This window comes from Psittacula echo (genome assembly GCF_963264785.1).
Source record: "Psittacula echo genome assembly, chromosome: 3".
NCBI lineage: Eukaryota > Metazoa > Chordata > Aves > Psittaciformes > Psittacidae > Psittacula > Psittacula echo.
The window spans coordinates 127101826-127170755 of record NC_137736.1 but is presented as its reverse complement, the minus strand read 5'-3'; the positions used below and the strand labels follow the sequence as shown (position 1 = coordinate 127170755).

General features: G+C 54.8%; 5 protein-coding genes across 5 annotated transcripts in view; 2 read left to right on the top strand and 3 right to left on the bottom strand.

The window, feature by feature from the left end:
- The window catches only part of PDE2A (phosphodiesterase 2A), a gene marked incomplete at both ends in the record, with an annotated part of 50283 nt that extends 47621 nt beyond the window's left edge, over positions 1 to 2662 (top strand). The window contains 9 exons of the mRNA XM_080613453.1: positions 1 to 57; positions 147 to 234; positions 349 to 396; positions 478 to 552; positions 668 to 767; positions 912 to 1024; positions 1278 to 1316; positions 2264 to 2370; positions 2455 to 2662. The exon at positions 1 to 57 is cut by the window's left edge and continues 66 nt beyond it. Coding sequence (XP_080469579.1) covers positions 1 to 57; positions 147 to 234; positions 349 to 396; positions 478 to 552; positions 668 to 767; positions 912 to 1024; positions 1278 to 1316; positions 2264 to 2370; positions 2455 to 2662 — 835 coding nt within the window. The remainder of the gene's footprint in view (positions 58 to 146; positions 235 to 348; positions 397 to 477; positions 553 to 667; positions 768 to 911; positions 1025 to 1277; positions 1317 to 2263; positions 2371 to 2454) is intronic.
- A 6373-nt stretch (positions 2663 to 9035) lies between these two features.
- ARRB1 (arrestin beta 1) lies at positions 9036 to 24793 on the top strand. The gene is made up of 16 exons (XM_080612731.1): positions 9036 to 9302; positions 15193 to 15223; positions 15574 to 15634; positions 15870 to 15914; positions 16823 to 17019; positions 17564 to 17623; positions 17723 to 17790; positions 18768 to 18903; positions 18982 to 19066; positions 19156 to 19228; positions 20201 to 20338; positions 20531 to 20614; positions 20757 to 20780; positions 21799 to 21869; positions 22153 to 22204; positions 24294 to 24793. The coding sequence occupies exons 1-16, from the start codon at positions 9283 to 9285 to the stop codon at positions 24403 to 24405; spliced, it is 1257 nt and encodes a 418-aa protein (XP_080468857.1). The 5' UTR covers positions 9036 to 9282; the 3' UTR covers positions 24406 to 24793.
- A 5586-nt stretch (positions 24794 to 30379) lies between these two features.
- On the bottom strand, positions 30380 to 38055 carry WDR73 (WD repeat domain 73; the record flags this gene model as incomplete). The annotated part of the gene is made up of 9 exons (XM_080613586.1): positions 30380 to 30712; positions 31711 to 32085; positions 32902 to 33060; positions 33823 to 33890; positions 34492 to 34580; positions 35273 to 35361; positions 35557 to 35624; positions 35713 to 35950; positions 37992 to 38055. The coding sequence occupies 9 exons, from the start codon at positions 38053 to 38055 to the stop codon at positions 30474 to 30476; spliced, it is 1389 nt and encodes a 462-aa protein (XP_080469712.1). The 3' UTR covers positions 30380 to 30473.
- A 4300-nt stretch (positions 38056 to 42355) lies between these two features.
- LOC308219048 (disintegrin and metalloproteinase domain-containing protein 9-like) lies at positions 42356 to 61456 on the bottom strand (the record flags this gene model as incomplete). The annotated part of the gene is made up of 20 exons (XM_080613585.1): positions 42356 to 42389; positions 42526 to 42631; positions 44663 to 44774; positions 46136 to 46213; positions 47662 to 47845; positions 48581 to 48686; positions 49539 to 49731; positions 50876 to 50968; positions 51616 to 51784; positions 52628 to 52782; positions 53571 to 53646; positions 54547 to 54716; positions 55683 to 55754; positions 56109 to 56183; positions 58155 to 58350; positions 59332 to 59408; positions 60171 to 60249; positions 60331 to 60395; positions 60551 to 60699; positions 61357 to 61456. 20 exons carry the CDS (start codon positions 61454 to 61456, stop codon positions 42356 to 42358), a joined length of 2289 nt encoding a protein of 762 aa, XP_080469711.1.
- A 4828-nt stretch (positions 61457 to 66284) lies between these two features.
- On the bottom strand, positions 66285 to 67256 carry OR2AT4 (olfactory receptor family 2 subfamily AT member 4; the record flags this gene model as incomplete). Its single annotated transcript, XM_080613584.1, has 1 exon — positions 66285 to 67256. One exon carries the CDS (start codon positions 67254 to 67256, stop codon positions 66285 to 66287), a length of 972 nt encoding a protein of 323 aa, XP_080469710.1.
- Positions 67257 to 68930: the final 1674 nt, after the last annotated feature.

The window sequence follows — 68930 nt, the reverse complement described above, 5'->3', positions numbered from 1 at the left end:
CGTCTCCCACTTCTGCTACCTGCTCTACAAGAACCTGGAGCTCGTCAACTACCTGGAGTAAGGCTGGAGCCCGCCCTGTGCCCTGTCCCTGTGGGGTGCTCCCTGCCCTCCCGCCTGCCTCAGTTTCCCTCCTTCCCCCATCTCAGAGACATCGAGATCTTTGCCCTCTTCATCTCCTGCATGTGCCACGACCTGGACCACAGAGGCACCAATAACTCCTTCCAGGTGGCCTCGGTGAGCCGAGCCTGGCGCTGGGATGCGCAGGGGTTGTGGGGACAGGGATGAGGAAGGCGCGCGGGGGATTCTGCACCCCCATAACTCCGTGGATCCCACCTCTTTGCCTTGCAGAAATCCGTCCTGGCTGCGCTGTACAGCTCAGAGGGCTCCGTCATGGAGGTAAGGTCCACCCTGGCCATGGTGGTGGGGCAGGACCCTGCCTGCCCCCTGCCTGCTCCATGCTCCTGTCTTCTCCTGCAGCGGCATCACTTTGCCCAAGCCATCGCCATCCTCAACAGCCAAGGCTGCAACATCTTTGACCACTTCTCCCGCAAGGTGAGCCCCAAAGCTTGGGTCCTCTTCCATGCTGAGCATCCCACATCCCATCTGAGCTCCCCAGCCCTGGATCCAGCTCTTGGGATGCTGGTAGTCACCTTGCCTGGCCCTGCAGGACTACCAGCGCATGCTGGACCTCATGAGGGACATCATCTTGGCCACCGACCTGGCCCATCACCTCCGCATCTTCAAGGACCTCCAGAAGATGGCAGAAGGTGAAGCCCTTGGGAGAAGGGGTTGTGGTGGGACCTTAGCCCATCAAGGCTGGGAGTTGGCACCGCAGGTCCCCATAGTCCTCATGCAGGGGGTGATGGGGGCTGTGGGGCTCCTTCCTGAGCCCCTCAACCCCTGCCCCACAGTGGGCTACGACCCCAAGAACAAGCAGCACCACAGCCTCTTGCTCTGCCTGCTCATGACCTCCTGCGACCTCTCCGACCAGACCAAGGGCTGGAAGACCACCAGGAAGATCGCGGTGAGTGTCCCACCATGGGCCTGACCCCCTGAGAGCCGCCCCATAGCGCCCATGTGTCCCCCAGGCACTGGGACCAACCTGCCCCTCATCATGTCCTAGGGAAGTGGTTCCTCCATGAAGGGTCCCCATGGCCATGCAGCAGCTCTCCATGCCAGGAGCCTCATGGGGACATGGAGAGGGGTCTGGGGGATGGATGGGGTGGGGGGGTCACCCCGGTGTGCACCCCTCCATGCTGACAGCCTGTCCCTTGCAGGAGCTGATCTACAAGGAGTTCTTCTCCCAGGGTGACCTGGTAGGTGGCACCAGGGCTTGGGCTTGGGCTTGGCCAATGCTCTTGGAAAGCCCCAGAGGGGCTTGGGTGAGGTGGGAGGTGGAACAGGGAGGCCTGGCCCAGAGATGTTATGGATGTTCCATCCCTGGAAGTGCTCAAGGCCAGGTTGGACGCAGAGGCTTGGAGCAAGTGGAAGGTGTCCCTGCCTTGTCCCCACCTCCATCCTTATCCTTCTCCCCATCCCCATCTCCATCCCCATCCCCAAACTCATCTCTATCCCTATCCTTGTCCCCATTCTTATCTTTGTCCCCATCCCCATCCTTGTTCCCATCTCCATCCTTATCTTTGTTCCCGTCCCCATCCTTGTTAACATCCCTATCCTTATCTTTGTCCCCATCCTCATCCTTGTTAACATCCCTATCCTTATCTTTGTCCCCATCCCCATCCTTGTCCCCATCCCCATCCTTATCTTTGTCCCCATCCCCATCCTTATCTTTGTCCCCATCCCCATCTTTGTCCCCATCCCCATCCTTGTCCCCATCCCCATCCTTATCTTTGTCCCCATCCCCATCTTTGTCCCCATCCCCATCCTTATCTTTGTCCCCATCCCCATCCTTATCTTTGTCCCCATCCCCATCCTTATCTTTGTCCCCATCCCCATCCTTGTCCCAATCCCCATCCTTGTTCCCATCTCCATCCTTATCTTTGTCCCCATCCTTGTCCCCATCCCCATCCTTATCTTTGTCCCCATCCCTAACCTTGTTCCCATCCCCATACTTATCTTTGTCCCCATCCCCATTCTTGTCCCCATCCCCATCTCTATCCTTCTCCCTATTCCCATCATGTCCTCATCCCCATCATGTCAGGGGTTTGCAACTGGATGAGCTTTAAGCTCCCTTCCAACCCAGCCCATTCCATGATGGTTTGACTGGAGAAGGGACGCCCATTGCCATTGACCATCTCTACAGGAGAAGGCCATGGGCAACCGTCCGCTGGAGATGATGGACCGGGAGAAAGCCTACATCCCAGAGCTGCAGATCAGCTTCATGGAGCACATCGCCATGCCCATTTACAAGTGAGTGCACCACCCATGGGTGCTGGGTCTTACCCATGCTTTGGGTCGCACCTCAGCCCCATGCTGATGGGTTCTCCCCCATAGGTTGCTCCAGGACCTCTTCCCAAAGGCAGCGGAGCTCTATGAGAGGGTGGCCAGCAACCGGGAGCAGTGGACGAAGGTGTCCCACAAGTTCACCATCCGTGGCCTGCCCAGCAACAACTCCTTGGACTTCCTGGATGAGGAATATGACCCCCAGCTCAACGGATGCCTGGAGCCCGAGGGGGGACACCCCATGGCAGGGGCTGAGTGAAGGGGGTGACGGGGGGGACACCATGGATGGTCCCCCCCAGCCCATGGGGAGGAGGTTGTGGGGTGGTGGGGTTGGACACGAGTGACTGGAGCACCATGGTGAGGGCTCAGCCACAGCCCACCTCCCCTCCAATGGGGACTGTCCCCTTCCTCTGGGTGTTCATTCAGGTGTCACCTTCACCTTGGACCCCTCTTTGGTGGGACTCTGCCTTGGGACCCTATGGGGACACTATGGGGACGCCATGGGGACGCCATGGGGCGGGGTGTGCTTTCAACTGCCTTCAGGCTGCAGGTTTTGTCCCCATAGGGTAACAATGGGGACAATGTCCTCAATGGAAGCACCCTCAGAGGGTTGTCACCTGAAATGGGATCAATGGGATGGAGGGGGTTGAGGGGCAATGGGAGTGCTGGTGGTGGGGTGAACAGTGTGGGGACGTCCCTATGGACCCCAAAGGGGGAGCCAAGGCTGGGAGGTGGGATGGGAGTGCTGGGGATGGAGGACCCAGGATGAGACCCATGGAAAAAGGCTGGATCTACATGGAGGAGGCATCTGGAGCAGGATGACCATGACCATGGGGATGCTCTGCCTGCATCCAGCCCCACCACACTGGAGAACCCCCCTGCCTCTAACCCCCATCACCCATGGAAGGCCCCGTGTCTTTCACCCAGCCTGGTCCCACCAAACCATGACCCCTGCAAGGGCTACACCCGTGCCAAGGCTGAAGGATTGGTCCCCACCACGTGGTGTCTCTGTGGCTCAGCACCGTGGTGCCCATCCTGGAGCCTCCTCCCTGCAAGTGGCTGCACCAGTGACCAACCCGTCCATGGCTTCACCCCGCTGTGACCACCGTGCATGGACCCCATCATTGTCCCTCTGGTCCTGCAGAGCACCATGCATGGACCCTGATGGTCTCCTGTGGTCCCTCTGGTCCTATAGACCACCATGAGTGGACACTGATGGTTTCTTGTGGTCCTTCTGGTCCCATCAACTGCCATGCATGGACCTTACCATCCTCCTGAGGACCCTCTGGTCCTACAGACCACCATGCATGGACAGCAATGGCCTCCTGTGGTCCCTCTGGTCCTACTTAGCACCATGCATGGATCCTGATGGTTTCCTGTGGTCCCTCTGGCCATGCATGGACCCTGCCAGTGTCCCACCATCTCTCCTGCCTTGCTGACTGATGCATATGGACCCCACCATCCTCCTGTGGTCCTATTGACCACCACGCATGGACAGTGATGCCCTCCTGTGGTCGCTCCTGTCCTACCAACCACCATGCATGGACCCTGATGGTCTCCTGTGGTCTTTCTAATCCCAGCAACTGCCATGCATGGATGCTGCCATCCTCCTGTGGTCCTACCAACCACCATGCATGGACCCTGATGGTCTCCTATGGTCCTTCTAGTCCCATCAACCACCATGCATGGACCCTTCTGGCCACCTCATGGTCCCCCCAGCCCCACCACCCAACACGTGTGGACCCCTCTGCTCCACCAGCCCCACAGGGTCCTTCCAGGTCTTTGTCACCTCACTTAAAGCCACCCAAACCAGCCATGAGCAGGAGAACCAGGGCAGAGGGAGCCGGGAATGAGGCATTGGGGTGCACTGAGCCTCTCTGGCTGCTCCATCCAGCCCATGGGAGCTGATGGCTCCATCAGCACCACCACAGCAGAGGAAGGTGATGGAAGCAGCACAGTGAAATCCTGGCTCTACTGGGGTTGGTCCCGATGGGGTTGGTCCCACCAGGATCAAGGGCAGCTTGGCCTGGTCTCCTGGGGTGCCCTGGAGCACACGTGTCTATGGGAGCATCAGGAGAACCTCGCCATGGACAAAGTGAACTCAATTCCTTTTGCCTTACCTACTCGGAGATGCCTTTGCCCAAACCCTGGTAGGACCCATGCGGTGACCACGTTGGCTGCTGGCTTCTCCTACAAGACCCCCAAGCCCTTCTCCACTTTCCTTGGCCACCATGAGATGACACAAGGGGGGTATGGCTGGTCCCACAAGGCAGCGAACCCCCACACTGCAACAGGAAGAAGGTGGCTCCATCCCTGGTGTGATACCAGCGTGGTCGTGGACCAACGTTCCTCATCCAGCTGGTACCTGCATCCCGGCTCCAATGAGGAAGTCTCACATCCCAAACGGGTGCCGATGGATGCGGGGACGGGGATCCCGCCTGGGGTGCCGCACCCCGGGTACCACGCCATGGCGGAGCGCAGGGATGCCCGTTTCCCGGCAGTATCCCGGCCGTATCCCGCTTTCCCAGCCCCTGCCGCTGGTGGGCGCTGCTCACCCGGTTCCTGGACAGATCCCTATGGATACCGGGCGGCGGAACCTTCGCCGGCTCCTCCGTGCCCCGCTCGCGGCGCTGGTTGTGCTGGGCTCCAGCGGAGCCCGAGGAGACGAATCTGCTCCTCCTGCTCCTGCTTTGTCTCCTTCTTCTCTTTATTATTCTCTTCCTCCTCCTTCTCCTTCTCTTCCTTCTCCTCTTTCTTATCCTCCTCCTTCTCATTCTCCTCCTCTCCTTCTGTACTTCTTCTCCTTCTGCTCCTCGTTTTTCTCCTCCCCATCTTCTTTTCTCCTTCTCCTCCCTTTTCCCTTCTCCTCCTCCTTGTTATTCTCATCTTCCCCTTCTTCTCCTTCTTCTTCCCCTTCTTCTTCTCATTCTTCTCCTCCTCCCCTTCTTGTTTTCTCCTCCTCCTCCTTCTCATTCCCCTTCTCCTCCTTGTTCTTCCACTCCTACCAATCTTCTCCTCTTCCTCCTGTTCTCTTCCTCCCCTTCTCCTCCTTCTCCTTCCCTTTCTCCTTCTCCTCTTTCTTCCCCTTCTCCTTCTCCTTCCCCTTCTCCTTCTCCTTCCCTTCTCCTTCTCCTTCTCCTTCTCCTTCTTCTCCTTCTCCTTCTTCTCCTTCCCTTCTCCTTCCCTTCCCCTTCTCCTTCCCCTCCTCCTCCTTTCTTACTCTATAATTTTTGGTGGGTTTTGGTTTCCTAAATAAATTTCATACGTGGATCTCCCGGCGGCGGCGGCTCCGTGGGTGCCTCGTGTCGGGGTCCCATGGGATGCTCCGGAGCAGGTTGAGGGATGCGGGATTGGGGTGCAGGGACACTACCAGGAATGGGGGAGCCCCAACACCCACAGCCCCTTGTCAAGAGCTCTTGTGCTGCTGCCCCAGAGCTGGATCAGGGCTGCAGGGGGGATCTCCCCAGAGCACAGCAGAGGGGCAGGATCCCCTCCCTGAGCTGCTGCTCACGCTCTGGGGGTGCACCCAGCACACGGGGGGGTTCTGGGCTCAAGCGCTCACTGAAGCCGGGTCATGGGGAGCTTCTCCTCACCCAGCACCCCAGGTCCTTCTCCTCAGGCTCCATCCCATCGCCCCCAGCCTGGGTTTGTGCTGGGACTGCCCCGATCCAGGAGCAGGACCTTGCCCTTGGCCTGCTTGAGCTCCATGAGGTTCACATGGTCCCAGCTCTGCAGCGCGTCCAGGTCCCTCTGGGCGGCAGAACATCCCTGCCAGCGTGACTGGGCTCAGACTGAAACAGGGGACATTTAGGTTGGATCTAAGGCAGAAGCTCTTCCCTGTGAGGGTGCTGAGGCGCTGGCCCAGGGTGCCCAGAGAAGCTGTGGCTGCCCCATCCCTGGCAGTGTTCAAGGCCAGGTTGGACACAGGGGCTTGGAGCAAGCTGCTCCAGTGGAAGGGGTCCCTGCCCGTGGCAGGGGTTGGAGCTGGAGGAGCTTTAAGGTCCTTTCCAACCCAAACCATTCCCAGATTCCATGACACCCATCTCAGCCTCATGGGCAGGACTCTGCACTCATGGGTCATGCTGCCCTTTGCTGTGCATGGTTGCGATTCCCACCATGGACCCTTTCCCACAGTGTTCCGGGATGTAGGATCCTGGGTTCAGCATCTCTCCCTCCCCTTGCAGAGCTCAGCTCTGCCCATCACCTCCCCATCAGGCCTGTGGTTTCCATCCCAGCTCCAGGCCTGACTTGAGCCATCCCACTAACAAGCAATTCATTACTGGGATCAATGCAGCGCTTTCATCCCAGCCCGATCTGATGGCTTCATCCCAAAAGAAGTCCCTGGTGGCTTTGACGCTGCCATGGGCTGAGCTGCCAAAATTGGGGTGAAACCCTGCCCGAAAAGCCCCCATTCCCCTCCAGCCGTGGTCAAACCCAGCCGCATGGCCCTGAGCAAAGCCCAGACTGACACTAAGCAAGTCCCAGAACAGGGTTTTGGGGGGAAATAGTGGCATTTCAGGTCCTCTGCCTCTGGCACTGGTGCCTCCATGCCCTTGGTGACGTCCCTTTGTCCCCCTGGGTGCACACAGGGTGCCACAACCACCCATCAAGCCCCTTATCCCGGCCTCTGGGCTGTGCCCACCCATGGGTGCTAAAGCACGTGGGCATCGTGTGGGGCTTGTGGCTGCTTCGTGCACGTGGATGTGTCGCTCGTGCACAGCACTGCATGGTGATACAGAGCACTGCACTACACAGCACCACGAGACACGCTGGATTGCACCCTCGTGGCACCACACTGCACTGCACATTGCACTGCTCAGCACCACGTTGCACAAGCCCCACTGGATTGCACCACGCAGCACTGTGCAGCACCACAGAGTGCCACAGAGCACTGCACCAAACTGCACTGCGCTGCACACTGCACTGCACGTCGCACTGTGTACTACTGTACTGCACAGCACCACACTGAACCATACCAAACCACATGCACTGCACACTACAGATCACACTGCACAGCACCACACTGCACACATTGCACGGCACCGCACTGCACTGCGCTGCATACAACTGCTCTGTCCACACTGCATTGCACAGCCCCGCACCGCACTGCGCTGCATACAACTGCTCTGCCCACACTGCACAGCACCGCACTGCGCTGCATACAACTGCTCTGCCCACACTGCACCGCACTACATCTCTCACCATCGCCCTGCCAGGGCCCCCCCGCTGCCTGCCCCGGGGATCTCGTAGTTGCGAAGCCGCAGGCAGGAAGTGTCACACCCCACCGGGGCCCTGCCTGTCCCTGCCTGTCCTTGCTCCTTCCTGCCTGTGCCTGCTTCCTCCTACCCTGCCCTGCTTGTCCCTGCCTCCTCCTGTCTGTCCCTGCCTCCTCCTGCTTGTCCCTGCCCGTCCCTGCCCGCTCCTGCCCGTCCCAGCTCCGCATTTTGAGGCTGCCCGTGGGAATCAGCTGCGTCCCCCTAACCGCGGCCGCTCTGATTGGCTGCTCTGGTGAAGGAGGCGGGCTAACAGGGGCAGACAGCCAATCAGAAAGGGAAGAGAGGGAACTCGGGGTGTGCCGGGTCCCAGGGGGTGCGTGTGAGCTCACGGAGGGGGGGAACAGACGGACACGCGCGTGCGCGGAGGGGCCTGTACGTGTGTGTGCGCACATGTGTGTGTGCACGTGTGTGTGCACATATGTATGTGTGCACGTGTGTGTGCACATATGTATGTGCGCATATGTGTGTGCGCATATGTGTGTGCGCATATGTGTGTGTGCATGTGTGTGTGCACATATGTATGTGTGCATATGTGTGTGCACATATGTGTGTGCACATATGTGTGTGCGCATGTGTGTGTGCACATATGTATGTGTGCATATGTGTGTGCGCATATGTGTGTGCACATATGTATGTGTGCATATGTGTGTGTGCATGTGTGTGCACATATGTATGTGTGCATATGTGTGTGCACATATGTGTGTGTGCATGTGTGTGTGCACGTGTGTGTGCACATATGTGCGTGTGTGCATGGGTGTGCATGTGTGTGTGCGCACATGGGTGTGTGTGCACAAGGAGGGATGTGCGTGTGCACACAAGGGTGTATGTACACATGGGATGCGTGTGCACATGAGGTGTGCATATGCACATGGGGTCTGTGATCATGGTGTGTCTGTGAACATGTGTGCACAGGCACGTGTGTGTGCACATGTGTGTGTGCGTGTGCACAGTTGTGTGTGCACGTGTGTATGTATGTATACATGTGCGTACATGTGTGTGCACATGTGTGCGTGTGCGTGTGTGTGTGCGCATGTGTGTGCGCATGTGTGTGTGCATGTGTGTGTGCATGTGTGTGCTCAGAGAGGTGCTCACGCACAAAGGGGATCGTGTGTTCGTGTGTGTTCACGCACACCCCCCCCCGCATGCACACGTGTGCGCGCCTGTCTGTGCACGAGCGCTCGCCCCCCCTTGTGCACGTGCACGTGCACGCGCGGGGGGGGGGGGGGAGAGCCCCTCCTTTCCCTCCCTCCCCCCTCCCTTCCCCTTCCCCCCGCCCACTCCCCCCCCCCCCAACCTCTCCCGCCCCGGGGCCTCTCGGGGCCGCTCGGGGGCGCTCGGGGGCGGTCGGAGGCGGCGGCAGCGCCGCGGGGCTGCGCTCGGCAGCGCCCGAGCCGGAGCCGAGCCGGGCCGAGTCGTTCCGAATTGAACCGAGCCGGTTCGTGCCGTTCCGGTCCCTACCGAGCCGCTCCGGACCGGGCTGCACCGAGCTCTCCCCGGGCCCAGCGCCCGCCCCGCCGCCTCCTCTCCCCGCCGCCGTCCTGCCAGTAATTTTCCAAGCCCGGCCGGCGCTTCCCGGTGGAGCTGCCCGCGGATCGGCGGGGCCATGGGAGACAAAGGCACCCGGTGAGCGGGGCGAGGGGGAGCGGGGGCAACGGGAATGGCGGGGACGGGGTCGGGGGAGGTGTTCCCGGTCCGCGCTGCCCGCCCGCTGCCTGCACCCAGCCCCGGGCTCGGCCGCCACATCTGGGCACCGCTGCGCCCGAGGGGGGGTCCCTCGATGTCGGGGTGCGGGGCTCAGCCAGGGGCTGATGGGGCGCAGGGGGATGTGGGGTGCGGGGTGTGTGGGTTCCGCATCCCTTCCTGCCCCGCTGTGGGTCCGCGGCGCCGCTGCTCTCTTCCCGTCTCGTTTGGAGGCTGGATGGATGCGGGGGGCTGAGCGCTGTCATCCGGTTTATCCCGTTTGTGATTCCAATGGGGAAGCTGCGGTGACCCCCATGGGGGTGCTGGGCTCTGGTCTGCCCCCCCCCAGCGTTTGGGCAGGGGGAAGTGCCATGCACCATGGCAGCGTGTGGCACCCATGGGGGTCACCCCGGCGGATGCCACCCTTTGGGGACCCCCTGATGATGGGGACGGGGGGACCCTTCACCCGGCCTTTGCCAGCGCCATGGAATGCAGCAGCCCCATGGAAATCCCACCTTGGGATATGGCAGCCTGGAGTGGGGGGTCCCAGTGACCCCACCACCCATGGATGGGGGTTTGGGGTGTCCCCAGTGACACCCCGTCCCCAGCCAGCTCTGGGGGTGACCGAGGGGTTGATGCTCCACCTCGGTGCCATCCATCACCCTGTCCCTACCTGGCAGCTCCCTGTCCCTTGGGACCTCCCCAGCATTCCTTATTTAGGACCAGCTATTCCAGAGGGCTCCTGTTTGCCCCCCATCATCGGGACCAGTTGGGGGGTGGCATCACCCTCCCGTCACCCCCTTCCCCATAGCACCGGAGCGACCGGACCATGGGGCTTCGGGGCATCCGGTGCCATCACCGTGCCCCACGGCAGGAGGGAAGGACGAGGGGGTCCAGCCTTGCTTGGGCAGAACCTTCCAGAAGCGCTGCATCCTTTTGGGGGGGCAGGATGGGATTTGGGGGTTCCCATTGACCCCCCCAAGCACTGGGGGGGGGGGTATTGGTGCTGGGTGTTGCTGCCTGACAGCATCCGCATCCCCCCGGCTCAGCATCCCTAATTCGGGATACCCAGCGTCTTGCACCCCTGGAGCGGGTGAGCAGCACCCAAGAGATGTGGGGCTCGTAGCAGTGGGGCTGGAGCACCCACTGGGTTCCACAAGCCCTGGGATGCAGCCGGATCGGCCCCAGGAGGCTTTTGGGTGCTGGGGGAGCGGCATTCCCGTAGGAAGGCAGGAGAGGAATGAGCTGATCTTCTCCCTGCCCACGCAGTGCGTACGGAGGGAGCTGGAAGCAGGGGGGGGGGGGATTTAGGCTGAGAAATCTCCCTTTCGGCTCCAGATTGGAGCTCTGACCCCAGATCCACTTGGATTCATCCCAGAACCACCAGAGAGAGGTCTTGGGGTCTGTCTGCGGGAGCTGCTTTCCCACCGGACACTCCAAAAGCATCGTTTCTATGGATTCCTTGGGGGTCACCAAGGGACCAGCCTGGGTGCTGCAAGGGCGTGGGGTCTCTGGGTGCTCCATGCAGGATGTGGGACCCATCCGTGGGGTGCTTGGGGGGCCTCGGCTGAGGTGTCTCCATGTGTCACCATTCCCAGCTTCCCGCTGAGTCCCTTCAGTGCTCCGGCATCCAGCCCCATGGGTACCCATTGGCCCCAGTGGGTTTGAGCCATGGTGGTCCTAGCACGGGAGACCGGCCCCTGGTTGGCACCAGGGCTCCATCCATGCCCTTCCCCATGGCCTCTGATCCCATCCTGCCCCTCCGCAGCACCAAAGTACACCGTGGCTTCTGCATCCCTATGGATGAAGCCATAAGGTCCGGGAGCGGGACGGGGATCTCCAGCAGGAAGAGAAGGAGCCCTGGAAGGTGGCCCGGGAGGGGAGACTCCTGCTTCCTGGATGTTGTTTGGAGAACAAACTCTGGGAATAACAGCAGGATCCAGACACATCCCGAATCCCACAGCCAAGGCGCTTCCTTGCCAAGGGAGCCGGCGGCAAAGCTTCGACCTGGCTGGGGGCTGCTGCCACCGAGCCTGGCAGGGATGCAGATGGGATACGGGATGCAGCGGGGATACGGGATGGGACCCATGGGATGCTCTGGCTCTGGGATGTGCTGTCCCGGCGTTCCCGGCTCATCCCAGCGCGGCTGGCCCGGAGCCAGTGGGGTTGTACTGGAGCGTGTGATGTGGTTCCTGGCGGCTCCGGTATTCCCAGAGGTCCCTTCTAATGAGGGTCAGGATAATTGGAGCTGCCACCGGCCCCATTAGCGGGAGCAGCCGGTGCAGGGCCCGGCTCCTCCATCCCCAGTTCAAAGGCAATCGATGGCCTCAGGCTGTGGGACCCCGCACAATCCCATGGGAATGGGATCAATGTCCCTGACCCAGATCAAACGGAGCCCACTCAATTAGCAGCCACCAAATGAAGCGGTGCTGAGGCCCAGATCAATGGGATGGAGAGGGAAAGGTGGGATCTGGCTTTGCGCAGGGGTTTGGGAATACTGGGGCTCCATCCATGCATTGGCAGGGATGGGCAGCGGTGCTGGTGCTGGTTTCCTGCCTGGTGTCAGCACCAGGAAGGGCTGGAAGGGGAGGGAAGGCCCCGCGCTTCCTCCTTCCTTCCCTCCGGATCCAGCAGCAGGAGAAGGGGCTGTGTCCGTGCCCTCATTCCCGGCATTGAGCAGGGTAGAACCATGGGGCCGCCCTGTCCCTGCGTGCCCCTTCCCTGCTCCCGGGGGTGCTTTGGGATAGGGATGGTCCTTGGGATGTGTGGCCATAGGGGCTGCCCGTGGTCCTGCACCCACAGCATGGGCCCGTGCAGGTCCTGGGCTCTGCGGGACCCCTTGCACCCATATGTGGGGCTGCACAGGGCTCCTGCATCCATAGCACGGGGCTCAGTGGGTCCCTCATAGGTGGGTGCTGGTGGTGCCAGGGAGGAGGGAGCTGTGGGTGGTTGTTTCCTGCCCTCCATTAATCCCACCCCCCACTGATCCCGCCCCTCCATTGATCCCACCCCTCATCGATCCCTCCATCCATCCCACCCCTCTATTCATCACACCCCCCATCGATCCTACCCTCCACCCATTGATCCCACCCCCCATCCATCCCACCCCTCTATTGGTCCCACCTTCCACCAATTGATCCCACCCTCCATTGATCCCACCCTCCATCCATCCCACTCTCCATCCATCCCACCGCTCCGTTGATCCCACCCTCCATCCGTCCCACTCTCCATCCATCCCACCGCTCCATTGATCCCACCCTCCATCCATCCCACCCTCCATCCATCCCACTCTCCATCCATCCCACCGCTCCATTGATCCCACCCTCCATCCATCCCACTCTCCATCCATCCCACCGCTCCATCGATCCCACCCTCCATCCATCCCACTGCTCCATTGATCCCACCCTCCATCCATCCCACTCTCCATCCATCCCACCGCTCCATCGATCCCACCCTCCATCCATCCCACTGCTCCATTGATCCCACCCCTCCATCCATCCCACTCTCCATCCATCCCACTGCTCCATTGATCACACCCCTCCATCCATCCCACTCCCACCGGGCTTCGTTACTGGCTGCTCCATGTTTCCCAGGGCTTCCCAGTGTGGCTTGGGATCAGAATCTGGTGCCTGCATCCACTTGGGATCAGGACCCGGCACCTGCATCCCCAGCCCTGACGATGAGCCCAGGCCCTTTATATCCCTCCCCCTATATTTAATTCCAGCAGCATTCCCAGCACAGGATCCGGTTCCCACCCTGTGCCCTGGGGATGCTGAGCATCCCACCCATGGCAATGGCAATTAGAGGTCCCCTGGGAAGGGCTGTTTGGATGTTCTTGGCATTCCTGGTGTTCCCAGGTGTTTATGGGCCTGCCAAAGGATTTATCAGCAGCTCCGGTTGTCTCCTGGGATGGAGTTGGGATCAAGGGAATAAACCACCCCCCCCAGCCCTCTCCAGCTCCCTCGGTGTCATCCTGACTCTGGGCTGAATCCTGCTGCATTCCATAGGAATTGCTTGGCCAGGCCCTGCTGGGCCCTATGGCTCTCAATGGGGTGGGATGTGGGGACACAGGAATGTAAGGATGCAGGGATGCATCCTTATACATAGGGAGATATGGGATGCTTTATATATATATATATATATAAGGATACAGGGATGCAGGAATGTGGGGATGCAGGAATGTGGGGATGCAGGGACACAAGGATGCAGAGATGTGGGGACACAGGGATGCAGGGATACAGGATGTGAGGACACAGATGCAGGGATGTGGGGCCACAGTGCTGAGGTCACTCTGGCACCTGGGCATGGCTGAGGGTCACCCCAGTGCATGGAGCATCCCCATCACTGTGGTCACCCCCGGCTTGGGTACCACACATTGGGCCTGTCCCAAACGTCACCGCTCCCTTTTCCTTCCCTGCTTGTGCTTGCAAAACCCAGTGGCTCATGGCCAGGTGCAGGCAGATCCTGGAGGAATTCCGGGTATTCCAGGCAGAGCCCGGCCTTGGGAATTGCTGTTCCCGGCCAGACCCCTGGTTACTAATCTTCCCGGATGGCTTTAATGGAATTTAAAGGCGGGGAGGGATTATCCGAGGAGAACCCATTAATGGTGGCTTCATGCCAGAACAGCTTGGACCAGCTTCCGAAATCAGGCACACCGGGAATGCTGGCTTCATCCTGCCTGCTCCAGCAATCCCAGCACTGCGGTGGGATGTTGGTCCCACATCCTTTCCCTGTGGGGTCTTTCCAGAGGGATTTTGGGGGACACCTTGGTCTTTGGGCATCTATCAGGATGGAGGATGAAGGATGGGGATGAAGGCCCTGGGAACAGCAGCATCCTGGGTGCTGGTGTTTGGGTGCTGGGTGCCGTGCACTGCACTTTGCATGGCAGGGCCTTGGCTCTGCACTTTGCAGCTTAGGCTGCTCCTTGCTCTTTGCTTGGCAGGGCCATTCTGCAGCGCCTTGCACTGCATCACACTGCACATTGCATAGCAGGACCCTAGCACTGCTCCTTGCACTGCATCACACTGCACGTTGCATAGCAGGACCCTAGCACTGCTCCTTGCACTGCATCACACTGCACACTGGATAGCAGGACCCTTGCACTGCTCCTTGCACTGCATCACACTGCACATTGCATAGCAGGACCCTAGCACTGCTCCTTGCACTGCATCACACTGCACACTGCATAGCAGGACCCTAGCACTGCTCCTTGCACTGCATCACACTGCACATTGCATAGCAGGACCCTTGCTCTGCTCCTTGCACTGCATCACACTGCACATTGCATAGCAGGACCCTTGCACTGCTCCTTGCACTGCATCACACTGCACATTGCATAGCAGGACCCTAGCACTGCTCCTTGCACTGCATCACACTGCACACTGCATAGCAGGACCCTTGCACTGCTCCTTGCACTGCATCACACTGCACATTGCATAGCAGGACCCTTGCACTGCTCCTTGCACTGCATCACACTGCACATTGCATAGCAGGACCCTAGCACTGCTCCTTGCACTGCATCACACTGCACATTGCATAGCAGGACCCTTGCTCTGCTCCTTGCACTGCATCACACTGCACATTGCATAGCAGGACCCTAGCACTGCTCCTTGCACTGCATCACACTGCACACTGCATAGCAGGACCCTTGCAGTGCTCTTTGAACTAGTCCTCGCACAGCCCCTTGTGTTGCACTGTGCACATGAGGGTAAACTGAGGCACGGGGCTGGCCCCGGCTGCTGCTGGAGCCGGTTGTGGTGGGGCCAGGTCCCAGCCCGCAGCACCCATGGGTGCCCCGTGTCCCACCCGCTGACCCCTTCCCTTTGCTTTGCAGGGTGTTCAAGAAAGCCAGTCCCAACGGGAAGGTGAGTGGGATGCTGGGAAAACTGGGGGGGGTGGTGTGGTGCTTCCCGGGTGATCCCATCCCAGATCCCAGGAATGAATCCATGGGTCCGTCTCCCATCCCAAAGATGCCCTGAGCATCGGGAAGGGAAACTGAGGCACGGCAGGATGGGGGCTGGTGCCGGAGCTTGGAGCTGGCATCACCTCTCCATCATTCCCAGTATTCCATGCCATATTCCAGGGGGAGCACATGGGGACCATGGGGTGATGGGATGGACTCAGGGGGTGGTGACCACACGAGGGGACCCCAGGAGACCCCCTGGAGCTCTGCCATCATGGTCCCAAGATCCATGTCCCCACGTTCCTCCTGCAGCTCACCGTCTACCTGGGCAAGAGGGACTTCGTGGACCACATCGACGTGGTGGACCCTGTGGGTACGTGGGGATGGGGCTCAGTCGGGGGGGCACATTGGGGTCGGCTCTGCTGGGTGGGAGGGAGGGTTCTGGGGAGCAGGAACCCCCCAGGAGATGTCCCCATGTGCCACCGTGTCCCCATAACCCAGCCTTGGATGCAGCTCTGGGGTGATGCCTCTCTAAAGGGGGGACATCTCGAGCTGTGTCCCCTCCTGTCCCCACCGGCGTGTCCTGACCCTGTGCTGTTCCCTTGCAGATGGCGTGGTGCTGGTGGACCCTGAGTACCTGAAGGAGAGGAAAGGTAACAGGTGCCCAGGGTCCCTCAGGGGTGGCACCGCCATGGGGCAGGTGGTGGCATCTCTGGGACCTCAGGTGCATTTTGCAGCCCCTGGTCCCCATGGGGGGTGCCCGGTCCTGCAGAGGACGGGGGCTTGTGGTGGGCACCCCAAGGTGCATCTGGGTGGTCCCTGGGTGCAGCCCCATCTCCATAGCACATCCTGGGAGCTGCCATCGCTTCCCGGTGCTGGTGGGATGAGCCATGGTGTCACCTTGCCATGATGCCACCATGCCGTGGTGTCACCATGGTGATGCAGTGATACCACCACACCATAATACCATTGTGCCGTGATGCCACCATGCCATTATGCTGTTGTGTCACCATACTGTGATGCCACCATGCCATGAGACCACCACACCATGATGTCACCATGCCGTGATGCCATGATCCTACTGCACCATGATACAACCATACCATGATCCCACCATGCCATGATACCATTATGCCATGATACCATAATGCCATGGTGTCATGCTGTGATGCCACCACACCATGATACAATCATACCACAATGCCATCATGCCAGGATACCACCACTCCACAATGTCACCACACCATGATGTCACCATGGTGTGATGCCAGGATGCCACCATGCCATGATACAACCATGACACGATGTCACTGCACCATGATGTCACCGCACCATGATGTCACCATGCCATGATATAACCATGACATGATGTCACCACGCCATGATGCCACCATGACATGATGTCACCATGCCATGATACAACCATGCCATGATGTCACCATGCCATGATGTCACCACGCCATGATGCCACCATGCCATGATGTCACCATGCCATGATGTCACCATGCCATGATGTCACCACACCACGATGCCACCAGCCCTTACCCTTGTCCCCCCGCAGTCTTTGTGACGCTGACCTGCGCCTTCCGCTATGGGCGCGAGGACCTGGACGTGCTGGGGCTGACGTTCCGCAAGGACCTGTTCGTGGCCAACGCTCAGGCCTTCCCCCCCCTGCCTGAGGAGAAGAAGCCCCTGACGCGGCTGCAGGAGCGGCTCATCAAGAAGCTGGGCGAGCACGCGTACCCCTTCACCTTCGAGGTGGGTGCTGCCGGAGCCACCTTCAAGCTCCTCCAGCTCCAACCCCTGCCACGGGCAGGGACCCCTTCCACTGGAGCAGCTTGCTCCAAGCCCCTGTGTCCAACCTGGCCTTGAACACTGCCAGGGATGGGGCAGCCACAGCTTCTCTGGGCACCCTGGGCCAGCGCCTCAGCACCCTCACAGGGAAGAGCTTCTGCCTTATCTCCAACCTGAACTTCCCCTGTTTCAGTTTGAACCCATTACCCCTTGTCCTGTCACTGCAGTCCCTGATGAAGAGTCCCTCCCCAGCATCCTTGTAGCCCCCTTCAGACACTGGAAGCTGCTCTGAGGTCTCCACGCAGCTTCTCTTCTCCAGGCTCAACAGCCCCAACTTTCTCAGCCTGGCTCCATACAGGAGCTGCTCCAGCCCCTGCTCATCCTCATGGCCTCCTCTGGACTTGCTCCAGCAGCTCCATGTCCATGAGATGTTCCCTTGGGTCTCCAGGGCTAAAAGCTGGTTTGGGTTTGAGGGTCCCATCCGTTTCTAACCCCCTTTCTCCTCCAGATCCCCCCCAACCTGCCCTGCTCCGTCACGCTGCAGCCAGGCCCCGAGGACACGGGGAAGGTAAAGTCCCCCCATCCTTGTCCACGGTGACCAGATGCTGGTTGGGGTCCCCTCCTATGGGGGTGCAAAGGGGTTTCTCTGCCCCTTCCTTGTTCCCAGGCCTGTGGTGTGGACTATGAGGTCAAAGCCTTCTGTGCCGAGAACCTGGAGGAGAAGATCCACAAAAGGTGAGTGGAGAGGATCCATCCATCCCCATCACTAAGGGGCTGGCCAGGGCTGTGCCCAGTGGGGAAGGGGCACCCCGGGTTGGTACCCACAGTGAGTGAGATGGGGATGGGATGGAGCTGAGTTCCAGGATGGGGTTGGGATGGAGGTGAACTCCAGGATGGGGTTGGGATGGAGGTGAACTCCAGGATGGGGAAGGGACAAAAATGTCTTGTGCTGGGCCTGCAGTTGGGATGACGTTCACCAGGCTGGGCCTGGGATGGAGAGATCTGTGCTGGGTCTGGAGCTGGAATGAAGTCCTTTAGGCTCTGGCTGGAATGGAGATGTCCTCCATGATGGGACTGGGACAGAGATGTTTGCTAGGGTAGGGCTGGAGTTGGGATGATGATGTTCATCAGGGTGAAGCTGGGATGGAGATGTTCTCCAGGCTGGGATTGGGATGGAGGTGTTCTACAGGCTGGGATTGGGATGGAGGTGTTCTCCAGGCTGGGATTGGGATGGAGATGCTGTCCAGGCTGGGATTGGGATGGAGATGCTGTCCAGGCTGGGATTGGGATGGAGATGCTCTCCAGGTTGGGATTGGGATGGAGATGCTCTCCAGGTTGGGATTGGGATGGAGATGCTCTCCAGGCTGGGATTGGGATGGAGATGCTGTCCAGGCTGGGATTGGGATGGAGATGATCTCCAGGTTGGGATTGGGATGGAGATGCTCTCCAGGCTGGGATTGGGATGGAGATGCTGTCCAAGACAGAGGTGTTCTTTGGGATGCAGATGGGATAAAGATGCTTGCTAGAGTAGGGATGGATCAGAGCTGATCTTGGGGCTGGGATGGAGACATCCACCACTGTGGATGACCCTGCTTGGACTGACCATGGAGCTGCCCCTCGCAGCATCCTCCTCCTGCCCCAAACAAGGGTCTGACCCAAAACGGGCCAAGCAAGACCCCGTGGGCAGAGGTTCTGCTGTCGCCATCCCACAGGAACTCGGTGCGCTTGGTCATCCGGAAGGTGCAGTACGCGCCGGAGCGCCCCGGCCCCCAGCCCATGGCAGAGACCACGCGGCAGTTCCTCATGTCCGACAAACCCCTGCACCTCGAGGCCTCCCTGGACAAGGAGGTGGGTGAGGACCTGGGAGGGGGGGGACACTGTGAGAGGTGATGGAGACCTCCTTGTCCTCCCTTCGGCCCTCCGCAGATCTACTACCATGGAGAACCCATCAGCGTCAACGTCCACGTCACCAACAACACCAACAAGACGGTGAAGAAGATCAAGATCTCAGGTGAGGAGCGTGGATGTGGCCATCCCTGCTGCTGTCCCCGTCCCCATTGGGGTCCTCCTTGACCCCCGTGGCTCCATCTCTCGCCCCAGTGCGCCAGTACGCGGACATCTGCCTCTTCAACACCGCCCAGTACAAGTGCCCGGTGGCCGTGGAGGACGCGGAGTGAGTACCTGCTGCCTGGGGACAGCATGAGGGACCTCATGGAGCCCTGCAGGAGCCCTGGAGGTCTCCTGCTCCAGTGCAGCACCAGTGGGATGTTGCATTCAGCGAGCAGGTCCTGGTGGGAGGAGCGGGGAGATGGAAACCCCCTGCTGATGGTGCCTTGGGGATGTCACCATCTGTGTCCTCCTGGGTGGAGAGGGGCTCTGGGATGGGGCAGGGAGAGAGATGTTCGGGCTGGGGCTGGGATGGAGATGTCTGGACTGGGTCTGGGGTGGAGATGTCCTCTAGGATGGGCTTGGGATGGAGATATCTGGGCTGAATTTGGGGTTGGGATAAGGATGTTCACCACACTAGGATGGAGATGTCCGGGATAGGTTGGGATGGAGATGTTCACCAGGCTGGGATGGAGATGTCTGGGATAGGCGTTTGGTTGGCATGGATATGTTCTCAAGGCTGGAATGGAGATGTTTGAGCTGGGTCTGGGATGGAGATGTCCTCTACAATGGACCTGGGACAGAGATGTCTGGGGTTGGGATGGAGTTGGGATGGAGATGTCTGGGCTGGGTCTTGGGTTGGGATGGAGATGTCTGGGCTGGGTCTTGGGTTGGGATGGAGATGTTCACCAGGCTGGGATGGAAATGTCTGGGATAGGTGTTTGGTTGGGATGGATGTTCACAAGGCTGGGATGGGGATGTCTGCGATGGGTCTGGGATGAAGATGTCTGGGGTTGGGATGGAGATGTCCTCTAGGATGGGTCTGGAAAGATGACTTCTAGGATGGGTTTGGGATGGAGATGTCCTCTAGGATGGATTTGGGATGGACATGACCTCTAGGATAGAGTTGGGATGGAGATGACCTCCAGACTGGACCTGGGACAGGGATGTTCCCAGGCTGGGCTGGGATGTCCAGGGTGGCCCATGGGGGTGATCAGAAGTGAGGAAGCCTCTGTCTGATGGTGTCCATCACCCCCAGTGACATGGTGGCCCCGAGCTCGACGTTCTGCAAGGTCTACACCCTGACCCCGTTCCTGGCCAACAACCGGGAGAAGCGGGGCCTGGCGCTGGATGGGAAGCTCAAGCACGAGGACACCAACCTGGCCTCCAGCACTCTGTGAGCCCACCATGACCCCCCCAGGGCTCTGCTCCCACCAGCACTGCTGGGGCAGGACCAAGCCCTGCTGGGCTCCTGCTCCAGGAGGGATGCTCAGGGTGCAGGAGACCCTATGGGGGGGCTTAGAAGAGGATGCAGGGGTTGGTCCCTATGGACATCCCTTCACTGATGCCCACCTGCCCCTTCCTCCAGGTTAAGAGATGGAGCCAACAAGGAGATCCTGGGCATTATTGTCTCCTACAAGGTGAAGGTGAAGCTGGTGGTGTCACGAGGAGGGTGAGTGATGGGGACCCCCCTGGGCTGGTACCCCCAAAGCTCTGCTGGGACTCAGCAGCATGGAGAGGACATACAATGGTGGGGTGGAGCATGTCTGTGGTGGGATGGTGACTGATGTGTTGTCTCCTTTGATCTACTCCAGGTTGCTGGGAGACCTCGCCTCCAGGTAATGCCCCAACCCACCCCTGCAACCCCATTGCACCCCAAACCCACCCCCTTGGTCCCCTCTGCTGCCACCTTCACCCCACACTCATCCAAAGGACGCTCTTGGGGCCGCCACTCACCCAAAGCCAAGCACCAGAGATGGGGCTGGTGGTGGGGTGAGGAGTTGTGGGGCTGGGGATGGTGATGGGGGTCTCATCCTTCATCTCCCCAGCCCTGGGTCAGAGCAGTGGAGATGGTGTGAGAAGGGCCCATGGGTGAGGAGAGCACCAAGGTGGCTCCTTGGGGCTGAGCATCAGTGGGCTGTGGGGAGGAGTCTCCAGGGCTTTCCTGGTCTCCATCCTTCACATCGGTCCCATAACATGGGGTCTGTGGGGACCATGGCTCCTGGTGCCCACTCACCATTCCCCGGGGATGCTGGGGCCATGCCACCCCATCCCTGAAGGAGCTCAGGGCCCTATTCAGCCTCTCCCACCATCACCATGCTGAGTGAACCATTCCAGGAGTCTATGAGCTTTAAGGACCCTTCCAACCCCACCTATTCCATGAGCTTTAGGATCCCTTCCAACCCAACCCATTCCATGAGCTTTAAGGTCCCTTCCAACCCAACCCATTCCATGAGCTTTAAGGTCCCTTCCAACCCAACCCATTCCATGAGCTTTAAGGTCCCTTCCAACCCAACCCATTCCATGAGCTTTAATGGTCCCATGGCACCAGAGGTGCCCAGACCCCGCTGCTGCTCACAGACACGCAGCCTAATCCCAGAGGATTTGGATCCTCAGCAGCTTCTAAGCTGCTGAACAGCAGATTTGGGCCACCCAATGTCCTCCTTCTGCCCAACCACTGTCCCAGGGGGGGCTTTGTGCTGATCCCAACCATGGGTCGAGCTGAAGCAAGGAGCGTGGTGGCTCTAAAGGGGTTACACTGAGAGTACCACAGGGTTTCTCCCCGCTGGTGTCTCCAGCAGTAGGGATGGGGGTGATGCTGCTGCTCCCACCCCAGCTCTGCCCCATCTCTTGCAGCGACGTTGCGGTGGAGCTGCCCTTCACCCTGATGCATCCCAAACCCAAGGAGGAACCGGCACATCGGGATGGTGAGTGGGCACCAGCCAGCTCCATGTGCGGGTCAGGACCTCCATGGGATGGGATGGGATGGGATGGGATGGGGGGAAAGGGGAACATCCCACTCCCCTATCTGGGTGGATGGAGGTTTCCACCTCGTGTTGAGGAACCTGTGGACCAAGCAGCAGGTCCTTGGGGGTGTCCCCATCACCCTGGTGCTGCCAAACACCAGTGGTGGGTCTCACCCATCCAATGGGACAACAGTGAAGATCCCGGTGTGTGCATTGACTGAGCCTGTGCCATCCCTCTGTTCAGTTCCAGAGAATGAAGCCCCCATAGATACGAACCTGATAGAGCTGGACACAAAGTAAGAGACACAAACCCTATTGTTTTCCACCCAATGTGGGGTCTGTGTGGGAAGGGGGAGGGTTGGCAGAGGTCTCATGGCACCCCCTAACCCACTAACCCCACCCCATGGTGACTAACCCCGTGCACGTAACCCACCACGCATGTTCTGCCCACATCTCTCTTCTCTCCTTTGCCATCTCCTTGCATGGCTTCCAAACACCCCAGGAGAAACCACAGTAAGGAAGCACCCGCCGGGTTGTGTGTTGGGACGGGGGGGGGATGTCCCTATGGTGTCCCTGTGGTGTCCCTGTGGTGTCCCCATGGTGTTCCTGGGGATGGAGGTGCATGTTCCGGATGCTGGAAATAGATGAGCTTTAAGGCCCCTTCCAGCCCAGCTCATTCTATGATCTTTAAGGACCTTTCCAACCCAAACCATTTCATGATTCCATGATCTTTAAGGCCCCTTCCAACCCATTCCATGATTTTGTAATCTTTAGGGACCCTTTCAATCCAACTCACTCAATGATTCCATGATCTTTAAGTACCCTTCCAACTCAAACCACTCTATGATCTTTAAGGACCATTCCAGCCCATTCCAGGATTCTATGAGCTGTAAGGACCCTTCCAACTCACCTCACTGTATGATCTTTCAGACCCTTCCAATCCATTCCATGATTCTATGACCATGAAGTACCTTTCCACCCCAACCTATTTGATATGATCTTTAAGGCCCCTTCCACCCCAACCCATTCCATGATTCCATGAACTTTAAGGACCCTTCCAATCCAAACCATTCTATGATTCTATAATCTTTAGGGACCTTTCCAACCTAAATAATTTCATGATTCTATGATCTTTAAGACTCTTCCAACCCAAATCATTCCATGATCTTTAAGGCCCCTTCCAAGCAATTCCATGAGTCTACAATCTTCAAGGACCCTTCCAACCCAACCCATTCCATGGTTTCTATGATCTTTAAGGCCCCTTCCAACCCAACCCATTCCATAGTTCTGTGATCTTTAAGGAGCCTTCCAACCCAACCCATTCCATGGTTCTATGATCTTTCAGACCCTTCCAACCCAACCCATTCCATGGTTCTATGATCTTTAAGACCTTTCCAACCCAACCTATTCCATGGTTCTGTGATCTTTAAGGACCCTTCCAACCCAACCCATTCCATGGTTCTGTGATCTTTAAGGACCCTTCCAACCCAACCCATTCCATGGTTCTGTGATCTTTAAGACCCTTCCAACCCAACCCATTCCATGGTTCTGTGATCTTTAAGGACCCTTCCAACCCAACCCATTCCATGGTTCTGTGATCTTTAAGGACCCTTCCAACCCAACCCATTCCATGGTTTATGATCTTTAAGACCCTTCCAACCCAACCCATTCCATGGTTCTATGATCTTTAAGGACCCTTCCAACCCAACCCATTCCATGGTTCTATGATCTTTAAGGCCCTTTCCAACCCATCCATTCTATGATCTTTAAGGACCCTTCCCACCCAACCCATTCCATGGTTCTATGATCTTTAATGTCCCTTCCAACCCAACCCATTCCATGGTTCTATGATCTTTAAGGCCCTTTCCAACCCATCCATTCTATGATCTTTAAGGACCCTTCCCACCCAACCCATTCCATGGTTCTATGATCTTTAAGACCTTTCCAACCCAACCCATTCCATGGTTCTGTGATCTTTAAGGACCCTTCCAACCCAACCCATTCCATGGTTTATGATCTTTAAGACCCTTCCAACCCAACCCATTCCATGGTTCTATGATCTTTAAACCCCTTTCCAACCCATCCATTCTATGATCTTTAAGACCCTTCCCACCCAACCCATTCCATGGTTCTATGATCTTTAAGGCCCATCCCAACCCAACCCATTCCATGGTTCTATGATCTTTAAGGCCCATCCCAACCCAACCCATTCCATGGTTCTATGACAACCTTTGAGACCCAAGGTTCTTTGCTGAAGGACGAAGGTTTAAGCCCCCCCTCAGCTGCACCCCCACAGTGCAGGCTGTCAGCGCAGCACGAACCATCCCAGACCCCATCTCCCCCCACGTCCCCCATCACATCCCCTCTCCCTCCTGTCCCCACCAGCGACGACGACATCGTCTTCGAAGACTTCGCCCGCCAGCGACTCAAGGGCATGAAGGATGACAAGGAGGACGAGGAGGAGCGGACCAACTCCCCGCAGCTCAATGACAGATAAGCCCCCCCCGATCCGTGTCCCCGCTGCCGCCGCCGGGGGGGACATCCTGCTGCTTCTCCTTTTGTATGATGATGGAGTTTGGTTTCTACCTGTACCGGAGGCTCCGGCTTCGCCCGCTGGTCACAGCAATTATAACCCTCCAGCTGTGCCACTGGTGTTGTCACTTCATGCAGCTGCCAAAGCCACTGCAGGGCACAGCCGGAGGGGTACTGGAAGCACTGGGGGGGCTGCACCGCTTCCATTGGTACCCCCTTTTCCCCATCCATCCATCCATCCATCCATCCCTCCATCCATCCCTCAATCAATCCATCCATCCCTCCATCATCCCCGTGTCCCCTTTCCTATGAGCTGCCTCTTTTATGTGTTTTCTATCCAAGTCCAGTCTCAGCACCAGTTTGTAATGGGGAGGATGGGGTCGGGGGGTGCAGCAGATCTGGGGGGGGGTTGGGTCTTTTCTAGGCAGCCTGCTCATGGGAAAGGGCACCCACACACTTGGGGTGTCCCCTCCTTGCACCCCCAGCCTCTCCCCTCCTGTCTGGCCCTGCTGCATGTGGGATGCACCAGCCTGGCTTTGCCCCATGGAGCCCCTGCCCTTGGCTGAGCCTCCGAAAGGAGGCAGCAGGATGGGTCTTATCCCAAAAGCCTCCTAAAGGAGCCAGCCCCCGGGGGGGGTTCATCAGCTCCAGTGGGATTTACACCAGTGCAGCCTCCCTGGAGGGATGGAGCTGGGAGCTGTGGGTTGCCAGGGCAGGGAAGCGCATCCCAGATGGATCCATGCCATCAGCCATGCGATGCTTGCACTGGGAGAGGCTGAAAATGCCCCTTCTGAGCCCCAGCAGGGTCTTGGTGTAACCACCTTGTTCCCAGTGGGGTTCCACTGGGGATGGCTCCCCCATTCCCAAGCTGCCAAGCTCCCCTGGTCCATGTTTCCCCCCTGTCTGTGCCTGCATGGGGTCAAGCACCTGTTTGGGGATGGGGAGGGAAGGGGCACACAGCATTTGCCACCTTAACCAGTGTGTCACCGGGTGCTCGTGCCCATCCAGCACCCCTCCCACCCCATGGACCCTCACCGGGGTCTTGGATCTCCCACCACAACCAAGAGACCATTCCCATTATTTATTGTGCCGTTGCGGTCAGCGTTGGCATCGGAGAGCGATCCGTGGGGATGGCTCCATCCCTCTGGATGTGGGGGGGGGGGGGGTGAAGAGTTGAGCTCCCCCCCCCCGTTTCGGGGTAAAGCTGATGGGCAGCGTGGTACTTCTTTTGTAAGTGGTTCCTTTGTACTGTTCTGGGTGACTGCTCCTCGGCCCCCCCCGTCTCTGTGATGTTTCTGTGTCTGTCAAATAAATTATTCTAGTTTATTAAACTCAGAAGGACAAAGGGAAGAGAATAAAGAACCAGTCCCGGCGCCTGGACACGTCTCTTGGCTCGGGACAGGGGAGATGGAACAGGCCTGGGGTGTCCGAGCACCTGGAACACAGAGGAGGTGATGGGTGCCTCAGCATCCTCCCTACGAGCTCATCTCAGTCTCCCCTCGGGCAGGTTCAAGCCATTCCCCTTGGCCTGTCCCTACAGGCCCTTGTCCCAAGCCCCTCTCCAGCTTTCCTGCAGCCCCTTTAGGCACTGGAGCTGCTCTCAGGTCTCCCCTTCAGGAGCCTTCTCTTCTCCAGGCTGACCCAGCCCAGCTCTCTCAGCATCTTCCCCCTCTGCTCCTCTCCTCAGCTGCACAGTTCCTCACTAGGAAACCCATTCACTCCTGCATTAAGGTGTGTGTAAGCCTCCAGTGGCATCCCAGCTCCAGCCTTGGTGTTCCCAGCATCCCTGTGCCTGTCACCTACGTGGATGTCAGTGCTGGGACACCCCTGCCTGGTCCCTGGGACTCAGTACCAGCCACAGCTGCCCTTCCAAGCCCCTTCTCCCATAGGAGACTTTGGCCATCGAGCTTCCTGGCACATCCCAGCTCCAGACGTGGTGGCCAAGTGCCAGCTGGCTCCTGTCCTCACCTCCCACCGATGCCCACGTGTGTGTCCGTGCTCCGGGCTGGAGCTGCAGCCGCACAAAGGGATGCTCTGATGCCACAGGGCTCCCACCGAGGTGTCTCCTGTGCAGGGGCAGGACAGGAGGTGCCTGCCCTGGGGTGCGCTGCCCAGCACCCCCCACACCAGCACCCTGCTTGCTCTGTGCTAACACCTGAAACGGGGGGTGAGGAATCATTAACCCAGCCCAGGCTCCCTGGCAGGGTAAGGACAGGGCAAGGCATGGATCCAGCGGGTCCTCAGCACAGCAGTACCCTGGTCCTGGAAGACCAGAGCAGCTGGGCACGGTCACCACATGGGATCCAGCTCCTCCTGCCAGGGACCAGGGTGAGGAGCAGCCTCTGAGCCATCCCATCCCTCTGCATCCCCTCATCACTGCCCTGAACCCAGCCATCATAGAATCATAGAATCACTGAATCATACAAGAGTTTGGGTTGGAAAGGACCTTGAGATCATCCAGTTCCAACCCCTCTGCCACGGGCAGGGACACCTCACACTAAACCATGGCACCCAAGGCTCTGTCCAACCTGGCCTTGAACACTGCCAGGGATGGAGCATTCACAACCTCCCTGGGCAACCCATTCCAGTGCCTCACCACCCTCACAGTAAAGAATTTCTTCCTTAGATCCAACCTGAACTTCCCCTGTTTCAGTCTGAACCCATCACCCCTTGTCCTGTCACTGCAGTCCCTGATGAAGAGTCCATCCCCAGCATCCTTGTAGCCCCCTTCAGACACTGGAAGCTGCTCTCAGGTCTCCACGCAGCTTCTCTTCTCCAGGCTCAACAGCCCCAATGTTCTCAGCCTGGCTCCATACAGGAGCTGCTCCACTCCCCTGCTCATCCTCGTGGCCTCCCCCAGCAGATGTAGCCATAAGACCCACGGAGGGGATGAAGGGTTTGGGCATCCCACAGGGCATGATTTTGGATGGCCACAGGGTGTCTGGCAAGAACGATCTGCAAGTGATCAACAAGCAGTGTCCAGTCTGTGCCTGCTGAGGAACATCTGGTTGATGGTCCAGGTTGCATGGTTCAGTTCCTAGAAGCTGTGCCCTATAGGCTGGCACTATGGGATGGGTACACCCAGGAGCTGGTGCCCACCAGCCAACAGGTCAAGGGAGCAGCAATGAGGGGAGATACAGCACGAGTGGGGCATCTCAAAGGGACATTGTGAGAGCAAAGGAAAACCGAACGCAACTCTGTGTGCAACAGCAGGGCTTGAGAGGAAGCTGATGCTGCAACAGCTCTTGCAGAAGGTGCTGAAGTGTTTTTAAGATGGGGACTTCTGCTTTGAGGCCTTGTGTTGCTCCTTAAAACTGCTGGGATGGGTTTGGGGGGAGGAGATGGGCACCAGGGATGTGGCTGCCCCATCCCTGGCAGTGTTCAAGGCCAGGTTGGACACAGGGGCTTGGAGCAAGCTGCTCCAGTGGAAGGGGTCCCTGCCCGTGGCAGGGGTTGGAGCTGGAGGAGCTTTAAGGTCCCTTCCAACCCAAACCAGTCTGGGGTTCTATGAGAAACGCCATCACCAGCATCACATTTAGAGGAGATCCCTCTGTGCATCATCCCTTTCTGCCACAGATGCAGGTGCTTCAGTTTGGACATCTCCATTCCCTGTCCGATCCGGGTCAGGCTGGACAAGAAGGGTTAAGATCTTTGGGGGGGGGGGAAAGGGGAAGTTTAGATGGGTACAAACTGTGCTGTTGCTCAAGTCCTGCTCCTCTGCAAGTTTGCTTCCGCAGCCTCTGCACCGCCTGCATCACCGTGATGGGGACGGCGTCAGGCTCAGCTCTGCTGCTTCTGCTCCTCAGCTCCACCAGCACGGCCCTGCAATGGAGACAGGGAGGAAGAGGAAGTCTGCTTGTGGGGAGGGCTGTGGGGGCCGGCCCCGTGTAGGGAGAGGAGCTGCAGCAGCAGAGCCCTGCACATCAGCTCCTGTGGGACCCCCCCTGTGCTGGGTGCACCCCAGAGCGTGAGCAGCAGCGCAGGGAGGGGATCCTGCCCCTCTGCTGTGTGAAGGGGAGACGTGAGAGCAGCTCCAGTGCCTAAAGGGGCTGCAGGAAACCTGGAGAGGGGCTTGGGACAAGGGCTTGTAGGGACAGGCCAAGGGGAATGGCTTGAACCTGCCAGAGGGGAGACTGAGCTGAGCTCTTAGGCAGAAGCTCTTCCCTGTGAGGGTGCTGAGGCGCTGGCCCAGGGTGCCCAGAGAAGCTGTGGCTGCCCCATCCCTGGCAGTGTTCAAGGCCAGGTTGGACACAGGGGCTTGGAGCAAGCTGCTCCAGTGGAAGGGGTCCCTGCCCGTGGCAGGGGTTGGAGCTGGAGGAGCTTTAAGGTCCCTTCAACCCAAACCATTCCATGATGCTGTAATTCCCAGGAGTGCCTGAGCTCCAGGATCCCTCCCTGGGCACCCTCCATGTCCACATCCCCATGAGCCATGCACCACCCCTGCTGGGACTGCCCCAGGTCCCACTTTTGGGCCAGAACCTCCTGCCCTCACTGCTCTGGATGTCTCAGTGCAGGGCATGGGCACAGTGGGTGCTCCCATGGACCCAGTACGTGACATGGAGAGCCTGGAAAGCCAGGACCCCTCTTTGCAGCCCCTCACTGGGGCTCAAATCCTCCCAGCCCCTGGCAAGACCCCAGTCACCCCAGTCTGACATGGCCAGAGCTGGACTGGTTCTGCTGGGGACCTCCCAGGGGTGGAGAGGAGGGAGAGGAGGCATTGCTGCACCAGCGCTCAGCTCCTCTGCGCCCAAGGAGGCTTTCTTCTTCCCACTGCTGGGGGTGACACAGGCTTCAAAGCATCAACCCCCCAGGTTCAGGCAGGCCACAGGCCCCTGTCTCACACTGCCACATGGGCAGGGACAGTTTGGGGACAGTTTTGGGTGTGGAACGGCAAAGCCCACACAGCTTGTGCCTCGGAGAAGACCCATGAGAAGCTTCCCTCTGTTATCACATGGCAGAGGTTTCCAGCCTCAGCCCCCCTCAGGCAAACATGCGTGTCCATGACCCAGCAGTGCAGGTCAGTACAGCGCATTCCCAGCTCCAAGGCTTCCCCAGCACAACCTTCACCCCAAGCCACCCACGGCAGCACCCGGCCCAGCCAGGCTCAACTCCCAGAGCCCTCTGCAGCCTCCTGACTGCAGAGACAGGCAGCGGGAGGCAGGAGGGGACAGGGAATGTGGGGTGCTGGGAGGCAGGATGCAGCCTGGCACGTACTCTGTGAGCCTTTGCACTGCAAGATGCAGCTTGGCTGCTCCAGTGGGAGCAAACTGCAGTGCCCGAGCAAGGCAGTGACCCCCTGCCTGTACCCCCCCTCAGCTCCTCCCTGAAACAGGCTGGTTTTCATGGTCAGGATAAGGAGCAGAGTCCCCCCCCCCCACTAAATAGCACCTTGGTAACAGAGTAGAACCAGTGCCTGGCTTCCTCAAGCCCAGGAATTCCCATTAGCTCCATCCCATTTCAACTTCCAGCTGGTGGGAAAAGCACCTGAAGACCCCAGTGCCTTTGCTCAGCCAGGGGAAGGACAAAGCTTGCAGCAGGCTGGGGCTGCAACGGTTGTTCCTGTTCCTTTTGCAGGCTGTGGCTTCCTGAGCAGAGGCCACCCTACTCGTGACACACGCACGTGATGATCTACCAGCACCCCATGGGGTGCACAGCCCTCCCCTGGGTGCTGCAGGCGGGGAGACAGTGGGTTAAATATACCACAGAGCAGCCTGTTTCTTCTAACTACTCCTTTTGTGGTGGCTCTTTGCTTCTGCAAAGCACGTGTGTGACAGGACAGGACATGGGGCTATGATAAACTGGTGGCAGGATGTTCGCTGTCAGTAGATACACGCAGGCTGCTACACTGCCACTTGGAGACAGGAGAACAACCCACACCATCAAGAGTTTTGATTCTGTTTCAGAAGAGCTCTCTGCAGTCGGTTCTGTTCATTACAAGTGGCTCATCACAGTGTGTGCATGCAAACGGCCACCTCCCAGCCTACACGCAGGAGAACAGAGACAGGAAACCTCGCAGCTCACCCCAAGTACAAGCTACCCACACGTCCCTCCGGGCTGAACCCAGTCCCAGATGCTCAGGGAACCATCACTGGCTGCTGACAGTAAAGTTCTTGGTTTCTGTGGGTGCCACGTGTGAGCGGTGACCAGGGGAGGGTCTCCGTTGCTGTCCTCTTCACCGAACGTGTGGCCTTTGTGGACAAAGGTTGGTTCTGCTGGCCCGGCAGAGCTGGCCCAGCTCCCAGTGTCATACACATGCACAGTGCCATCGAAACCTGAGTCAAAGGAACAAGAGACACCACAAGTCAATCACGTTGTTCCAGTGCTGCTGGGCTTCACCTCCCAGCAGAGCTGCTGAGAGAGAAACCAGGACAAAGGCTCAGCCTGAAAACCTGTGACAGCAAAGCAGCCAAAGCCTCTGAGGAGCTTGCCTTGAGCTCCCAGCTGCTGAGGTGAACGCAGGCCAAATCCCCACAGCTTCCACATTCACTGGTTGGATTCTGCAATGCTCTGGCCATGAGGCAGCTCTTGCTGCCCAGCTGCTGTTATCAGCAGTGTCCCTGCAGCCAGGAGGTCACTGGCACTGTCAGGCACTGTGTGCAGAGAGCTTGGGGTGTTTGTTCTCATAGGAGGGAAGCTGAGGCCCCCCCAAACCCACCCAGGCTCCATCTGTGGTTGTTGGGGAGAAGAGGCAGTAGAGGACATTGATCTTCCAGGTCTGCTGGCTCCAGGGGCAGCTCTGAACAGCCACCCCCTGCCTGGGGTGTTTGAGGTGGGGTGGAATTGATAAAGACACAGCTCAAACTGCCCCCGACTTCATAAGAGGGCTGGAGCTTCTCCCATATGGAGCCAGGCTGAGAACATTGGGGCTGTTGAGCCTGGAGAAGAGAAGCTGCATGGAGACCTCAGAGCAGCTCCCAGTGTCTGAAGGGGGCTACAGGGATGCCGGAGAGGGACTCCTCATCACCCTGTATGATAGGACAAGGGGTGATGGGTTCAAACTGAAACAGGGGAAGTTCAGGTTAGAGATAAGGAAGAAGCTCTTCCTGTGAGGGTGGTGAAATACGGGAACTGCAGTGCAAGGAAGAGGTAGATGCAGTGTTCAAGGTCAGGTTGGACACAGGGGCTTGGAGCAAGCTGCTCCAGTGGAAGGTGTCCCTGCCCGTGGCAGGGGTTGGGAATGGAGGAGCTTTAAGCTCCCTTCAACCCAAACCATTCTATGACTCAAAACAAAAGCCTCTAGAAAAGGAGCTCTGTGCCCCAAAGCACATACCTGAAATGGCAAGGAAGCCTTCCAGAGCAGGAGCCCAGGACACACACAGGAATTCTGCATTAGAGCTGGGCGAGGGAATGCTGCACTTTGCTGCGGCCAAAGGCTCCAAGGGTTTCCTTACATCTGTGAGGGTGAGGTGGCCTCTGTTCGAGAGGCAAGCTATGGGATGAGAGCTTGAGGCAGAGCCTGGAGCTGTCTGCCTGACTCCCATGCACCACCGCTCGTCACCCAGCACCCAGGGGACAGACACAGCCTCCAAGGGAGCCTGTGGCTGCCGAACGTCACCCAGGTACAGCTGTCCCTTGGCACAGCACAGGAGCAATGTGTTGCAGTCCAGGAATGCCAGGCCACTGAGCTCCTCGCTGCTCCTGGGGGCTGGAAAAGAGAGGAGGATCTCAGGTGGTGTGAGAAGCATTTGTTTGAGCCTTGTCCCTGGGATGGTTTTTCAAAGCACTGTGTCCTTGGGCTGCACCCCCAGAGTGTGAGCAGCAGGTTGAGGGAGGGGATTCTGCCTCTCTGCTCTGCTCTTGTGAGACCCCACTTGCAGCACTGTGTGCAGTTCTGAGGTCCCCAACACAAGAGGGACGTGGAGCTGTTGGAGCGAGGCCAGAGGAAGCCATGGAGATGCTGTGAGGGCTGGAGCAGCTCTGCTCTGGAGCCAGGCTGAGAGAGCTGGGCTGGGGCAGCCTGGAGAAGAGAAGGCTCCTGAAGGGGAGACCTGAGAGCAGCTCCAGTGCCTAAAGGGGCTGCAGGAAACCTGGAGAGGGGCTTGGGACAAGGGCCTGTAGGGCCAGGCCAAGGGGAATGGCTTTAACCTGCCAGAGGATATCAGTCACACAGAGCTCACTCAGGAGCAAACTGATGCCAGTGAGTGATGTGACTCTGAGGCCAGCACCTCCCTTGTTTTGGCCAACACATGCAGCAGCATCCCTCTGCTAACCCAGTTCTGTGCACTGAAACCATCTGTGGTGCTCTCTTAGGACTCAGATCTGAGGCAGAAGCCTGAGGAATCACTGTCATGGGAGTAGTGAGAAGCTGGAGACAGCCCAGAGCATTGTAACTTCTGTCAAGATACATCTTTATACCCTTGGGCATGTGTCTGGAAGCACCCATACGTGAAGTGTTTGCTGCTTGAACAGTTCCTCTTGCTTTACCCAAAGCTTTGCACCAGCAGACATTTGACTGGAATACCTGCCATGTAGATACTTTTCCTTGATTCCACCTCTGTAACATGGACACTGTCAAGGCTTGATCCATGCAGGACCCACTGGGGTCTGGCTGCTGTGGTTGCAATTCTAGCCCAAGGATGCCCATTTTCTGTAGGTATGGCACTTACAGGTTTAATAACATCTGTTTGGGAGATAAGAGCAGCTGTAAAGCACACCAGGAGTCAAGTAATCCCTGGGATTAAGCTGTTTCACAAAGCTAAAAGTGACCTACTAAAGCAATAAAGAAGCCAATTACGACTAAAGCCCTCACCAGAATAAACCCACTGTGCCAATACATCCGGCCAGGATTAACATGGCAAATCCAGCCAAACACATGGGAAGCTGTGAAGCAAGATGTTGATTTTCAAGGAGGAAGAGTAAGAAAGCTTTTAACAATGTTTTGCACTTCCTTTCTGGTGGTTTCAAAGTGCTTCCCAATAGTAGCAAAGTAACAGCAACCCTTTTTCTTAAGGCAGATAGAGGCTTGGAGAACTGAGGTGGTTCATGGAATAACCTGAAAAGTGGTGTAAGGAGCCCTTTTATTTCCAACCTTTGGAGTTTCTAAGGTAACACTGTGCCAATTGGATAAGAAGGGGTTTGTTTGTATGATTAAGAGATTACAACTAAGTGGAAAGCCACTGTGAGAGGCCTAAATCTCCTAATTCCCTTAGGAGGTTTGTGCTGGCAAATCCCCATCTTTCCAAGCCACCAGAGTTGGCACAGACACTTCCCTTGTGCCCTTCTCCAGCCCCTGCCATGCAAGGGCAGTCACTCAGGATGTTACCTAATGGGACTGGTGCTCCTCTCCTCTTTTTATACCCAGGCAAAAGGAGAAGCTAAAGATGCTCGATGCAAAGACTGCATTGCGAAACTACTCCAACTGAGAAACGTGTCTGTTCCTTACTAGAGTCCTCTGCTGACACCTTCCAGAGCTGGAGGGAGCTGTCTGGGGGGCCACTGGTCACCAGCAAGCTGAAAGAACAAAAAAAACCCCATAAAACTCTTCAGGAGCAGAGAAGAGCCTGGGACAAGGTGCTCTGCTGCTCCTCCTGTGCTCAGAGGCTTTCCCTTGTGCTTGGAGCCGAGAAGGGGCTGGAAGGACCAGAATCCCAGAACCCCTCACACCAGGGTAAACACAGTCTCAGGGAATGGCATCGAATAACACATATTCCATAAGTGCTAGACTAAGGATGGTGCAAAGAGCCCCAAAGTAGCATCAGGGGCTTGTGTGGGAGGAGAGAGCTGAAGGAGTGACATAATCAGCCAGAGGGAAGTGTGTTTGCTTGGTCTAACAGCAGGAAAGGACACCTTTGTGAACACACCCCCCGAGCCCCTGGGGCTGGCAGGGCTGCAGCAACAGGGTGCAATCCATTCTCATGAGCACCCCAATCTTTGCTCCTCTCCAAACACTGAGACAAGGTGCTGGGAGAAGCACTACATGTCACTGGCCAGCAGCTCCCCTCCGTACTCTCACAGCTGGGTCAGGAAGCAAGGAAGGAAAAGGAGCTTTCTCCCAGTGGATGAGCTTCTTCTGGCATCTCCAATACACCCTGGAAGGACCTCAATGCCTTACCTGGCGCCAGGCACACACTTCAGGCTGTATATGGGGCGGTTGGAAAATCCACCACATTCCACCTTGAATTCTCTCTCTGGAAACAGGCTCTAGAAATCAGAAGCAAAGTGATTTCTTATCACTTAACAACGCAGAGCTTGGTGTGGTTGGTTACCCTGACAAGAGACAGAGACACAAGCCACCCTCTTCTGCCTGCCCAGCACTGCCTGTTTCAACAGGAGCTGTAGGCCTGAGGGATCACAAACAGTTAAAGAGAATCTGGAGAAAGCTCTGTCAAGAATCACATCATAAAATCCCAGCCTGGTTTGGGCTGAAGTGACCTTAAAGCTCCTCCAGCTCCAACCCCTGCCACGGGCAGGGACCCCTTCCACTGGAGCAGCTTGCTCCAAGCCCCTGTGTCCAACCTGGCCTTGAACACTGCCAGGGATGGGGCAGCCACAGCTTCTCTGGGCACCCTGGGCCAGCGCCTCAGCACCCTCACAGGGAAGAGCTTCTGCCTTATCCCTAACTTAAATCTCCTCTGTTTCAGTTTGAACCCACCACCCCTGTCCCATCGCTCCAGTCCCTGATGCAGAGTCCCTCTCCAGAGTACCCCCTTCATCTACATCTCCTCTTCAACAACTTAAAGCCTTTTCCCTTTCCACTCACAACGTGGCCAAGCCCTTAGCAGAGCAACAGGGACCAGGTAACAGCCTGTGGACCCCAGCCTCAGCTCAGTCTCTGAGGACACCAAGCCGAGGGGCACAGAGGGATGCGGTGCCCTCCTGCCCGCTGCACCCACCTTGGTCACCACCTCCCGCATCGGTGGCGGCGGGAGCAGCTGCAGGATCTCGTTCCCACCGGCCTGTCCATACCCGGCCACGAAGACACCTTGGGGTGGGTGTGAAGCACAGGCACACGGTGACGGCCATACCCCGGCGCTATGGTGCTACCCAGCCCTGCACAGCCCCACTCCTGCGGTCCTGTCCCGACCCCACGGCCTCCCCTTTCCCCCCTCCCGCCGCCATCCTCCCTGCCGCGGCGGCCCCTTCCCCACGCCTCCCCTCAGGCCCAGCGCGCACTCACGGTTCCCCGGGGCCCATTCCAGAAGGCGGGTGGGCGTCTGGAGCTCGAAGACGTGCAGGTCCTCGTACCTGCGGGGACAAGGAGGAGGAGGGAGCGGCGGCTGAACGAGACCGGGAACGGGAATGGGAACGGGACCGGGACCAGGGCCTCACTCACTGGCTCAGGGACTGCAGCAGCCACTCATCCTCCCTCTCCATCGCAAGGCGCGGCGCTGACGTCACTCGGCGGCGCGCAGCAGTGACGCTTCCTTCCCGCCAAAGGGCGGCTCCGGACCGGCTGGAGCCGGTTGGAGCCGGCGGCGCTGAGGGGAACGCGGGGCGCGACCGCCGCCATGAGGGGGAGAGGCGGCGGAACCGCGGTGTGCGCCCGGGAGGGATCGGCTGTGGAGGGGGATCTGGCACAAAGCGGGAGTGTCCATGGAGGGGGCCCACCGTGAGCAGAGTGTCGCTTTGCTGGGAGGGCACATTCAGGTCTTGTGGTGGTGGTGTCCTAAATGAAACATTTTAATAAAAGGAATGATAAAATGTGGATGGTGCAGGCACAGGTGTGGATTTGTAAGGGCAATGAAAGGAATAATGCAGTGTGGGTCTGTATGTTCACTCTGGGGTCAGCCTGGAGAAGAGAAGGCTCCTGAAGGGGAGACCTCAGAGCAGCTCTAGTGCCTAAAGGGGCTGCAGGAAAGCTGGAGAGGGGCTTGGGACAAGGGCCTGTAGGGCCAGGCCAAGGGGAATGGCTTTAACCTGCCCGAGGGGAGACTGAGATGAGCTCTTAGGCAGAAGCTCTTCCCTGTGAGGGTGCTGAGGCGCTGGCCCAGGGTGCCCAGAGAAGCTGTGGCTGCCCCATCCCTGGCAGTGCTCAAGGCCAGGTTGGACACAGGGGCTTGGAGCAAGCTGCTCCAGTGGAAGGGGTCCCTGGCAGGGGCAGGGGGTTCATTCCCCACCTCGTTGTGCAGCCTGGGCCAGGGCCTCCCCATGGACCTTTTGCTGTTCTTTTCTTAACCATGTGTTGTTCTCAGCTACTTCACTCTTCCCTAACAAGTGCTGGGCTCCATCACACCGACTCCGGTTGCCTGTGCCAAGAGGTTGCTGCTCAAACCAAGGTTCCTGGGCGTGAGCCCATGCCTGCAGGAGGTGGTTGTTCTTCCATGGATCCATTCCTCTCCAGGAAGGCTCAGACAAGGTGCTGAAGGCTCAGTGCAGCAAGTCCCCTCCAGCTTTGGGCTCGGTGCCGGTGATGGAGACACTTCACAATCACTGCTGATAACTGTGGGTTTATTATCATTGTGCTTTCTCTGCCTTCTGCCTCAGGTTCTGCTGGTGTGCGGGTGTTGTGAGGTGATCGGTGGCTGTGTTCCACAGCACTGGAAGGTGGAAGCCTCCAGCTTCTGAGGTGGCTCTGGAATAATGAAGAACACCTTGTTTGGACAGAAATGCATCTGGATGTAAGATGCATTTAGATTGGATCTAAGGAAGAAATTCTTTACTGTGAGGTTGGTGAGGCACTGGAATGGGTTGCCCAGGGAGGTTGTGAATGCTCCATCCCTGGCAGTGTTCAAGGCCAGGTTGGATGAGGCCTTGGGTGCCATGGTTTAGTGTGAGGTGTCCCTGCCCATGGCAGGGGGTTGGAACTGGATGATCTTAAGGTAATTTCCAGCCTTAACTGTTCTATGGTTCTATGTGAGCCTCTGACCCTCGGCAGTGTCTCCTGTGTTAGTTGGCATTCTGGGCTGGTTATTTCCCCCTTGTTTTCACTGTGCTGTCAGTGTTGTCAGGGAGGAGTGGAGATGCTTTGGGTGGGTTTGTAGGGAGGTTTCCTGAGCTCCTGCAGTGCTTGACGATGTTTCTGGGTGATGTGAAGGGTTCAGACATGGGTTGTGCTGTCTGAACTCTGTGCTCGAGGCCGCTTCGGGGCTGTCAGTGCAGAAGTGAGTGAGAGATCAAGGGCAAAAGCAGGCACAGAGGCAGAAGTGTTCACTGTTGAAAGCCAGGTTGGACAGAGCCTTGGGTGACATGGTCTAGTGTGAGGCGCCCCTGCCCATGGAAAGGGTTTGGAACTGGATGGTCCTTTCCAGCCCAAACCAGTCTGGGGTTCTATGGTCCTGTGAAGTGCTGGGAAAACAAGGGTGGAAAGAGGGAAGTCAGACCCCTTCTTTCAGCCCCTCTCCAGGTTTCCTGTAGCCCCTTTAGGCACTGGAGCTGCTCTCAGGTCTCCCCTTCACACAGCAGAGGGGCAGGATCCCCTCCCTGAGCTGCTGCTCACGCTCTGGGGGTGCAGCCCAGCACATGGGGGGGTTCCGGGCTCAAGCACTCACTGAAGCTGGGTCATGGGGAGCTTCTCCTCACCCAACACCCCAAGTCCTTCTCCTCAGGCTCCAGCCCATCGCCCCCAGCCAGGGTTTGTGCTGGGATTGCCCCAGCCCAGGGGCAGGACTTTGCCCTTGGCCTGGTTGAGCTCCATGAGGTTCACACGGTCCCAGCTCTCCAGCGTGTCCTGGTCCATGTGGATTCCATCCCTTCCCTGCACCACAGAGCTCGGTGTCATCAGCAAACGTGCTGAGGGTGCTGGATCCCACTGTCCATGTCACCCCACTGTCCATGTCACCAAGCAGGATCAGTCCCAACACCAACCGCTGGTTGAGATACCTCCTGCCATGTTCCTGTGGAGTCTGTAGGGCCCATAAAATGATGACCAGGAATGCTGCCACAGTAAAATTCCTAGGAAGGAAAGCTGGAACCCTTTGGAGGAGCGTGGAGTCCAGCTGCCTCCTGAAAACAAGCTCTTTATTGCATAGAGAAACAAGAGCAAACCCTGTTTAATCCCTTGAAGGTAACTTTGCTGTTTAAAGCTGAACAACCCCCAACTAACAGGTCAGACTTGGGGAGAACAAAGCTGTCCTGCAGCTCCTCAGAGGCAGCGATGCGCGAGGCTGCTCTTGGAGCTGGGGTCGGCTCTGGCAGCCCTCGGGGGCCTCGTGTCCTGCAGAGAGGCTCAGCTCTGGCTCAGAGCTCATCCTCTGTTAGGTCATCCTGGAGGAAGGAAAGGTCAGGGTTAGTGCAGCACTTTCTGAGTGAATGAAGCTTGTTTTGGTCCAGTGGTGATGATATTAAGGTTGTGAATCCCCTATCCCTGGCAGTGCTCAAGGCCAGGTTGGACACAGGGGCTTGGAGCAAGCTGCTCCAGTGGAAGGGGTCCCTGCCCATGGCAGAGGTTGGGACTGGATGAGCTTTAAGGTCCCTTCAAACCAAACCATTCCATGATTCAATTTCTAGGTGTATCACCTGCAAATGTAACGAGGGCACCTCCTCTTTGCTCCTCTTCCCTGGGCTGAAGTTTCTAACCCCTGCCCTGGTGTCAGTGCTTCCCTGCTATTCTTACCTATATTTTCTCTCTCCAATGGCTTTTCTCACTTACGATGTTGTCAAAATTGGAGTGAAATTCTTCAATTGCGTCACCTCAATGGAATGAATTTTCATGCATTTTGCCAACTCTCATTCCTGGTCTCCAGTGGTGTTCAGAGACCACGTGATGTATTAAGACAACATCTAATACAAAGATGTCAGACTTATCATACCAAGACTTCTTCTACCTTATCTACCAAGACTTCTGCTCTCCTCTTACTCATGTTGTGGGTTATGCTAATGCTCTGTTGAAGATTAGATTGCTCCTGTGATCTCTCCATGTGACTAATCTCCTTTGCATTATGTTCAGTGCTTGATTTCATCAGCACCTCGTGACAATGACAGATGTATTTAGCTAACTATTGATAGATAAAAGTAACTTCCCCGTCTCTCTTTTTAGGTTCACTTGTTCAAAACCCTTCTCCTGGGGGCTGGCAGTGTTCAAGGCCAGGTTGGACACAGGGGCTTGGAGCAAGCTGCTCCAGTGGAAGGGGTCCCTGGCCGTGCAGGGGTTTGGGACTGGATGAACTTTAAGGTCCCTTCAACCCAAACCGGGCTGGGATTCTATGATTCTAGATGTGGTGGATCTCCTCAGTGCTGTATATAAAGAAACAGCATTATTTTTACATCTTTCTAGCCAAAATCTCTTGTTTCAGTTTAGTCTCACCAGTTTTTGTTCTGCCCATGATCAACCTAAAAGACAAGGTCTCACTTGTTGCCTTGACTGGATCTGGGGGTCATTATCCCATATCTCCTCAATCACCTCTCCAAGTCACACAAGCCATGTTTCCAGTTTTTCCTTGAAGACCATGAGTTTCTCACCCCATGGCTCTTCTCTGGGCCTCCTGGATGGGTGATCCCTGCACATGATATGAGGTGAGACCCCAGCTGCTCTTCTTCCTTGCTCTCTTTTCTCTGTTCTGGTTCCTGAGCTGTTTTCTTCTGCTTTTCTAACTAGAAGCAGCAGGATTTTATGTATTTATATTTCTTTTCCAAGGAGCTTTTCCTTGGAAAACTTAATCTGATCAATCCGCATCAGCTTTAGATTAGCCACATTCCTGGAGGAATGAGCCGCCTCTCCAAACAGCAGCACCACAGCAGGAAAGCCCCATAGCCAGGATCAAAGCAGAGGCTTGAACTTGACCTTCCCTGCCAGGACACCCTGATGTTTGCAGCCTCATAGAGCTCATTTTTGAAGAGATCTCCTGTTTGTCCCAATCCAGACAGAATTCCTGCTTTTGCTTGTGCTTCCTTCAGCTGTGCCACCATGAAGCTGTCAATGAAAGCACTTCTTTTTGTAAGGAACATCCTACTTTTTACCCTAAACTGTCTTTTGTCATGAACCCAACCCATTTGCTGAAGGGCTGCTGCACCCTTTGGCTGTGTCCTCACTGGCAGCTTCCACCTTGCATTGAAAGAACTGGGGGAGCAGAATTACTGCAAAAGGAGAAGGATGTTCGGAAGGTACCAAGAAGTTAAAGGCCTTTGAGAACGTGGATTTTAACACTTACATCTTTCAGAGAAGTAGAATGACTCCTACTCCGTCCTTTGTCCTTTCTTCTAAGTAGCCACCTACAACACCTATAACATCAAGTGTGCAGTGAACATGGACTTTGGACAGTGGTTTCATGCAGCACCAGCTGCTTTTGTTGATAGACAAATACCTCATGAGGAATATTGGGTGGCGTTTCCTTGTTCTCTGACACTGGGATGTAGAACAACAAGGAAATAGAGCTATGGTATAAGTTAAATCCTGTTTCTTACCTGGTTTCACATAAGGTTAAATCCTGATCTGAGATTAGACCCACAGGTCACTGTGGCAAGGGGAAAACATTCATTCAATCTGCTCTGGAGAATATAACATGGGGTAGAGATACCTTAACTTGGGAGTATAGGAGGTAGCTGGGTACCAGCACCAGCTTGCTGCACAGGGCAGAACAAATCTCCGTGTGGATCTTTCCTGCTTCCTGGCAGAATAAATGAGCCCAACAAATCTGAAGCCTGTGGATGTGCAGAGATCATGGAGGGGAATGCAATGGCTCATTTTCTGGTTTGGGATTGTGAGTGAGTTTGTGATGACACCGAGCTCATGGTGCAGTGACATGCAGGAGAGAAGGGATGGATCCACATAGACCTGAACATGCTGCAGAGGTGGGACCGTGTGAACCTGATGGAGCTTAATCAGGCCAAGGGCAAGGTCCTGCTCCTGGGTTGGGGCAGTCCCAGCACAAACACAGGCCTGGGGATGATGGGATGGAGCCTGAGGAGAAGGACTTGGGGTGCTGGGTGAGGAGAAGCTCCCCATGACCCAGCCTCAGTGAGTGCTTGAGCCCAGAAGCCCCCGTGTGCTGGGTGCACCCCCAGAGCGTGAGCAGCAGCTCAGGGAGGGGATCCTGCCCCTCTGCTCTGCTCTTGTTAGCCCCCACTTGCAGCACTGGGTGCAGTTCTGGGGTCCTCAACATAAGGACATGGAGGTCTTGGAGCAAGTTCAGAGGAGGCCACAGGGATGCTCAGGGGCTGGAGCAGCTCCTGTATGGAGCCAGGCTGAGAAAGTTGGGGCTGTTGAGCCTGGAGAAGAGAAGCTGCGTGGAGACCTCAGAGCAGCTTCCAGTGTCTGAAGGGGGCTGCAAGGATGCTGGGGAGGGACTCTTCATCAGGGACTGACTGCAGTGACAGGACAAGGGGTGATGGGTTCAAACTGAAACAGGGGAAGGTCAGGTTGGAGATAAGGCAGAAGCTCTTCCCTGTGAGGGTGCTGAGGCGCTGGCCCAGGGTGCCCAGAGAAGCTGTGGCTGCCCCATCCCTGGCAGTGTTCAAGGCCAGGTTGGACACAGGGGCTTGGAGCAAGCTGCTCCAGTGGAAGGGGTCCCTGCCCGTGGCAGGGGTTGGAGCTGGAGGAACTTTAAGGTCCTTTCCAACCCAAACCAGTCTGGGATTCCATGATTTTCCCTGTCTGCAGTTACATTCCCATGTTCTTTCAGTTAATCTTATAAACCAGTTTGACCTGGGAAAAATGTGCAGAGCAGTAAGAGGATAAGAGTGTTTATCCTCCACAAACTGTTGTAAAATATTTCCTGTTTTTTCTTTTTCTTTTGTTTTTCTAACTTTTATTTGCATTTTTCAGTGAACTAAAAAAAAAAAAAGGGGAAAATCAAAGGAAAAATCTAGAAAATGGAATTGAATATCCCAAAAGAATGAAAAAGAAGGGCCTTTTAGAAAAAGCTGAACTTTAGGATAAAAAATCCTGAAATTGGACAATTTTAGTTTCAAAATCTCCATGGAAACCTCCCAGAATTGCCAGGAAGGACTGAAAGCTCTTCAAGCTGGAGCTGCCCTTTTCGGATGAGAAGCAGCAAGCTGTGACAGAGCTCTCCTCATGGATCAGAGCCCATTTGCTCGCGTTACCTTGCAAGTTCTCTCTGATGCCAGAGGAACCTGGTTCACACAAAAGGTGGTCAGAATTGCGCATAAAGGCTCTCCATGGAAGGGGGTGCTGAGAACCTTGGTGAGAAGAGGTGGGATGTGCCTCAGTTTTACCTGGTGATGTGGAGCTCAGTGGGGATGGACTCACCTCCGGAAGCAGCGAACAAAGGCAGCCCTCTTGTGCAGCAGGAAGGCCAGGATGAAGAAAAGCATCATTCTAGCCATTTTGACAATGTTCCTTGCAGATGCGAACGCTTGGGATGGAAGAGAGAAAGAAAGACCATGATGTTCATGATGCTGTGCGCACACTGGGCATCCCTGGCACCGCGGAGCTCTGGTGGGAACAGCACTTGGCATGGGTGTTCAGATAGTCATGAGTGCACAACCCCAGACCAGCAGATGCTCACTTGGAAGTGGTGACTCCCCACTGTTGGCCACTGTTAGGACTGGGCTGGGCAGGGTGGTGGGACACTGAGTCTAGGTCATGCTGTGCCTGGAAAGTTTGGAGCAAGTGATCCTTGAGGTCTCCTCCAACCTGATGCTCTATGATTCTATGATTGTGTCTAACTTCTGCTCTCAATCTGGGTCTCCAAATGACCTCTAGCACTCCCTGCTTGGGAGCTACCATTGTTCTTATCCTTCTGAGAAGCAATGAAAAGCCTTTGTCCTTTCTTCTAAGTAGCCACCTACAGTGTAGAGACTGAGGTAATGTTGCATAGACCTGGAACCAGCAAGGGTTTGGGACTGCGTGAAAGGAGTTTGTGGACATAATGAATGGGCAGGAAGGTTTCTCATGTGGTTCCTGATAAGGACACACAGATGAAGGATGTAGGGTGCCCAGAGAAGCTGTGGCTGCCCCATCCCTGGCAGTGTTCAAGGCCAGGTTGGACACAGGGGCTTGGAGCAAGCTGCTCCAGTGGAAGGGGTCCCTGCCTGTGGGAGGGGTTGGAATTGGATGAGCTTTAAGATCCCTCCAATCCAAACCAGGTTGGGATTCTATGAAGAATACAGCACTGAAGGAAAAGATAACGTGAGCTGAACATCTCCTTCAGCTAATGGCTGATGCTTCTCTGTGTCATTAGTGTATGGATAAATCATGTAATGACAGAGTGGTTTGGGATGAAGGGACCTTAAAGCTCATCCAGTTCCACCCGCTTGCCACGGGCAGGGACACCTTCCACTAGAGCAGCTTGCTCCAAGCCCCATCTAACCCTGCTTTGAGTATCTGAGAGGTGAATACCACAATGGGTTGATACTTGAAGAACAGCTGATTTGGCAAATCAACTGTTACCTGCTCGATAGGGTGTGATTTCTGCCGTGCCAGTTACTGCCTGAGCAATGTGGCATGGGCCTGGTCAAATGAAGAGCAGAAAGACCCAAGAGTCCTTCAGCAGCAGAAGTGATGAGCAGAGAGGGGTGGGAAGAGCTTGAAGATGCTGCTGGGTTTGTGCGCTGCTGCATGAGTGCATGGTACAGGAGCACGTGTGTTTGCCTCCTGCCCCCTTGGGAGTGGAGCTCTGCTGGGTGCCTGTGCTGAGCGGAGAGGAAGGTTCTCCTAGGAGAATGACACCCTCATAAAGCATCTTCCTGAAGTGTGTTCTGGCTGCTGGGCCTCTGGGCTTAATGGAATCGATCTGCGGCTTGTGTGGGTGCACTGGGAATAGTCTGGAGAGCCAGGAAAGGCGAGTGAGTGCAGCTGGAGTGATGGAAAAGAGGTGAGGAGAGGAGGGAAGAGAAGGCAAGAGAAAGAGGTGAGGAGAGGAGGGAAGAGAAGGGAAGAGAAAGAGCAGAGAGAGGAGAAGAGAGAGAAGGGAAAGAGAAGAGAGAGGAGGGGAGGGAAGGGAAGGAAAGAGAAGGGAAGGGAGGAGAAGGGGAGGGAAGGGAAGAGAAGGGAAGGGAGGAGAAGGGAAGGGAAGGGAAAGAAAGGTAAGGTAAGGATAAGGTAAAGTAAGGGAAGGGAAGGGTAAGGTAAAGGTAAAGTAAAGTAAGGTAAGGATAAGGCAAGGGTAGGGTAAGGGAAGGGAAGGGTAAGGTAAAGGTAAAGTAAAGTAAGGTAAGGATAAGGCAAGGGTAGGGTAAGGTAAGGTAAAGAAAAGAAAGGAGAGGAGAGAAAATAATCCAGCATGACTGCATAGCAAGGGACAAAGAGATGCCAGAACAAAGTCTGAGGTGATCTGTAAGTATAGAATCAGAGACTCAAGTAGGTTGGAAAAGACCTTTAAGATCATCGTCAAGCTAAGATGGGCAGTGCGATGTGCAGGGAGGTCCCAGCACGCGGTGCTTACGGTGGCGAGGAGGCGGTGGCCCACTGTCAATGCTGCCTCCGACCCCTTCCTGCTGGCAGTCCGGGGGGGCCCATCCGAAATCACAGTGACAGTTGTCATTGTTGTTGCACACCTGAAAGCAAGCACGTGGTTTATGGCATGCAACCCAAAGAGATCATGAGTGGCCCTGCCTGTCTCTGGGGATAGGCTGTGAGCACAGCAGAGCCGGGCTGGGTGAGATCTGTGTCCTGAGATGCATTTGTTACCCTGCTTTAGCTCCACTGTGGCAATGTTCTGCCTGTTTTGGGCAGAGGTGATGGACTGGGGGCCCTGGTCACAGGCTGTGGGGACTGTGGGCTTGTACGCATCATTAGGTGTCTGCTGTACCCATGAAGTGAGGGCACTGCAAGTCCCTGAGCCATCACTGAGGATCCAACAAGAGGTGCTACAACGACAGCAAGGAGGTGACAGGGTAGAGAATGAGTAAGTTGGTGTTTTCTTTCAAGTCAGGACCGTGACTGCCTTGGTTGTGTATTCATCTGTCCAGGCTGGATTACTCGGCTCCTGCGTTTCTCAGTGCTCACTCGTGGTCTGTGGCAGTGGAGCCTCTCATGGGGTGCAGCAAGTTGTTCCCTACAAGTGCCTGAGAGGAGGATGGAGCCAGGAGGGGCTGGGCTCTGCTCCCAAGGAACAAGGGATGGGACAAGAGGAACCGGCCTCAAGCTGCACCAGGGCAGGTTTAGATGGAGCTGAGGAACAATTCCTGCCCCAAAGGGTGCTCAGGCATTGGAACAGGCTGCCCAGGGCAGGGCTGCAGGCACCGTCCCTGCAAGGGTTCACACCCCGTGGAGACGAGGCCTCAGTGCCATGGGGCAGTGGTGGCCCTGGCAGTGCTGGCAATGGTTGGACTGGATGAGTTTGAATCTCTTTTCCAACCTGGTTGATTCTGTGATTCTAAGAATGCGGTGGGATGACCCTGGCTGGACAGCAGCAGGAATTGTAATGGGAGGCTGGAAAGGGGCAGCTTCTGGAATTGATGCCATAAAGACATCCACATACGAAACAATTCTGCCAGCATTAATGTCCCAAATGTAGGTTATCCATGAGATGAAGTGCAGCCAATGTGGTACAAAATGGGCCATCTCTGTGCTATTTGTAAGGGAACTGGATTTCTAGACCTGAACATGTGTTTTTTAGATGCTCTCTGCAGTTGCACCCATGTTACATTCTGTAGCACTGACGGGTGCAGTGAAGGGTGAAACGTTGTGATGTGGAAGTTGCTTTTCATGTTATTTAAGGGAGCAAAGAAGTAAAAGGGTAAAAGGAACCAAGAGAAGAGTTTTGGGTGGTCAGAGCTCAGTCATGGCTGAAACCCAAATGAATCTCTGTGTTGCTGAACCAGGAATGATTCTGGACTTCTAATAGTGCTTTTGAGAGGCCAATTGACACTTTATGCTTTTATAGTCAAAGACCACTCTGAGGTGTTCTACGTACCCCTCTGCCATAGCATTTGGTGTCCCCACAGTCATTGTTGAGAAAGGCTGCACCAACACATGTCCTGTTCATGCAGATCTGCAGGAAGAAGTAGGTTGGGATTAGTGGGATGATAAAAGGAGAGATGAAAGCAGTGAGAAACAGCAGGCCAAGTCCTTCCAGTCAGTCCTTTTGTGTCATTCCAGACTTTTCTTTCTCTAAACAAGCATTAGGGAAGCATAAAATGAAGCTCTGGGGTTCCAGGGTCAATGGAAAGCAAAGGAGAGACAGAACAAACCCATTGAGGGTGACAAAATGCACAGCAACCACTTGTACCAAAGGAACTGAGTAGCTTGAAGGTAGAGCCAGTGCTAGTGGGAAGGACCATATGTGCCTGTTCTGTTCATACCCTTCCCTAGGTAACTGCCGGAGGCTGGTGGAGGGTTCTGGATGGATGGGCTCTTGGGCACAACCATCCCGATCTTTGTATAGAAGTCAACACATTTCCCCCAGCTCCCAGCAGTTTGTGGCTCTGATCTTGTACAAGGACGCTGGGGATGGGCTCTTCATCAGGGACTGTAGTGACAGGACAAGGGGTAACGGGTTCAAACTGAAACAGGGGAAGTTTAGATTGGATCTAAGGAAGAAATTCTTTACTGTGAGGGTGCTGAGGCACTGGAATGGGTTGCCCGGGGAAGCTGTGAATGCTCCATCCTTGGTGGTGTTCAAGGCCAGGTTGTACAGCACCTTGGGTGCCATGGTTTAGTGTGAGGTGTCCCTGCCCATGGCAGGGGGGTTGGAACTGGATGATTTTAAGGTCCTTTCCAACCCAAACCATTCTATGATTCTATGATGTGAACCAGACCTTGAAACTACATTGAATAACTTGGAGCATCTTCCAAATTTAGCAGGCACAAACTCATCTCCTCTGTACAGAAGGAGAACGAAGGAGATGCATTTTCTACTTTTTGCCTTGCAAATGAGTTCTTTTTGTAATGACCGTTTGCATTTGGTGACGTGAAACCCGCGTCTCCTGAAAGAACAACTCTGCCAAAGCCAGCCCTCAGGAGCTCCTTCCCTTTTGATGGAACTCAGCACCTCTGTTTTCCTCCAGAATGCTTTCCCTGCCATGTAATAGCAGGAAACTCATCCTTTAGTATGTCACCAGCTCGACAGGAATTTGGTTTTCTGTGTGGGCCAAAGGGAAGGAGTGAGTCCTGTTCTTGGAATGACACTTTGGATTCTTTTGTATGTGCAACAAATAAATGTTGGCTTTGGTAATAACCCAGACAGAAGAACAAAATACATTTCTTTTCCCTTCTTATGGGGACAAAAATACCAATGATTGTATTTTCTCACGCAATCTGAGGGAAAAATCCCACAAAACCAATCCAAGATGTTTGTTTTCAGCTGCCAAAGGAGGCTTTAACAGAAGGCACGATGGGGTTTGGATCGGAGACCAAGAACATCTCCTTTAGGACCAGAATCCTCCCATTTCATCTCCATTCCTGCACTATCCATGTGTCCTCCTAGTGTTCACAGGGTACCTTGTTCCTACCACACGATGTCCCGTCTTTCACTGCCCCCTCGTCGGGAGTGTCTGGATCCAGATGGAAGTCGAGTCCCCAGCAGAGCATGTTGTCGATGGCGGTCTGCACCACGGTCTCACCGTCCTCCCTGACTGGTACCCTCTTGATGTTAACACACTGCACCCTTCCACACAGCACGTTCCTGGGGCAGACAGACAGCTCTAAGGGTTTGAAGGGACATCTGGGATGTGGTGATCCATGGTGCTGGTGCACACCCTGGTAGCAGTTTAACCCGCTCCAGCTCACACATTGGAGCATCCCTGGGCATGGTCAGAGGGTCCAGATGTGCAGGGACAATCCTGTTGGACATTTTGCATCCAAACACCCCTTTTCTGAGGTTGATTCACTCAAAGAGCATCCACACTGACTCTTTTAAGCCAGTTGGTGTTGGTGCATTGCGCACATCAGCGCAGCCCTTTGGTGTATCTCTCCGGCAGCTGCAGAGATGCTTCCATTTGTTATTTTGAGCCTCAATTTCATGTGTTTTTCCCTTTTTATATACTATCAGGCTTGCTGAACCTGATGGAGTCCAACAAGGACAAGTGTAAGGTCTTACCCCTTGGAAACCTAATCCTGGAGTGCAGCCCAGGCTGGGATCTCCCCATATGGAACAGCTTTGGGAAAGGGCCCTGGGGGACCCCAGCTCCATAGGAGTGAGCAGTGAGCAGCTGAGCAAAGAAACCCAACAGGGTGCTGGGGAACATCCCCAAGGGCATCACCACAGGGATGAAGGTGCCATTGTCCCACTGTGCTGGGTGCTGGTCAGGGCACCCCTGGAACATGGGGTCAGGTTGGGTCCTGCTGCACAGCAAAGCTGTGGATGGGAACAAGTTACTCCTGGGGAGATTCCCACAGGACACCACTATCCAGCACTTACTCTTCCAGGCATTTCGTGAAGTGTGTCCCATTCCAGCCACAGTTCCCACACCGGTCACCTCGGACATTCACCTCCAGGAAGCAGCTCAATGGAGCACGTTGGGCAGCTGTGGAGCAAAAGGAGATGTTCATGGAGGGACAGGGACTACCACATCCCTTTATCCCTCTGGATCATTTCTGTAGTTGTATTTGACCTGCCATGGTTTATGTTCTGGTCCTTTTCTGGCCCAGAATAGTCAATGTAAGAATGAAGGGACTAAATGAAGAGATTTGCCACCAAGACATTGACCAATGGTCACAATGGACCATGGTCATTTATACAGAAGAATATGGAGCCTAAATTGGATTCAAAGCCTAAAATCATTTCCAATCCTATTTTTCTCTGTAAGTCTTTAACTGGCTGCGTGGCACAGGTCAATATGTGACACAGGTCACTGTATCTCCCATTGACCATGAAACCAGGATCACCACCATTATGTTCCATATCAGGAACACTTAATTCCTGTTAGAGGTCAGAACCAGCTCAAAGATGTGGGTTTCAATAAGGCAGAACCATTTCTAACCCCGGGGACAGCCTGGAGAAGAGAAGGCTGCGTGGAGACCTCATAGCAGCCTTCCAGTATCTGAAGGGGGGCTACAAGGATGCTGGGGATGGACTCTTCATCAGGGACTGTAGTGACAGGACAAGGGGTAACGGGTTAAAACTGAAACAGGGGAAGTTTAGATTGGATCTAAGGAAGAAATTCTTTACTGTGAGGGTGGTGAGGCACTGGAATGGGTTGCCCAGGGAGGTTGTGAATGCTCCATCCCTGGCAGTGTTCAAAGCCAGGTTGGACACAGGGGCTTGGAGCAAGCTGCTCCAGTGGAAGGTGTCCCTGCCCGTGGCAGGGGTTGGAGCTGGATGAGCTTTAGGGTCCCTTCCAACCCAAACCATTCCATGATTCCAGGGGATATCTTGCCTTTGCCAAATAAAGCTTTGCACTGCGCCTCGTGACTGTGGCAGTTCCCTTCATAGCAGTGGTCATTGTCTCCACATATGGTTCCATCTTGCTTAAAGGTATCCAAGGGGCAGACGGCTGAGGAGCCGTTGCAGTACTCGGGGAGGTCACAGATGTTGGCATCTCTTCTGCAGATCTTTCCTGCTGGATGAAACTGTAAAGAAAAGCCCTAAAATGAGCTTTGATGGATTAATTTTCCATAAGATCTGGCCCAATTTACTGACACCCTGTGGTAAGAGCTTAGGAAATGCCCCAAAAGGGTAACATGAAGAACAGCAACTTGAATTTGCAATGAGTGAGACAGAATAAAGACTGGAGGACTGAAGTCCTTGCTGCCCTATGGAAATGGAGCCCTTGTGCATGGAGATTGCTCATATTCCAGCAGAGAAACTGGAATTTGTGGTTCATTGAATCCACGAACACCACGTTGCTGGATTTCCCTAAGACCTCAACATCAGTAGGAATAGAAATGAGGTTTTAGAACCTCCGTGCTTTCAGCCACACTTGTGATTGTTGGACGTTAGGTCCATGGCACCAATGCTTCTGTTGGGTTAGTAGGTTCTGGCCTCACGCTCTCTCTTTGCTGCTCCTGCTGATGGCTTTGGTCTGACCCAGTTTGGTGCTTCTAAGCTCTTTGTTTCCTACCTAAGCATGAGCAGTCTCCAGTCAGCTTGATACAGACCCAGGTCCTGCCTTAACCAGTGTCCCAATCCTCATTGAAGGCATTAGAGAGCAACCTACGAGTTGTTCCTTTGGTTGAGTTTGGGGTGCAGGAGGAGAACAGGATGACCAGGAAGGGTTTATTTCCTAAGGAAGTCAATGTAACCATTGCATCTTGTTCTTGAGGTCTAATATTGCTTGTGAGGGGAGAAAGGCTTCTTAGCAGGGGCTGTTGTGACAGGATGAGGGGTTAGGGTTGTAAACTGAAAGAGGGAGATTCAGGCTGGATGTGAGAAAGAAATCCTTTACAATGAGGGTGGTGAAACCCTGGCACAGGTTGTCCAGAGAGGTGGTGGATGCCCCATCCCTGAAGGCATTCAGGGCCATTGGATGTGGCTCTGGGCACCCTGATCCAGTAGAAGATGTCCCTGCTCATTGCAGGGGGTTGGACTGGATGAGCTTTGAAGGTCCCTTCCAACCCAAACCATTCCATGATGATTCTGTGACATTTTCAAGACAGATACGGTGAGAAATAGAGGACATAGATGTTAGAGCACCTCAGAGCTGGGAAACCCAATTCCATCAATGCTTTTCCATCCCTTACAAAGCCAATAGCAGTTGTTGCAGTTGAAACTTACCTGACAATGGTGACAGCATTCACCTCTGTAGCAAGAAGCCCCCGGCACGAGCATGCAGTTGGAGGGGGAGCAGCATCCTTCATGGAGGCATTCCTGGAAGGACACAATGCCGCGTCATCTCAGTATGGGAGTTTCCTATCTGCATCATTTTCTCTGGCTTAAGAGACACAGAATTAAGGAAGTGAAAGGGGAAATGGTGTTTTCTGCTGCTCTACAAGCTCTGGACCTTCTGGAGTTGAGGGAAATGCATCTTATGGAGATGCTTTTACAGCAATTCACATTTCCCTCTGAACACGAGTGCTCCCATCTCATCTCCTCTGTGACAGGATTTGGGTTCTCCTGGTATAATTCCTTAAGGCAGGTGATCCTCTTTGCCAACAAGGTGCAGGATATTCAACCCAAGCCTGCATCTTACGCACACAGAGACCACTGTGTGGGGGAAATGTCAGTGCAAAGGCTGGGTTTTGACAGCACCTTTGTCCAAATAATGATTCCACCAAGTGCAAACAGGAGTTTCCACTGGAAAACTCCAACATTCCAAAGTGGCACAGCCTGGAGTTAGAGCTGAGAAGGTACCAATGTGCAAGTGCTTCCGGAAAGCACTTTTCCCACTGACTTCAGGGTAAACAAAGAGCAGAAATAGCAACATGAACATGGGTAGAGGCAGGAGGAAAACCCCTTCCCATGTGGATGAGGTATGGAGAAGCCTCTGAACACCTTGACTGCAGGGAATTGCTCACCTCATCGCTGCCACAATCACATTCCTCCCCTTTCTCCAAGATGCCGTTGCCGCAGTGTTGAAGGAGAACTGGTTTTAAGGGGGGGATGTTGAGGAGACAGGGTTTATTTCTCTTTCTTACTTCATTGTAATACTGGTCTGAGCTGCAATTGCTGAATGCCAAGCAAGTTCTGTAAGGGAAACCATTAATATATGTAACCACAGCATCTCCGTGATGAATTGATGGAGTTAAAGAACAAGTAGATTAGCTGGCAAAGAGGGATATGGACAATGTGAGAGGGAATAAGCCTTTTTCATCTCCCTTTTTCATGTATAAAGCATGGAGTCATGGAATGGTTTGGGTTGGAAAGGACCTGAAAGCTCCTCCAGTTCCAACCCCTGCCACAGGCAGGGACACCTTCCACTGGAGCAGCTTGCTCCAAGCCTCCAACACTGCTAGGGATGGGGCAGCCATAAATGAATGTGGACTTGGGAGCTACTGTAGCCAAATTGGAAAGAACTCAACTCCAAGGGTGGATCAGATGATCCTTGAGGTCCCTTCCAACCTGGTGTTCTATGCTTCCACTGAACATGGTGAATCATTGAATTTAGGGATTCTGGAGGAACTGTGGGCTAAAGTGAGAGGTTTGGAAACCTCTACGTTTAATGAATAGCTTAGGATAACAAGGCTCCTATTGGAATGGATGGCAGCAGAAGCTGAAGGATCAGAGCCATGAAACACAGTGCTCTGTCTTGCTGAGGTTTTCACCCAAGTCCTTGTGTGCTTGATGCTCAGTGCCCTTGAGGAGGTGATTTCCACATGGATGGGATAGGAGGACCTCATAGGAGGACCTGGCAGTGTTCAGGCCAGGTTGGACGGAGTCTTGGGTGACACGGTTTAGAGTGTGGTGTCCCTGCCTGTAGCAGGGGGTTGGAGCTGGATGAGCTTTAAGGTCCCTTCCAACCCAAACCGGTCTGGGTTTCTGTGAGATATCTTGCCTGTGCCCAATGAAGCTGTGCATTTTGGCACTTACCCCGGGCTTGATCTCATGATGCATCCTCTTTGGGTGCAGTTGCAGCTGCAGTATTTGGTTTTAAACTCTTTCGAGTCATCATGGGCGAAGCCCAAACTGTGCCCGATCTGGTGGGCGAGCGTCATCACCTCATTGACGGTGTCATTGCCAGGGAACTGCAGGTGGGAAGAGAAACCAGAGCCACGGTTTCCCATGTCACTGTATGGTGATGTGGGGACCTTCAGGTCCAGATCTGTCCCCCTGCACTGGGCACTGGTGAGGCCGCACCTGGAATCCTATGCTCAGCTCTGGGCCCCTCACTACAAGAGAGACATTGAGGGGCTGGAGCGGGGCCAGAGAAGGGCAGCGGAGCTGGTGCAGGGCCTGGAGCCCAAGGGTGATGGGGAAGGGCTGAGGGACCTGGGGGGTTCAGTGTGGAGAAGAGAAGGCTCAGGGGGGACCTGATGGCTCCCTGCAAGTGCCTGAGAGGAGGATGGAGCCAGGAGGGGCTGGGCTCTGCTCCCAAGGAACAAGGGATGGGACAAGAGGAACCGGCCTCAAGCTGCACCAGGGCAGGTTTAGATGGAGCTGAGGAACAATTCCTGCCCCAAAGGGTGCTCAGGCATTGGAACAGGCTGCCCGGGGCAGGGCTGCAGGCACTGGCCCTGGGGGTGTTTAACAGATGAGTAGATGTGGCACTTAGGGACATGGGTTACTCGTGGCCTTGGCAGTGCTGGGAATGGTTGGACTGGATGAGCAGGTCTTTGTCATCCAGTTTTGCCTGGATGGATTCTATGATTCTAAGTCCAGCATCACCTCCTTTAGATGCAGTTTTGGTGTTAGCTCCTAGTGGATGAAAGCCTTAGCCCAGGGGTTATGTAGGATTAACTCCAAGGTTTCACTGTCAATATGGAAGGCTTATCTTGCCTTTCAGGCAGTGCAAACCCATAAGATCTCCCCTTACCGAAACAACACCCATGGAATTTGGCTGGCACATTGTCCCCTTCCAGGCAAATCCCCGGTCCTTGTAGTTCTGGCCACTGCAGTGGGAAGATTTAAAGGTTAAAGAAATATGGAACAGCTTTGTCTCAACAATGGGCTGCATCATCTGAATTACAGCTGGAAAATGATGCTTGGGGTGACAAAAAGCTTCCTCTTACAGAAAAGCCCAGCATCACTCATTCTCCTATGGCAACCCCATATGGGGTGGTACCCGCAGATGCTGGGGGGGGATATTAAGGAGGCAGAACCATGGTTTATAAACTCATTGGCTTCCCCCCTACTTGAAGAGTGGCCTAAAGGCTACTTCAATAAAATATAATTATTCAGAATGATTTGTAAAAGATTGGCAATATAATACATAGATTTTGAAAAAGAGAAATATTCAGTACTTTTATGTATCTACGTTTGACTCTCCAGAAGGTTTCTTCCCCCCAGAATGAAGGAAAAAGGAACAGACAAAACAGACACAAGGTGCTAGGTCTGAGAAAGCAACAGAGTGAAATAGGTGCTATTAAACGTCCTCCTCTTAGCAGAGAGGTTTGAGTTGTAAATGGTGTAACAATGAGTTATTACAGCTCAAAACCGAGTGGCTTGCATATGTGAAAGTGAGTAAGAAGTTAAAATGAGATGAGAATAATTCAGTTACAGTCAAGTGTATGAGAGTTGGAAATGAGCCGAGTGCTGTGTGTGCGTGGGGGGGAACTATAACAGAGGACAGTGAAAGGGAAGAGTGAATTCTTGTAGCAATTTACATGACAAAACCCTGCTGATGAGTGCATTCGATGAAGCTGTTGTGTTCTTTTCCACCAGATAGCACCAGCACAAAAGACGTATCAGCAGATACGTGTCAAAACGAGAAGAGATGGAAATGCTCTTGCTTTCTGCTTATCTCCCCATGGCCTGTCTGGGAGTGGGGTGATAAAAGGCACATCTCTTACAGCAGGAACTGGAGGTTGTCGTAACTGATGCGACCGGCAGCTTCCTTCTGGACCCACACGGAAAAGGACCTGAGTGTCCGGGCCAGGCTGCGGGACGTGGCCACTTGGTTCGACCCAGTCCACATCTCCACCGCGCTGATGACGATGTGGAGCTTCATCCGCTTGTAAACCTGGGGAGAGCAAGAGCTGGAAGGGCTGAGAGAGCTGGGGATGCCCAGCCTGGGGGAGAGAAGGGTCCTTAAGGGGAGACCTGAGAGCAGCTCCAGTGCCTAAAGGGGCTGCAGGAAACCTGGAGAGGGGCTTGGGACAAGGGCCTGTAGGGACAGGCCAAGGGGAATGGCTTGAACCTGCCCGAGGGCAGACTGAGATGAGCTCTTAGGCAGAAGCTCTTCCCTGTGAGGGTGCTGAGGCGCTGGTACAGGGTGCCCAGAGGAGCTGTGGCTGCCCCATCCCTGGCAGTGCTCAAGGCCAGGTTGGACACAGGGGCTTGGAGCAAGCTGCTCCAGTGGAAGGGGTCCCTCCGCGTGTGCTGTTTTGGAGGACTCAGAGCAAGGAGGAGGTGAAGAAATGGGAGATGGTAATGAGCTACCAGAAATCTTTCAGTAACAATAATGTGTATTCCCAAGCAAGTGGTTTAAAGGGGTGATTTCAAAGTGATCTTTAAAGTGACTTCACTCCTGTCTGAAGCAATGTTTTAACATAGAAGTGGGTTTTACAGTGTTGTGGAACACAGATTGGATCATGGAATCAACCAGGTTGGAAAAGAGCTTTAAGCTCATCCCGTCCAACCATTGCCAGCACTGCCAGGGCCACCACTGCCCCATGGCACTGAGGCCTCGTCTCCACGGGGTGTGAACCCTTGCAGGGACGGTGCCTGCAGCCCTGCCCTGGGCAGCCTGTTCCAATGCCTGAGCACCCTTTGGGGCAGGAATTGTTCCTCAGCTCCATCTAAACCTGCCCTGGTGCAGCTTGAGGCCGGTTCCTCTTGTCCCATCCCTTGTTCCTTGGGAGCAGAGCCCAGCCCCTCCTGGCTCCATCCTCCTCTCAGGCACTTGTAGGGAGAATCCCTCATCTCTTTCCCTGGGTAGTTTGCCAATGGAGCAGTGACTGTATTTAACCACATCATTAGAACTCACCGTGTTCAGGATGTTGCTGATGGAAATGAACATGTGAAGCATCAGGGTTTCATTATTCTTCCTAATTTTAAACTGAAAGGAGAAAAGGGGTGATGGGTTCAAACTGAAACAGGGGAAGTTTAGATTGGATCTAAGGAAGAAATTCTTTACTGTGAGGGTGCTGAGGCACTGGAATGGGTTGCCCAGGGAGGTTGTGAATGCTCCATCTTTGGCAGTGTTCAAGGCCAGGTTGGACAGAGCCTTGGGTGCCATGGTTTAGTGTGAGGTGTCCCTGCCCATGGCAGGGGGTTGGAACTGGATGATCTTAAGGTCCTTTCCAACCCTGACTATTCTATGGTTCTATGATTCTATGAAGATGCTGCGTTCTGATGCTGGACACCAGGTCTGCCTCCAGCAGAACCCCACGCTCTAATTCCTCATGCTTACCAGCTCTTTGTTAGTGATCAGAGCCAGCTCCAAGTATCTTGTAGGCATGGATACCGGCTTGAGACCACCAACCTCCTGCAAGAGACCAAATGTGGTTATTGAGGAGCTTGGAAAGCTCCCACCTCATTGCGGAGGACCAAACAGGCATCGCTCAGGCTAATCCTGACTTTCCCTTTAGGACAAGAGCATGGAGCAGTTACACATTAGAGAAGAACTGAGTGTGATGTGAAACTGGGTGAGAGCAGAGAGATGCAGAGACAGAGCAAGGCTGTAGGTGGGGGTTTCTTGGTAGCAGGGGGATTCCCTGGCATTGCTCAAGTCAAGTCAGCTCCCTGCAAGGATTCAGACCACTTCCGAATCCTTATCCAACTGCAGTTGGGTAATGGGTAACCTGGGGGGTTGTTCCTCTCCTCTAAGCATGGTATTGCCCCATGACAACATTATCCCATCTGTGATGGAGTGAGCGGACAGTGAGACACTGAGAGCACTCAAAATCAGCAGATTTGGTCAAATAACGGGGGAAAAGGAGCTGACCCGGCACAAGCCTTGGTGGCAGCTTTGGCACTGGCTGGGATGGGAATGAGGAAGGCAACTCCTGAGTAATTCCAAGGAGTTTTCATGGTGGAAGAGAGGAGGAGGAGGAGTTGCTGCCTCTCAAAGAGGCAGCTCTCTAACGGCTTTGGCGGCTGCAGAAGCATGCATGGCTAACGAGATGCTATCGCTCCAGTCCTTGTGAGCACAGGGCCTGATGGCTCTTCCCTGGTGAACAAATACCACTTTATTAGTATTACTCCTATAAATCACCCTCTTCTCACTAAACCCAGTGCAGTTGTAGCGATGCAGAAAGCCGTCTTTCCTCCATGGGAGCTGAGCAGTAATCCTTTCATCGCAATGCTTCACGTTCCTATCAGGAGGCAGCATCCCTGAATGTCACTCTATTTCTTGCACCGAGCGCAAGCACAAGGCGCTGGCACAGGCCAGGCTGTCACTATAAATAATCCATGCTCGTAGGTACAGAAATAACACGGTATCTCAGGTCTTTGGAAAACAGGAGCAGCGACGACAAAAGTCCTCCCCAGCTCAAACAGCATTCACCAATCTGAGCAAATAACCTGGTTTGGTATCCAAAGGGAAACAGATCAGGAATATCCAATATCAAATGACGCCAGTGAATTGAGTTCATTGCAAGTGTGGAAAGTGTGTTTCTGAAGAGCAACGAAGGAGCAGATGGGTGAATTTGGACATCAGTAAAGCTCTTTTTGGGTGTGATTTAAGCAAATTGGGGCAGTAGAGTTTAGATTTGGTCACTAGAAGGTGAGTACTGACGATGTGGGGAGGGCGGTTGTTGGATCTTTATTGCTGAGATGTGAGGATGGGTTAAATGAAGTCCCAAGGGAGTCAGACCTGGAGCAGAAGCTGCTCAACATCTATCCCAGCAGCCTGTGGCTAGCACAGCGTGCTGGCAGGTTTGGGGACAACCCCATCAGAGACGTGCAATGAATTGTGATGAGACTGGAACGTGTTCTGCTCAGTGAGGGAAAAGAAGAGCAGACACATACGGTGTAGGAGCAGGACCTGTGTCAGTTCAGCCTGGAGAAGAGAAGGCTCCTTAAGGGGAGACCTGAGAGCAGCTCCAGTGCCTAAAGGGGCTGCAGGAAACCTGGAGAGGGGCTTGGGACAAGGGCCTGTAGGGCCAGGCCAAGGGGAATGGCTTGAACCTGCCCGAGGGGAGACTGAGATGAGCTCTTAGGCAGAAGCTGTTCCCTGTGAGGGTGCTGAGGCGCTGGCCCAGGGTGCCCAGAGAAGCTGTGGCTGCCCCATCCCTGGCAGTGTTCAAGGCCAGGTTGGACACAGGGGCTTGGAGCAAGCTGCTCCAGTGGAAGGGGTCCCTGCCCGTGGCAGGGGTTGGAGCTGGAGGAGCTTTAAGGTCCCTTCAATCCAACCCATTCCATGATGTTACGGTTGGATCACTCCCAGCGTTTAGCCTAACGGATTCATACACACAGGAACGTGCAGCATCAGCGTGAGCAGCCCATGGGTCCTTACCTCAATAGTGTGGATTTTACGACTCCCATTTGCGAGCTCCCCATCCGTGCGCAGTTGATCCTTGTGCTCTCCGGGCACTTGGCACAGCCGGCGCGAGCCGCCTTCCAATGCCCTTCGGAAAACGAGGTGTTGGAACGTTGTGGAGTTCTCCAGGGGCTCCATCTCGTACCTCAGGTCTCCCATCTGCAGAACTCCGCTGTGGGTTTGCAAGCAGAAGGCTCAGTGGGAGAGGTGGGCTCCAGAACCCCCCCCCGATGTTCAGGGCTATTGGGATCAGCCTTTATTTTATGTTGGTTTCCTTTTGAAAGAGGGGTATGCAAAGATCTAGCTCTTTCTTATCACTGCTCCTACGGGCAGGGATCCCATAAGAATAAACAAGGAGCTCACCTAAAAGATGTTTGATGGGACGAAAGGGTCATGGCCGAGGTTTAGGATGCATAAGAGCCTTGAGAGGGCAGTCATGCAGCTTTGGGGAAGAAGAAAGAAGCTGCTGCTGAATGCTATGTATTAAATGAGGGTGGGAAGGCAATAAGAGTTCTTCCAAGGAGAATCCATCTCTAAGACACGTTTATCCTCACATGGACAGTGTTATAGGCTGCATCTCCTGATAAGTGCATCCTAAAAACCTGACTTAATTTGGACACCTTTTGGGGTGCTTGTTTGAGGAAGCAAGTGCAGGTAGGTCTGTCCCATCTCAGTCTCATGCCTGGCCTTAGAAGAGAAGCTCATTGGGTCTTAATTTTGCCAGGGTCTGAGTTACACAGCCCTAAAATGTTCCTAATTACTGAGGTGTGCATCCCAATAGTAAAACGGGGCCTCGTCAAACACTGAGCTGGAATCCCAGAAGGTTTTGCTGAGGAAATTGTGCCTTAAAATCCCTATGGAGATGGTGTAAAATCTGCAATGCGAAAAGATGTCTCAGCTCTGTTTGCAGAGCTGAATGTTTGTAGTGAGATGCACCACGAAGGACTGAGGGCTCCTGCTTTAAAAGGACTCATAAATCCCTATCCCAGTTAACCACGTGCTTCTGGGCAACCTGGTCTGGTTGAAGATGTCCGTGCTCATTGCACGGGGTTGGACGAGATGAGCTTTGAAGGTCCCTTCCAACCCAACCCATTCCATGGTTCAATGCTTCATTTGGTGCTGACCCCACATTCTCCCTTGGGAAGAGCCCTACCTCATCCCAAAGCACGTGCTGAGGGAGACGATGGAGCCCGGGAAGCCTTCCACAATCCCCTCGTAGTAGCAGTCGTCCTGCAAGGTGCAAATGTGGCTTCAGCCTGTGGGGAAACCTCCCGTGCCCTGGGCAAAAAAGCCCCGACAGCAGTAAAGGGACACAAACCCCTGCCCACATCCATCCTTGACCTCTCTGATGGGGTTGTTCATGTGCACCATAAAGAGTGAAAGCACAGAAGGATCCTGAGAGCTCATCATTTGGGTTCAAACTGAAACAGGGCAGACTGAGATGAGCTCTTAGGCAGAAGCTCTTCCCTGTGAGGGTGCTGAGGCGCTGGCCCAGGGTGCCCAGAGAAGCTGTGGCTGCCCCATCCCTGGCAGTGTTCAAGGCCAGGTTGGACACAGGGGCTTGGAGCAAGCTGCTCCAGTGGAAGGGGTCCCTGCCCGTGGCAGGGGTTGGAGCTGGAGGAGCTTTAAGGTCCCTTCATCCCAACCCATTCTGTGTTTCTATGATTGTACAATCATTGCATCATGATGATTTTTGGGGGGTTATTTTGTGGTTTTTCACACAATGGAGACGGACTTTTGATGGACTAAAAGTACTTTAAAATCTGTCATAATCTGGCAGGGAAATCAATGTGCTGATGACTCTGAAATGGTTCTTCCCATTTTTATCAGTCTCTTTACCATTTCCTTCCTTTTTTTAAACAAACAGTGTAAAAATAAGCTATGTTTTTACAAGCAGAAAGCCACCCCTTGCTTAGACCCATGAGTATATTGGAATGAGCTGAGGAGGGCCATTTAGTCCTGGCTTTTGATGCAGCCCTGACCTAAACTTACCTGAATATACGGAAACTCAGTGATCAGGTCTCCCTCCTCGCTGTACTTGAACACTGGGATATCCCTGACTAACAGATTCCTGGAAAGCAAAGCAGAAACATTCCCTGCCATGGCCCCAGGCAGAAAATAACAGAGGAAGGAAGCTGGGGAAGAGCCTTACTTGGCCTGTCTCAGATGGACGATGTGGTGGTTTCCTTCTGCTGTTATCAGATAGGACCTGCGCCCCTGGAATGGCCAAACACCCATTAATGCCAGGTATTCATCCAGTGGAAGGTGTCCCTGCCCGGTTGGAACTGGATGAGCTTCCATGAGAACCATTCCATGATATTGGTTGGGAAGCTGGAGCCGTCTCCTCGCCGTGATCTCCCTTTGGCACCCACCCACAGCCCGTATGGGGTCCATGCTCTAGAGCCCGGGCTGGAAAAGCCAATGACCTCTGGGAACGCCCCATCCTTTGCCTCCAGCCGCCGGGGCACCGTGACTTCGGAGTAGACGATCCTTGATGCTTCAGTGGGACGTGAGCCCGGTTCTGCATGGGGGGAGGAAGGGCGTCAGTCACAGCAGCGGCGAAGGTTTCCCAGGGCAGGAGGAGGGGTTTGAGTGGAAACACTGACAGATTGGGTCTGTTCGGTTTGGCGGGCCCGTCCGTCCTCAGTGAGGGGATGCGGGAGGTGGCTGAGCAGCTCTGCGCTGTCACCACTGGCTCCTGAGGAAGCTTAGGATGCAAACCCACCAAAGAGTCCCAGCAACTCCAGAGAATGCGTGATAAAAGGGGGGGAAAGGAGACGACTTCTGTGGTTACAGGGTGCTGAGCCCTCTGCCCACGTCCCTCCAGGCTTGTTCGCATCCTGCATCCCCTGCCCATGTCCCCCACCTTCATCTCTGCCCTTGTATCCACATCCTCCACCCTTATCCCTAGGATGCACCCACCAGCCTGGCCAAGGCCCCCATGTCCCCAGCCTGCACCCCTCATCCCACATCCCAATGCCTGTGTCCCCACATCCCGTGTGTCTCTGCATGCTTACCCCCAATCCCAATGCCTGTTGTCCTCTGTGTCCCCTCATCTCGTGTGCGTGTCCCCCCATGTGTGCCCTCCGTCCCTGGTCACTCCATGGTGTTCATTCCATGCACATCCCTCTGCCCACTTCCCACCCCTGCCCCATCCTCCCCTGCCCCAGCCCCTTACCTGTGCAGAGCAGCAGGGTCAGTGCCATCACCCACATTCCTCCTGAGGCTCTGCAGTGCCCGATCCCCATCCGGGAGCCAGCCCTGTGGGGATGCTCCATCGTCCTCATCCCACCCCGGCCTCGTCCCCCTGTTCCATCCCCACCGCCATGTTTGGGCCCTGCTCCCCGTGTCCCTCAGCCCCGCACTGAGCTCCCCCAGCTCCCCCCAGTCCCCGGCCGCTGCTCCTGCCCCCTTCCAGCCCCTCTCCTGCCCCTCGCCCTGTCCCTGGGCTCCTCCCTGCCCTGTCCTCCCCATAGCCCCTCACCCTGCTGCCCCCCGGCCCTGCGCCGCCATCTTCCACCTGCCCCCGGGCTCCATCTGCCGCCTCCGGCCACCCCATTCTGCTCCTGCCTGCGCTAATCCCATCCCCTGGCATTCCCTGGCATCCCACAGCACCCCTTCTGCAGCTCCCGCCCATCCCATCCCCATCCATCCCCATCCATCCACATCCCCATTCCCCATCCCTCCGAGCGCCGCCTCGGCCTGTCCTGCCCCCGGTGCCACAGGCACACTTCCAACTGCCACCGGTGCCCCTCCACCCACACCCACCTCCACCTCCCACCCTCTCCTCTCCTCTCCTCTCCTCTCCTCTCCTCTCCTCTCCTCTCCTCTCCTCTCCTCTCCTCTCCTCTCCTCTCCTCTCCTCTCCTCTCCTCTCCTCTCCTCTCCTCTCCTCTCCCCTCCCTTCCTCTCCTCTCCTCATCTCCTTCTCCTCCTCCTTCTTCTTTCTCCTTCTCCTCTCCCACCTTCACCAACCACCTGGGTCCTCTCCTCTGCCCTCCCACCAACACCAAACTGAAACAGGGCAAGTTCAGGTTGGAGATAAGGCAGAAGCTCTTCCCTGTGAGGGTGCTGAGGCGCTGGCCCAGGGTGCCCAGAGAAGCTGTGGCTGCCCCATCCCTGGCAGTGTTCAAGGCCAGGTTGGACACAGGGGCTTGGAGCAAGCTGCTCCAGTGGAAGGGGTCCCTGTCCGTGGCAGGGGGTTGAGGCTGGATCAACTTTAAGCTCCCTTCATCCCAACCCATCCCATGTTTGTGTATGATTCTGTCTCAAAGCAGAGGCAGGCAGGGAAGACCGAGGGTTTCATGGAATCAACCAGGTTGGAAAAGCCCTTCAAGATCTCTCAGTGCAACCATTGCCCGAAGGCCACCCCTAACCCATGGCACTGAGGCCTCGTCTCCACGGGGTGTGAACCCTTGCAGGGACGGTGCCTGCAGCCCTGCCCTGGGCAGCCTGTTCCAATGCCTGAGCACCCTTTGGGGCAGGAATTGTTCCTCAGCTCCATCTAAACCTGCCCTGGTGCAGCTTGAGGCCGGTTCCTCTTGCCCTGTCTCTTGTCCTGGCCACTGGGAGATGCCCAGCTCCTGGTGGGGTTTGCAGCTCTGTGGATTTCCAGGGAAGGAATGAGGAAAGCCACCAAGCAGGGAAGCTGCAGTAAAGCCTCACTTGGGAATGGCTTCTCAGCTCTTCCCTGGGCTCCCTGGGGTTTGGGCCATAGGGGTTCTCTTCTGTGTACAAAAGAGGCCTTTTCCCCCCTGGCCTTGCCTATTTCCGACCTTCACAGCATCCTGAATACAGAGCAAATGTCTTGGAGCTCTCCAGGAGTGAAGGAATGCAGGGAAAAGCCGAGAAATCTATGCCAAGGGCAGAGGGAAAAGGCAGATACTTGTGTCCCCAAGTGCTGCTGGTGCAAGCAGCTCAAATACGGTGTTAAAGCACCAAGGCAATGATGAATTCATGCTCCAGCTCCTGGGATCTCTGCTCTGATGTGTCCTGATGGCACAGCTGTGTGATGGGGGCCCTGCCTGCACGTAGACCCACATCTCAACCTGCAGTTCCTATTCTACTAAATAATAAATGAAGATGTGCATTGCTCTGCTGCGGATGCGACATTCCCAACCCAGATTCCTGGCTCTTCAATCCATAAACGGCCCTGGAAACCTCCCAGCTTTGTGTTTCCCTGCTGTGATGCTGCAGGAAGATCCCCTGTGAGCTGACCAGAACTGATCTGATTGAAAGAGAGAAGAATCCAGCCCAGTCACTCTCATGCCTGCCAACATTTCCAGGTGCAGAACATCCCACATGGAGAAATACAAGAGGCAAGATGACTTACCCGGGAATAGGGCTCTGTTTTCCATGTTGGCTATGGAGGAGCTCAGCTGCAGAGCTTGGCTGATGGATGGGAAAGCGGGGATGTCAGCTCAGGGAGACAGGGGATGTTGCTTGTGGTACTCAGGGGCTTCTTTGGAGGCTTTTGAGTGTCCCCAGCAAGCATTGTGCTTTGTAGTGGGGAAGAAGGTGCATGAGGGCATCCTTGGGTGCCTTCTCCATAGACCATGGTGGTGGCTGTGGAAAGCTGTCATAGAATGATGGAATGGTTTGGGATGAAGAGGGAAGAGCTTCTGCCTAAGAGCTCATGTCAGTCTCCCCTCTGGCAGGTTCAAGCCATTCCCCTTGCCCTGTCCCTACAGGCCCTTGTCCCAAGCCCCTCTCCAGGTTTCCTGCAGCCCCTTTAGGCACTGGAGCTGCTCTCAGGTCTCCCCTTCAGGAGCCTTCTCTTCTCCAGGCTCCATCCAGCAAACCAGTGCTCAGAGGCTGCAGGTTCTGCTGCTCAGTGTAGTACTTATTCGTGGTTTTTTGCTCCATATAAACCAGAGATGAAGGTTTGGAGCAGAAAATGCGTTATGTGAATGCAGTGTCTTGTAAAAGGCAGCTGCCTGACCCTCTGGATATGAGTATGATGCTATTGCTGCAGATAACAAATAATAGCAGCTGGGAATGGTTCCTAGCTGTTAGGTAAAGTTATTACATTGCCAAAGGTGATGAATGAGGAAGCTTTTGCCTCCTGTCTTGGTGGTTCTGTTCTGTAATGCTATTCAGAATGCTGGTTCTAACCCTCTGTACCCTGCGTGCTCTGACCTTGCCCTTGAATGCAGATGCTCAGCCAGGAGAAGAGAAGGTTCCGGGGTCAGCGTCTCACGCCGGTGGCTGCAGGAGCTGGTTTCCACCATTATTTGTGGTTATGAGCCGTCCCCCAGGACCACCATGGGAATTTAATGGCAGCTGGTTGCATCCTACCCACTGGCTCTGAGGGAAACCCAAATGCATCCTTTCTCCATGGCTTAATAGTTCTTTTCCTGATGACTAGCCAAGCGAAGAGCTTAGCATTCCCCATTTCCTCATAGACCATGCTCTTCCTCTGGATTGGAATGAATTAACAAATCCCTTCCCAGCATCCCATTCCAGGGCTTTGGGAGGTGTTTCCAAGCTGAAGATGAATAAGGATGAGTTGGGAGATACCCCTCTGGGCTTGAGCATCTCCACAATGCCGGGCTCTGCACTGTTCCCTGCTCAATGCTATGGCTGCTTCCTCTCATTGAGGCACTTGGAAAAGCAATGCAATCAAAATAATAGCTAAAATCCATATATTTAGGGCTTTTTTTCTTGGGAACAGGATGACTTGTTGAGAGGAGTAAACCATCCTTATATATATCAGGAGGGGATGCTGGAAGTGTTAGGTGGGGATAATCTCTGTTTGATGATGGTGCAGCCAATACAGGATTATTCCATTGAGTTTTTATGATTATTCTCCAAGAAGAATGTTAAAACATAAAGAGGTTTGGGGGGAAAATCATGGCAATAATGAGAAGTTTGGGAACTGTTACAGTGAGAGCCTCTGAGCAGTCATTTCATAAGGAAGAGTTGGATCATCTCCTCTCTGAATTCACACGGGCAGCAGGGATCTGATCTGGCATCAGACAGAAAGTGAAAGGGTGGGAAATGAGTAAGAACAAAGTGGAAACAAGACTTATATATAAAAGTAATAAGAAAAGAACATTTATTGGTCATTATGAACGGTTCTTTGCTGCTGAACACTTTGTTAGGAGGGGATTTGAACTGAAAACTCCACTCTGGTTGGCCTAGAAATGATGGAGCTTTGTGCTGCCCCAGACCCAAAGGCCACATTGGACAAAGCTGGGTCCAGGGGAAGGTTAATGATCCATGGTGCCCACTCGCTAACACAGTCTAATCCTGGGAGTCCCCAAAGCTCATTAGAGACCTCCAGGTCCCTTGGAAGCTCTTCAGGCACCTGAACTTGGTGTGGTTCTTAATGCTTCTGCAAGATCCCTGGTGGAAACCTCTTTCTTAACACCTGTGCAGGTTTCCTCTCATGGGGACAGGGATCAGTGCTGGGTTTTCACATCCTTATGGACACACGGGCATCTCTGCTCCCATCTGGATCCCGTGGTGCCTTCTCGCGTGGAGCACAAACCTGTGCCTGAGCGCGGTGGCCACTTTAGGCAACCAAGACGATGCCATGCCAATGTCTTCAGTGGCTCTTACAAGCTCATAGCTTCTGCTCACATGATGATAGAGAAGATGCTCTGCACGCTGGAGACTCATGCAGTGGGAGTCTCATGATTCTGTGATTGATCCTCACCCAGGAGTAACAGCCCAGGGTCCCCTCTATCACTTGTAGGGAAAATAACTCCATCCACCCTGAAAGTGTTGAATGGAGGAGTCAAAATAACACATCCTCCATGGTGCAATGGGGAGGGCGATGTGTAAAGAAAGGTGGCACTGCTCTAGTTCTGCTTTATTCAGTGCCTTTCTACCCTTATTTAGTGCATTTTCACTTTTGTTTAATGCATTCACAGCTTTATTTAGTGCATCCATGATTTAGTCACTGAAGGATAGAAACCAAAGAAGAAAACGATAAATTTCACAGCAACTCTATTCAAACCTTCACAGAAATAGGCTGAAACACATTAACGTGAGATATAGCACAGCTCAAGGAAGCAGAACTCCAAAGATGATGATATCTTAATGAACCAGAGGGCTAAAGTAATAAATAGCACGAGGCTTCCACACTTCCACACATTTATTTCACCCAAATAAATAGAACTTTCTAGAAAGGGGAGAGATTTTCTGGAAAATGCACTTTTTAACAGCAGATTTTACCTCCTTGTTGCGTAAAGTGTAAATGATGGGGTTTAGCAAAGGAGTCAAAATAGAGAAGACAACGTTGCTCATGATGTGGACATCAGCAGGGATGTCCGCTCTGTAGGACACATAAGCCACAGTGATGGAGGAGTAGTAAGTGCCCACCACGAGCAGATGGGAAGTACACGTTGAAAAGGCTTTCATGCGTCCTGCTTTGGAGTTGATCCTCAGTACAGAGAGGATGATGTGGACGTATGAGATGGTAACAAGCAGCAGAGGGACAATTGACACCGTCATAGCAATGGAGAACCCCAAGAAGGTCTGGAAGTCAGCACTGGAGTCCAAGCATGCGGCTTGTACCACTGCCAGGTGGTCACAGAAGCAGTGGTGAACCCTGGTTGTGTGTCCATAGGCTAGTTGAGATGTCTGCGTGATGACGGGCACGGGGATGAGCAGCGCAGTGATCCAGGCACTTGCTGCCAGTTGTATGTTCATTCTGCTGGTCATCTTGGCTGGGTAACAGAGGGGGTTGCAGATGGCTTCATAGCGGTCGTAAGCCATGACCACGAGGAGAAGCGCCTCGGTTACTGTCAGGGAGTGAAAGCTGTACATCTGCAGAAAGCAGCCCTGAAAGGAGATGGTTTTAACGTTGGCCAGGAACATCAGCAGCATTTTGGGGATGGTGGTGGTGGTGAACAGCACGTCTAACACAGAGAGGTTGAGCAGGAAAAAGTACATGGGCTTGTGGAGCGTGTGGTCTACCACAACCACAGTGATGATAACGGCGTTACCAGCCAGGATCAGCAGGTAGAATAGCAGGAACACAACGAAGAGCAGGGTCTGGGAATCCTGGAGAGCTGGAAACCCCACCAAGAAAAAGACTTTGGTGGAGGCGTTGCTGCTGCAGCTTTCCATGGTGGGGTTGGTCAAAACGCCTGCAAGGATGCAGAGGGAGCAAGGGAACAGGGTGATGTGCAGGAAGACATTTGTCTAAAGAGCTTTGCAGACGTCCTGCAAGGAAAATACGTGTTGGATGAGCTCTCACAGAGCTGAGCACACTGCAAGCCATGGCTCATTCCCTCTTGTCTCTAACCCACAATTAAGATGATTTGAATTCACTTTTGATGATGCTGGAGCAGCTCTGCTCTGGAGCCAGGCTGAGAGAGCTGGGCTGGGGCAGCCTGGAGAAGAGAAGGCTCCTGAAGGGGAGACCTTAGAGCAGCTCCAGTGCCTAAAGGGGCTGCAGGAAAGCTGGAGAGGGGCTTTGGCCAAGGGCCTGTAGGGACAGGCCAAGGGGAATGGCTTGAACCTGCCCGAGGGGAGACTGAGATGAGCTCTTAGGCAGAAGCTCTTCCCTGTGAGGGTGCTGAGGCGCTGGCACAGGGTGCCCAGAGAAGCTGTGGCTGCCCCATCCCTGGCAGTGTTCAAGGGCAGGTTGGACACAGGGGCTTGGAGCAAGCTGCTCCAGTGGAAGGGGTCCCTGCCCGTGGCAGGGGCTGGAGCTGGAGGAGCTTTAAGGTCCCTTCAACCCAATCCAGGCTGGGATTCTATGATTACATCTATAGATCCTTCAGCTTTGGGCATGGACAAGGATTCGTCTCTTGTAGCTTTGGGTGCTTTCCATTCAGAGTCTCCCTCATCTATATAGTTCATCCTTTTCTGTTTCCTGACGAAAAGGGGCATTTGGGGGGATCCACCTCCTCTGCCCTATTCTGTACCGAGGAGGAGAGGAGCCGCATTACAGACATGCCCATCTCTCCTTTCTAAGGGAATTCAGAGCATCAGCTCAGCAGCATTCAACCATCCATCTCTCCTTTGCTAGGTTCTTACAATCCTTCCTACTCAAAGCCGTTCTCACTACCCTTTTTCATACCCATGTTACCTCTGGTTGGCTACTTGTGGCTCAGTGGTTTTCCCATGGCCATTGCAGCACCCGGTTGATTCCTGCTGCTCTTGCTGCAATTCAGATGGAAATGTTGATTTTTTTCCGGGTTGTTTCCTGCTGTATTAAAGGAAAGGAATTTTCGCAGTGGTTTCTTGGGCTGATGTAGGTCAGCGTTGTGTCTTTTACATCAAGAAATGTTTTAGAGATTCATGAAGTTCAAAGACACTGTAATAGTGAAAAACAGGAGTAAGCATCCACCAGTGAGTTGAGCTGGGATGGAAGGGGACCCTATGGGAAGCTTTACAGCCCTTCTATCTCTTTATTTTGCATAGAGTAGTTTTACAATTGCATTATCCGTACAAATCTGTGATCCTGATTGGATTTCTCCAGGAAAGGAAAGTGCTGTTCTTTCCCTTTATCTCACATTATGGGCTTATAAGATTCCTGAGTTATAAGGATTTTCTTTCCTCTGGGCAGAAATACTTCCTTTGTTGCTCATAAAGATTTAATGCAGATTGGAAAGGACTCTTCTGCCCAAACTATATGGAATATCCTTGTTTGCTGTGGCAGAATAAAGTAGCCTTTTGGAAACTTCCAGCATCTCCTATTCAAGCCATGAAGCAGCCACTGCACTTCCATGGGCACAAATTCCTTTGGAACTTATCTGTTTTCTCTAACATTGGATAAATCAAAATGGATGTGCA

Bases quoted from the DNA above. Each gene is read 5' to 3' on its own strand.
- ARRB1 (XM_080612731.1), top strand. From the start codon at position 9,283: ATGGGAGACAAAGGCACCCG. The intron at 15,224-15,573 runs GTGAGTGGGATG...TTCCTCCTGCAG, and splicing joins AAGCCAGTCCCAACGGGAAG to CTCACCGTCTACCTGGGCAA. The intron at 20,615-20,756 runs GTGAGTGATGGG...GATCTACTCCAG, and splicing joins CTGGTGGTGTCACGAGGAGG to GTTGCTGGGAGACCTCGCCT.